Source organism: Coptis chinensis, chromosome 3 (genome assembly GCF_015680905.1).
Source record: "Coptis chinensis isolate HL-2020 chromosome 3, ASM1568090v1, whole genome shotgun sequence".
Classification (NCBI taxonomy): Eukaryota; Viridiplantae; Streptophyta; class Magnoliopsida; order Ranunculales; family Ranunculaceae; genus Coptis; species Coptis chinensis.
In genome coordinates this window covers 2,714,349-2,786,437 of record NC_141458.1, presented here as the reverse complement: position 1 = coordinate 2,786,437, position 72,089 = coordinate 2,714,349, and the positions used below count along the sequence as shown (strand labels likewise).

Sequence of the window (72,089 nt, the reverse complement as noted above, 5' to 3'; positions counted from 1 at the left end):
CCAATCTCACTATTTGTAATTGCTTTTAGCTTTCTTAATGTAACATTGTCAAATTTTTCGTCTGTGATTTTCAAGAGACCCAGTGGTGGTGGTGCAACCAAGTAAAACAACAATTGGGCAATCATCAGCACCTACTGTTGCATACTTCTCTTCTAGAGGACCAAGCTCACTTGGACCCGATATTCTCAACGTATTGTTGAACATCCAAATTTATTTAATTGAAAAAAGGAAAGACATAATGTTAGTTGTAAGTTTTATGTTACTTTTCTGGTGTAGCCAGATATAAGTGCACCTAGAATCAACATTTTAGCAGCATGGCCTCCAAAAACGCCTCCAACCTTGTTACCAATCGATCGTCGCTCTGTGAATTGGAATTTTCAGTCAGGGACATCAATGTCATGCCCCCAGGTATCTGGAGTAGTTGCTCTTCTCAAATCAGCTCACCCTGATTGGTCACCAGCTGCAATTAAATCTGCTCTAATGACTACAGGTAACAACTTTGATTGTATAGTAGCAGATTTAAAGTTTGCCTCTCACGAGCGTACACATACATGGCAGGATTAAAGGTTTACTTTTTTATACTGCAAGTGAATGCTCATGAGAGAATCTTGCCAACACTAATAAAGCCAAGGAAATTCTAATTATTAGTAAACGCTGATTTAATTTTTAAGCTGACACTAAAGACACAAGTCATGACAACATTCTTGCCGGAGGGTCAATGAAGCTGGATGACATATGCTACTCAACTTAGGTTCTCTATATTGACTCTTTCTTAAACTCTTAATGAACTAGAAATGTTAGTAATCAGAATGTTGTTTCATCGATAGAAAATCTAGTAGCATTATTGTAAATATGGCAAGTAGGCAATGCATTGCCTGCATTATTCATTTTCATAATATTTATAATATATTTTTCGTCGAACAGGTATTGGATTTCTCTAGCAAGAAGAGTTACACCACTGAAATAGATGAATTTTGTCTTGAATTCATTGACTTTATCCAACAATTTATCTGAGTAGTTAATTTAGGTAAGTGGGTGATAAAAACGTTTTTAATCACACATTTATTGGATTTTATACTTAGTTAAGTCCGAGGTCCGAAGTCCGAAGTCCGAAGTCCGAAGTCCAAAGTCCGTATTAGTCGTACGTTTTTAGTCAAGTTACCTTACTCACGTGGGTTTGGTAGGATAGGTCGAGTAAGGGATCGTCCAAACCTTAGGGCTCGGATAGGTTCACAACTGGAATTACAACTTTTGGTGAGTAGGATTTTAGGTTTTTTAGTTGGTTTAATTAAATGAACGGTAATGCAAATAATGTAAATTACTATGGTGATTTTGATGTAGATAAACAGAGATAGAGAACAGGGAGAGAGTTAATCATACTCATGAAAGAATCATTTTTCAACAGTTTATATTACCACATCACTACATCTCTAATTCGTCTCGTGTTCGGAGACGACGTCGAGTATTGATCCCTAGCGCATGCCCACATCTCTGAGCCACATCGCACTAGCATAAGGAGTTGAACTAATATTTCATCTCTGGAATATCATTTCAGCTCCTGGCATGATTCCACATCAGCTGGACGAATTGAAGAGTTGTTTGACACCATAAAGTCGCACGCGAGACATTTTGGGTCGGGCACAAGACTGTTCTAGAGCATCAGCAGTCCAACTTTATACAGTCTCAGTCATTTTGGGACCGGATGCCATATCTATGCCTAATTCCTAAGCAGTTATTCTAGAATATTAAAGAGTCAATCCGGATTCTCACACGAGCAGCATAACCCTCCCCCTGAAAGGGGGGATTAGCTCATGGTCATAGAAGGAATAATAAAACTTGCTGTATTCATTAAGTAAATAAATGCAGGACAGGAATTAAACTAGAAAAGAAATGACTGTTATTAAGGGTAAAATGACTTACAGTAATTAAGCTGCTGGAATGAAAATGACGGAATGTAAGTACTGGAATAAAACTAACTAAACTAAGCGACGCTAGAGCATGAAAATGCTGAAGCAAGAATATCAAAGGCGACCCCCTCATATATATAGGCTGATGTCTCGTGAAGGATTTAATTGGCTTTTGTTTGTTAGCTAATTGAAACGTTCAAAACTTTGAGAATCAAAGTTTTGTTTTTACCTGTTTTAAATTTTGTCTTTTACCTTATTAAGGTTTCGTCCTTTAGCCAATTTCAATTCAAACCACCTGGTTTGAATTGGTACGTGTCTTCTCTTGCGAGGTGGCACCAAATTTAAACCATCACTTGCCACCTGCCTATGCTGACTCGTCATGCCTTTTGGGCCCGCAGAGTGGGTCCACTTAATGTGTCCAAGGGCGGCATTTTTTTTGCATTTTTACTTTTCGTTTTTAGAGTTAAAATTAGCCGGTCGCTATGGCGGCTTCACTAGCCAACGCGTCGGCATCTAGATTTATCAAATTTGAGCTTCGAAGTTTGTTTTGCTTCTTTATATGTGGACCCGCTTCTGCCCCGGTTTTGTTCTTTTTGGAAACTTTGGCTCTAGTCGGGCTTTGTTGGGCTTCACGGGATTGAGTGGAAACTTCAAATATTCCAAGTATTCCCCGCACTTCAATGCATGTTTTATCATTATATTCATTTTAATTGCGGAAACCCGCAAAGTAATCTAAAAATATAATTATTACATGATTATTAAACACATAATCGACCAAAATGCTATGTCTCTCGGGGTTTAATATTACAGTTTTGGGCGCTTATCAGTGGGCTTCCATATTTTCCCTTTCTTTATGTATATTTACTTTTCCTATCAATTTTTTTTCTTACTTGTGCAATATACCCTTCTTGATTCACTTGTTTTTAATTTTATATGCTAGTCATAGTGGAATGACGACTTCATGATATGATGTAGGTGCATGGATCGATTAACAGATGAATATATAACAGCTAGGTTTTTTGGTGTTGGAAGTGCGCACAACAAGCTAAGATATTGCTAGGATAGCGTTGGCGTCATGTAGTTTTTTTTTTGTTTTTTTGCTTTAATTTATTGTGATTATTTTGGTATTGGAATGACTTATTTTGTTGGGAGTCAAACTAGATAATAGATACTAGGTTTGATCCATGAAATCAATAGAAGTTAATTGTTTTGAATGTCATTTCTTTTTTCCTAAGTGGATGTTGTTTCCATATCATAAAGCAAGTTAAAGTGATTTTGGTTGTGATGTTATGATAAATGTATGTGGATGTTGTTTCTATCACAAAGCAGGTTAATGGGATTTTGGTTATGACGTATAGGATGCAGGTTCAAAAATGAATACGATCGAATACAAAAATGAGAAAATATTTAAAAAAACAAATTATTTTCATTTGTCTCACTTTTGAAAAAAGTGACATAATATCTAATAAAAATGACACAACTGACCACTCTTATGTGTTGCTTTTGACGTACTTGTGCCATGCTCTGGTCCAAAAGTGACACAACTAGTATGCTTAATGTGTCACTTTTGACGTACTTATGTCTCGCTCTGGTCCAAAAGTGACACAACTAGTATATTTAATGTGTCACTTTTGACGTACTTATGTCTCGCTCTGGCCCAAAAGTTACACAACTAGTATACTTAATGTGTCACTTTTGACGTATTTATGTCTCGCTCTGGTCTAAAAGTGACATAACTAGTATACTTAATGTGTCACTTTTGACGTACTTATGTCTCGCTCTGGTCCAAAGTGACATAGCTAGTGTACTTAATGTGTCACTTTTGACGTAGTTATGTCTCACTCTGGTCCAAAAGTGACACAACTAGTGTACTTAATGTGTCACTTTTGACGTACTTATGTCTCACTTTAATTCAAAAGTGACACAACTAGTATACTTAATGTGTCACTTTTCACGAAATTATGTCCCACTCTGGTCCAAAAGGGATACAATTAGTGTTACTTTTGAGAAGCACTGTGACACTATTTCTTAAAAGTGACACAAGAGGCTATTCTTAAGTGTCATTTTATTAACAAAAAGTGACACATCTAGTAAGGCTTTTGTGTCACTTTTGGTAAAACTTTATGTATCGGGGGCTGTTAGGTCACTTCAGAATTAGTTTCAAAAGTGAGACAAGTAACTTCTTGTGTCACTTAAAAAGTGACACAAAAAGCCCTTCCTTTAGTAGTCATACACTTCCTAAGAGAAAAAGTTAAAGTTCTTGGAGCCCTCATTTATGTTATAGATTTATATATAGCGAGATAATAGTTGCACACTATTAATTGTTTTTTTTTTTTTTATCAATCATGTTCTACGGGCTGGCAGCAGACCCATGCCGTATAACAATATGATGGAATTAACAATGAGTAAGTAATTTTAGTCACTTCACTATATGATATAATTTAAGGACATTCCCCCATTAATTAAAGCTAATGGAGCATCTTATCTTCTTGTCTTGCAGGTGCCTATATTTTTAATGCACACATCTGTGTTTATGTCAGGACTTGCATTCTCAATTTACTTTTCTTGGAGACTTGCCTTAGTAGCCCTTCCTTTGATGATTCTACTAATCATTCCGGGACTGATCTATGGGAAGTACCTGATCTATTTATCTAAGAAATTCTACAAAGAATATAGTAAAGCAAATACCATTGTCAAACAAGCGCTAAGTTCAATCAAGACTGTCTATTCATTCACTGCAGAGAGGAGGATTGTGGAGAGGTACTCGGTGACATTGGATAGAAACGTGAAAGCCGGAATTAAAGCGGGGGGTTGCAAAAGGGCTAGCTGTTGGGAGCACTGGTCTTTCATTTGCAATATGGGCTTTTCTTGCTTGGTATGGAAGTCATTTGGTTATGTATAAAGGAGAAAGTGGGGGGAAGGATTTATGCAGCTGGGATTACCTTTGTCTTGAGCGGATTGTACATAGTTCTATTCCATCATTGAACCTTGCATTTTCATATTTGTTTCTTGGTATGTCTGCTTTAATAAAAATCTAATTATTAGTAGACAATACTGGAGAAAGTGTTATCTATATAGTCATAGTTACTGGTGATGGGTTTAGTAGTTGCATGGAAGCTTGCTCAAGAAACATGCCCACATCCCTTTCAAACTCCAGAGGCCAGCCTCGACTTCTAATTAAATCATCAAATGTTTTCACTGAACCAACATCAACGTCTAAATCAGAGAATATTGTTTCTAGGTAGTGCCAAAGGCGCGTCGAGTTCGTCAGTGCTGTACGGCACGAACAAACCCTAGGCAGCGCCGAAGGTGCGTTGGGGTCTTCAGTGCCGTTTGGCACGGGCAAACCCTAGTCCAAGACAAAGATAACCAATAAAACCAACTAAAACGTCAATAGCCCCAAATCCCCAATTCTTTGATGGCCTCTCACTTTTAGTCTACTAATTCTTAATACTGCCAAATTTGCCAATCCTTTATTTTTTCTTTTTTCTTTTTTTACCAAAGTGCCATTATGCCTTATATTTATCAAATAAATGAATTTTTTCTTTTGCCTACCCCAACATCTAAAATTGCCGATGATTTTATCTAATATCTCATTCTACCAAACTGCTCCGGTCATTTTTATCAAATTAGCTAACCCTTATATCTTTTGGCCAACCCCTTTATATTTTGATATATTCAAATTATTTCCAATACCCAATTTAAACCGATTACCATTGGTATTCTCACAAACTGAGTTTCACCAAACCTAAACAATTTCCTCAAAAATAAAAAATAAAATAAAATATCAACCCAATCTATTTGCCTGCCAGTTCAATAATATCCTACCAATAACTCTTACTTACTTTACCAATCAATTTAATAAAAAACCTACCACTTTAAAAAAAAAAAAAAAAAAAAAAAATTTTTGTTACATGGGTCTTGCCATGTAACAAAGAGAGGGCGATGTTTCGACCCTCACAAATGTGGTCCAATAAAAGTCCAATTCAATACAAACTCACACTCAGAGCCCACGCTCAGAACCACCCTACTTACTTACTTACAATAAAGTCCATGCTCAGAGCCCAAAAAGCCCACGCTCAGAGCCCATGCTCAGAGCTTATTTATAATAAAGTCCACACTCAGGGCCCATTTTCAAAGCCTATGCTCAAAGCCTACATATCTACACGTAAAATCAATATCAATTGCGCACATGTTTTGCGAGTCAAGCAACTTCCACAACTTCGTTCACATTCAAGATTCACTTCCATCAACTTCATATCGTGTGACAGTTCTCCCGTAAGTTCTCCAACTTCATCCCACGATTAGAATATTGGAAAACGAGAAAGTAACTATCACCAATCCTACCTATAAAATCCAACCTTCGTCATTCTCCAGAACTACGCCATCAAGACTTGATCCCAAGCAATACATTTGGGTACGTAGGCAACTTCACACTGAAGTCCAGTCTCATATTTCCCCAACAACCATCTCATTCACCATCTCCAAAAACATTACTTTTGACCCTCAACTGGTGTGTTTTGACCAATCTTGCTGAAACACTTCCCATACTGGAGATATCTCTAGGTATAAAAAATGAATATTTGATTCGAATGTGAAGGTGTAGATTCAAAGTGATAGAGGTTGTAAGGCTTAATGATGAAGCAATCTGGATTGTTGGTTAAATTTGTACCATTCTAAACAACTTTTGACAAGGACATGGGCTCCTACATATGTTTAACACTTTAACGAAATAAATTGTGAAGATCTATAAACAAGCACAGAAGTTATTCTTAAACAAAAATCTTGTCACTATTGACATAAATAAATTATGAAGTTAAGAATAACACCCCAAAACTTTGAGTTCTTGGTCGACAATGATTGATGTTTTCAAAAAGAGAATCCTATGATTGCTGAAATTCTGTTTTGAATTCTAATCGAAGTTTTGTTTTGAAATAGCCCTCAGTATTATTGATGCTATTATTTGTTTAATGGTTGGATAAAGAGTGATTGATATTATGGTTAATTATTTATTTTGCACAAGGACTTGATTTAATATGGTAGCCAACTAGCCATGATTCTTTGGTTGCACATGCTTGTATTGTGGACTGCTCCTCTGTGATGCATGTTATGATCAGCTCAAAGTTGAAACATATTTTCTTACGAATGCTCAAATTTTGGGAAAATGCTCAATGTATGTGTGATATTGTTTTCCGATACCTAAGGTCAAGCAGTTGATTTGTTGAATTTCAGGTTTCTTTGAGTTTTATCATGTGGTAAGATGGTTTTACTAAGGGGGTGTTTGTTTTTCCTACTTATAAGTGCCCTACTTATAAGTGCTACTTATAAGTAGGTCCTAAAACCTGTTTGTTTTTTGCTACTTATAAGTACTTATAAGTGGTAGGGGTATTTGTTTTTTCAAGCACTTATAAGTGGTGACATTACAATTTTACCCATATTTTAATAACACATGTACTTTCTTGTCGAAGTTAATGACGATCATATAAGAAATCAATTTAATAGAAGTAGAAATAAATTTATATAGACCATGTATTAAACAATTTACAATAGACATATTGTTTATCTCTATTAGTAAAATACATCATAATTAACCTGGCCTTTTAAATTAGACCAGCCTTTTTTCTACCACCTAATACCCTTGATTAGATATTAAAATAAAATATTCAATGCCTTTAAAAAGGACTATTCCGTCATTTCGACTTTTATTTCCATTTATACCCTTAAGTTATAACACACTCACAAAGGAGTTTCGTGTAAATTCAGGTTGAAAACCAAATGCACGCACTATATGACTATATGAATTGTACGCCTATATTTATTAGTCATAAATTAAGACTTAAATTACCATAAATATACTAATTCTTTCTTTTTCGCCTCCCTCTCAATCTCTACGATTCCGCCTTTTATTCTTGCAGATATGCACCATGTTAAAAAGAAACACGAGGGGCGCCAAGGATCTACTTGGTTCGTGCTATTTGTTAGCAACCATTCAAAGTTGCCAACACGGTTCTTTTCAATGGTTTGGAGATTTTTAAAATTTATTTAGGCGGTTCTTTTGAATTTTTAGTTTATTTAGTTCTAAACCTCATTTTCCTTTCCCTCCTTTTGTTCCCTCTTTTGTTGCAAAGTGGATGTACTTGATTCCTCTTGGTTTGATAGTGATGAACGGCTTCACCCAAGCTATGACCTTGCCCGAGGAACAGTCGGGCAACCGTGACTCCCAAACTCAAAGAATCCACATCACGGGTTCTCACTGTAAGAAGAAGATGAAAGGTTAGTCGCTATTTTCTTCCGACATTTAAAAATTGTAAGTTGTGGCTACGATTGGCTATCCTCTTAGTGGATCATGAAACCGGTGTCTTTGTGTGCTACATGGTTTTGTAGTCGATTAGTGAAACTTATGGTTTGAAATTTTGAATTAAGTACTCGGATCACATCCGTGGTCTTTTGTATTGTCCGATATACCACGCCTATTTCGCTTCCTAATTTTTGTCGACCGGATGTTAACATAGGTATAATACTTTCTTTCGTGGTTATCCACCGAGATTGTGAAGAAGATGCCAAAAAGGATCTCATTTGAAGAGGTGCATGTCATTCTTTTCTACCATTTACTGAATTGTTTGGGATAAATGTTGGGCTCTCATTCATATGATCCGACGATTGCTTTTTATCGTTAATCGTGTTCCATGTAACGAATGATCATCTCGATGAGATTTTTTAGAGTTTCATGGTACTATAGCCGATAATATTGTTTTAATAAGAATTTCCATCTCGGTGTGGAGGTTACAAGCGACTCTTGGTGAACAAGCGTAAATCACTAAATATAGCCGCAAAGCATATGAAAGACTTCAAACGGTTGCCCGAGGAACAAGTCAGGCAACCGGACTCCCAAACTCGGCATCCACATCACGGTTTCTCACGTAAGAAGAAGATGAAAGGTTAGTTTGCTATTTTCTTCCTCGACATTTATAAATTGTAAGTTGTGGCTACGATTGGCTATCCTCTTAGTGGATCATGAAACTGGTGCACTTAACTCGGAATGGGATGTTGAGATATACAGTATTGTCCCACTTCGAACATTTAAAGCCTCACATGTAGTATATAGTTATATACAGTATTTGTTTTTGTTTTTGTTGTTTTTTTCTTTTCAAATATTATCAAACCTAGATTGTATCACTATCGTTTTATTGTTTAGTTCTAGATTGTATCACTATCAAACAGAACAATAATTTCCATGTTTGGTTTTTCAGATCTTGACAAAGGCTCACTTTTTCTTATTCAGATTATTTTGCTTACTAGAAGGTCTGAAAGAACGTGAGCTCTGTGTTTTCTTCCATAACAATCATTTCAGCACCATGTTCAAGGTTACTTATTGCTTCTTGAGCTTTTGTTTTTGTCTTTAAACAATTATTATTGCTCTTTTGCAGCATACCGGCTATAGTTTCCATTGTTGAGTTCTTTATTCTTCTTTTTCTCTTCTTTTCTTCCTGACAGATATATGAAATAATCTATAAGGATTAACTGTATGGATTTTTTGGTCTATAGTTACATAAGTTTCAGATTTAACTGTATTTTTGTGAATATGAATCATCCATGGAGAAAACTGGATTGTTTGGTGTTTTTAATTGTGAAATGTGTCCTTGATAATGACTTGGCCTATATATATATCTATTAGAGCTGAACAATTTTTTTTTTTTTTAATCTAAGTAGGCATACTGCCTATACCGACAAAACAAGTTGGATGAAGCTCTGGAGTGTATGCAAAGTCAGGAGCAAACATCTGCTACTATGTTGTTAGAGACTCAGGTTCTATTTCGTTTAGGAAGAATGGATGCGTGTATGGATGTCTATCAAAGACTTCGAAGTTTTAAGATCGTGTCTTTAGAAGTCAACATTGTTGCATGTTTGGTATCCGCTGGAAGAGCATCTGAAGTTCAAGGAATGATGGATTCACTTAAGGTCAAAGCAGATAGAAGCTTTGAAATTTTGGGATACACATCTTGCTTGCTCTTTTGGTTCAACAGATGAAATACACGAGGCAAAAACATTGTTGCTTTACCGCTTAGGTTACCTTGAGGATCTGCCAGGTGGTGGTGTGTGTGTGTCAACCGGTGTGATGTGTGGTGGTGGTGGTGTGTGGACCGGTAGTGGATCGGTGGTGGTGTGTGTGTCAAACCGGTGGTGACTAGCGTGTGTGGTGGTGGTGTGTGTAGTGCCCGGTGGTGGTGTGTGTGGACCGGTAGTGACCGGTGGTGTGTAATGTCTGCTGTTGCTGTTGGGTGTTGTTGCTCATTCTTTGATGTTATCATTGGAGTCTTTCTTCGCTGCTCCGCTTGGGTGTTAATTTAAATGTGTACAATACAACAACAACAAAGAGCCCATGTGTGGTAGCAGCATCAACAATTCAATCTGCAGCGGCTGGTACATATTTACTTTAGAAGCTTATAATTTTAATAGTGCATGGCTATTCGATTTCCCCACGAGTATGCACCAGTCGTGAATGCTCTTCGGAAGAACCCCCATGCATGGCTTGATTTCATGATGAAGTAAGTTTTTATGATGCTAATCATGTTATCTACTTATCTATAACCACAAAGTTTATTGATTTGTTAATAAAAATCTCAGACCCCTAGGCTGGTGGTCATTAGAATATAACAAAAACATTATAAGTGCCTCAAAGGCTTGGAACCACAGCCTGAATGCTCCACTAAGGTTTGTGTTAAGTGCGCATCAAACCACAGCCTGTTGAATGTCTGGCATCTAAAGATGATCTCATCTTCATAGAACTAATCATGGCAAACTATGTGAACGTGTCAAAATTTCTAGTCAGAACTTCAAGTCATAATCAAAATCATAAAAGAGCACCTGCGCAACCACGATGAGGAGGCATTAAGAGCCATCGATCTTACGTTCAACAACACCTCTAATATCTAGTGGCTTCACTATGAGTGTTTTCTTAAGTTGAAATTATTAAATAATGCCTATCCGCACATGTGGTTTTGGCAATGGATTTTAAATGGCATCGAACAAACTTGAAACCCACAAAACAAGATCTTGTGACCTTGAATGAGAGGTCAGTAGATTTCGGTGCACCTGCTCTTTCTCTATACCTTAAAGAGAAACCAAGATATGTTTAGTTGACTTGGTATTGTACCTGTATTTTGGTGTTGTCTATTTTCTTCACCGCTCTTATTGTCACACAGCCGAGAATCCGCGAACTTGGAGGGAAGATATATGAGATGATGGGCATGGCACTTTCGGCAAGTGGGCAACCCCGCAGTTGAAGTTCGGGAACCAAGAAGTCATATTGGAGGAAGTCGAGCCGTATGCGGTTGAGGTTGCAGAAGTTGTTGAGCCCAAGAAGGCGGTGGTCGAAAATGATTTAAGAAGAATGACATTCCCTATTGACGGATATGATGTCTATCAAACAGAGAAGTGTCATTGATAGTCTACATGATTTATTGGTGATGATATGTTTAGGTTGGCTTTAGTATGATCATTGGTAGCAATGAACTGTAATAGTTTCTTTCGAATCAAACTTATGTATTGAAAAATTAAGGAGTATTTGTTAGGAGCCGTACAAAAGATATGCCATGGAGTATCGAATTCGGTCCATCTCTAATCATTGTGATTATCCTATCTAATACGTCAAGCTTTTTATCTATTTAGCTTACTCTCACGTTAGTGGTGTACTTGCGAAAGTTCGTTTCTTGCTACTTCATTGATGATTTTGTAGATAGGTAAATGGACTATATGCCCTTTCACCCATCTTCCGGACTTATCTTAGATATGGATGGGTAAGTTTGAACGCAGAAAATCAAGTTTGCTAGCATTTGTTTCCAGTCACATCGTCAATCATCCAGATTAAGGATAAATATCCGAAAAGAGCATTGCAAGATTAAGCCACTAGGTCATTTTCAAAATTTACTATTATCAATACCACAAGACCATCAAAGAACTGAAAACAAGTAGATTACCCTCTTCACCGGGCATTGACAAAACGCGTGAGTTAGTGGCTATGGTGATGATGGATACTTTTCACGAGTACCTAATGATTTCACCTTAAGAGAGCGAGATGAGTTATTTCCGAACCGGATAATGCCGGTGACTCCATGGCATTTGATTGAAGAACTTGAGCAAATATTTGGTTTGACAATTTTCGCATTATTTACAAAGAAATCTCTTCTCCCTTTAGTCGGTTAAGCTAATAGTCCCGTTTGGGTAGCTAGAGGCGGGTAGGGGCCCCCCAAGGGGAGATGTACAATGTCATCAAGTAGAAGAGAATGACTAAGCAGAACTTCGGGAAGGCAAATCGAACCGATAACATAATTTGATAGTTCAAAGATCACTTGGCATCAAGAAGGTCATATCTCCATCTTGCAAGAAAGTCGGATTGGTGTTAAGCATCTGCAGCAGGATGACAAATCCATGATAAGAATTCGTTCTCATGTCATCCAAAGTTTGCTGTAGATCATTCCGTTGGTCGGAGTTATAGGTTGTGATTCAAACAGTAAAAATAGTGCAAGGAAAATGAAGTATGAAGCGCCCATTTGGTTGCAACCAAATATTTCACAAATGTTCTGGCAGAGTTGTGCAATTTTGATACACCTGAAATAGTTATCTGCCTGAAGGAATGAAACTGTATTCATAATATGGGATATGGATATTGTTAACGTTCTTGACAGCTATGGATGCTTGGGGCAGGTTACCAGTGAGTCATTGTTTCTTATTATTTCATACTTTTGATCATACGCTCTGATTAGAATAAGTATTCTTATCTTCATCTTCTTACCTTCTCTATACCAAGGCAAACCCATGTATCCACTTCAACAGGGAGGGAAGCCTATTCACTGTTTTTTTGCAAATCACAATGCAATAAAAATATTGAATGGTTCTCAGTACATATTGACCCCATTCCTCGAAAGCATGGCCCATGAGTTGCAGATCATGGTATCCATTAGTTTTTAAAATGTTCATATGGAAGGGTAGGTTATGTATATACATTCCCATTGGAGGATGGTGTTCTGTTTGGACTCCAACAAAGCTATTTTAAGGAGATTATGTTAACCTTTTTAGTCATGGTCTATAACCCAACATTTTTATTCATTTTTGTTATTACTTCGACCTTGATCTTTAATTATGGTTTTGTTCTCTTTATATACCTCTGCTATCTTCAATGCAGTGCAAAATCTAAAAGCCGGTTTACTCTAATGACTCATTTTACGGTGTACCAATGCCTCGTGGTGTTATCCATGTTTTGTGGAGATACCTTAAGTTGGAATAAGGGGCTTTTAAGGATCCTATTTTTCTCAGATTTCTTTCATTTCGTTATTTCACACCAATAGGCACTCGCTATCTTTTTAACATGTACAGAAGATATAGTGTTAAACATTGGTGGGCTCTTTCAGAAGGTTTGAATAAAGCGTAAAACATGTTTGGACTATACAACATATCCTTCAACCCCCAACTATAGCATCTCTGTTACCACTAAAAGATCTATTTTTGGGATATGATGCTCCTCTATCCTTCTTCACATGTAGTCTAGAAATTTTGAGTGGTGCATCGTACCTTCAGTGTTCCTAATTCTTGCAAGCATGCTTGCTTAATGACCAAATGATTGTAAACTTCGAATAAAACAACAATTTTGTATATCGCCATACAAGGTTTTAGTGTTTTTTATATTTGGGATTGGTGCCATTGCTTTGGCAAGTAAAATAGTTAACATAATGGATCGTGGTGATCAAATATACAAATTTGTGCTTCTACCGTAAACGCTACTCCAAGTGCCATATTACTTGGTGGGAGCATTTGCCATCTTGAAGTGGTATGCGGTTTTTAGGCTTCTTCCCTTCTCTTCCGACCAACATATCTTTGTCATTTTTCTCTTACCATGTATATCGCTATTTTCTTTAATTTCTTTGTCATGTATTTGAGATACACAAGGAAGATTTTGTTTAAATATTCAAATTTTTGTTATCTCTACGTTATCCAAAGATGTGTCATCATGTCAACATATCGATATTAAGAAATACCGTGAGCAAACGTCTTCCTCAAAATACTCAAATAGAAACAATAACTCAAAACCACCTTACAGTTCACGCCAACGAAATGCGTCCCAAAAGGCTAGTTATGATAATCATGAAGTCTTTATTGGAAAGACATTAACTTCTTTTCATTTGCATCAACTCATTTGCTATTTGGTTAGTTATGTAATTTTATATGTATCCATGGGTAGTTATGTAATTTTATGTCTAATCCCAACTTATAAGTTGGCGTAAGTAGGATTTTATCGCTTATAACTTTTGGCCCTACTTATAAGTATTTTTGACTGTTGGTTACTTATAAGTCGGAAAAAACAAACGGGTAAAAACAAGTGGTCCACCACTTAAGGTCTAGCACTTATAAGTAGGAAAAACAAACACCCCTTAAGCTTCCTTTCTGTACCGCGAGGTCTCTTCCGCTAAACAAAAGAGAAGAACTTGAACACTTTCTTTTTTTAAGCATACCTTCTGTAATATTGGTCTCTCTGTTAATTTTTTTATCTTGTATTTCCTTTACTCTCCATTATCTTGGTTTCGCTAGGTGCCAAATTGTCAGTGTTGACAGATATTGTCCATAGCAGAACATGACAAATGTCACTTTTATGTTCATAATCATTTGGCAAGCCTTTACTGGCGGTTCTGGGAGAATCAACGGCAAGCTCGCACCTTGGGGTCCAGTTGGGTAGATCTAACTCCTTTGTCTAAATCTGTTGGGAGATTGACCAGATCTGTGTTTTGCGGGTGGATTGAACAAGGAGTAACATTCAGAAGCATCGTCGGCCAAGTTCAGGTTGTTTGACGTGGGATCAGGTTATCTGACATCGGCGTGACTTGGCAAGGAAGAGAGGCAACGGAAGGGATAATGGCTGCATAGGAGAAGGACAGAGTCTGCAGGGGAGAACTTTGTTCGGGTGGCTAATCCGAACTTCTCCCCAGGCGTACATTATTGTTGTAATTGAGGTTTTCTTGGGGTATCATTCTAACCACGGCGTACATGTAATTTTTTTTTTGTACTTGGGTGGGCTGGGATATCTGGAGAATTAGCTACTTGCTGATCATACATATGGAATCTTCTCCATGCCTCTTATCTATTTTTTTTTAAAATGTTCATAACCATTTCGCACTTTTGATTTCCTGTTTCTCAATACTAGATATTTCGATAAGATGTCATCCTCATTTACTCTGCAACAAGGGCTTCAGGTACCTCATGCAATGGGATCCATGGACCTTTTCTGGCATCAGTTGCTTGATGGTGAGATTTAAACTTGAATAGTCGTAGGTTTTCTTTGATGGGTTCCCTTTGCTGTAGATGTGAAGAAGTAGGCAAGTTTTATTAGAGGTAACATTAAGAGCATGACCCATGGGATTGTGTAAACCACTTTTAGTGTAAATTTAGGGTGGTCCACTATGGAATGGAATGGAATGGAAAGGAAATAATTTTAAATGGTATGTGTTTGGTAAACTGGGGAAAGGAAAGTAAAAACTAGGGAAAGGAATAATCATGTTTATTTCTGCAAAAAGCTATGGAAATAATAATTGTATTGTTGAGTGGAGTGTATTAGTAGTAAGTTCCTATTTATCTATTTCCTTTCCTTTCCTTTCCACAAAAATTTCGGGGTTAAATTAAAAGACACAAAAACTTTTCCATTTGTTTCCATATGGAAAGTTCCCATTTCCTTTCTATGGGTAAACAAACGCCTTAAAAACTATGGAAAAGGTGGACCACTCTTATTTTCCTTTCCTTTCCATAGTGTTTCCTTTCCTTTCCATCATAACAAACACACCCTAAACATCCAACTCAAAAATTTCTCTACCAATTGGAGGTGGGTAAAAACACTTTTCAGTTTCAAAATGTGTAAACACTTTTAAAAATGAAAATAATTTTACACATTTTTAAACTCAATTAGTTCTAACTACCCACTACTTCAAAAATGGGACTCCAAAAATTTTGCATTCTCATTATATTAAACCAATGGAAAGCCAACACTATTTATTTTTACACATTTTGCAAAAAAAATTTATTGGTTCACTAAAAAAGTAAAAAATAGGACTCCAAAAGTTTTGCATTCTCATTATATTAAACCAATGGAAAGTCAACACTATTTATTTTTACACATTTTGCAAAATGTTTTTATTAGTTTACTATTAGATGTGTTTTTTTACACATTAAATTCATTGCGTAAATCTATTTTAAAAACACATATGACTCCTATGAAGAGCCTATGTGGCCGTGTAAATTTACACGACCCATTAGTAATATAATGCTCTGACATTGCAATTCAAGTCGCTCAATTGTGAAAACCTTTAGTAGATTGGCATGACCTTGCTCACAAAAAGAATAAAAAGAAGATGATCATGCCCTTGGACCTGGTATGGAGATAGATAGAGACACAGAAAGATTAATGAGTACAAAAACGGTAGAACGATAATTGAAAATTAAGTTTTCCTCAGGATGATATCTCTTGGGAATTCATGGATATATTTTGGACGAAATTAGAACTCTTCTGGAGTCTTTTCTGCATGTAAAACAATTGTGTTAGTCCGAGGTGAATGTAGACATGTAGTAGAAGAAACATTGTGGCATGTAAAACATTGTCATATTTTTTGTCATCAGTCAGGCTCATATGTTGGCCGAGGAACCAATCATATCGTGAAATTTTCCAATCCAAAATCTGCTGTATGACAGTATGTGGTGTCTAACGATCAGGTCCGCGTGATGGTTCAGCTTACTTATGGCCAGGTCAAGTCCTAGGTGCACGAACTCTTTGCTGTTCGTTTATGAAATTATATGTTGAATATAATAAATTAAATAATCCACAAAGAACCAACCAATGGTATTTTCGTGTTTCAATCAGTATAAACGTGAAAAAAAAAACGTAAACCCAACCCACTTTTGAGTGATGACTGACGAGCAGAGACCACTTTCTTCTTAGCTCTAAAACCCTCTTAAAACCCTACCAAAACAAAACTATTGAACCATGGACTGATCGATGGTGCTCGATTAAAAGTTCAGTCAGGTTTGCCATGATGTTGTTATCCATATTATCATTTCCGTTTTTAACTGTCTACGTATATTTACTAATTACTATACTCATTATGGAGATCTCTCGAGTCTTCCTTGACAAACAAGTAGGCTATATTTTTACAACATTGTGTTCTCAAGTGGTGTAAATCTTGACATAAACTTGTGCTCCAACCCATCCAGCTCCTACTGTAACCACCAGACCAACTTTTCCGGCTTCTACTATTATTACCACCAAAAGAGAGAGAAATCTGGATGCTCCTGTATCTATCACCCACTCTGTATCCTAACATGAAGTACTAAGACATCACACACCACAATCTGACACAATTTCCACTAGATCATCATTGACTTGTGCAATAGTATTTCTGCCTGTGTTTCCGTTCCTCTGTACAATGTCTTTATGTACACAGTTATTCTTCTCATCCATCTTCAGCTAGTGTTCTGCACTCATACCTGAAGTGACCCTTGGTAGCACAATAGTAACATTGCATCTCTGCCTTAGAAATTCTAGCTTCACCCTTAGATTTGCTTCTGTCATCACCTCTAGAATGAGATGGTTTTCTACTCTTACCTCTCCTCCGCTTCTCTGTGACAAGGATCTCTGAGTGAGAGGAGTTACTTCGTGAACCCCTTCTTGTCTCCTCATTCAACAATGCCCCGGTCGCCATCTCCATAGAAATAATTTCATCCTTGGCGGCTCCGTTTAGAGAAACTGCTAACGTCTCCCAATTGTCGGGTAGAGAGGTTAATAGGAACAAAACCTCAACTTCGTCTCCTATATTAATCTTCATCAAATGCAACTGATTGATAGTATTATGTACTTCATTAAGATACTCAGACATTGAAGAACCTTTTTTGTACTTCGTGTTGGCAAACTTCTTAATGAGTAGTACTTTGTTTCCGGCAGATTTCCTCTCATAGAGGTCTTCGAGTTTCTTCCACAAGCCAAAAGCAGTAGTCTCTTGGGATACATGGTAAAAGATACTGTCGTCAATCCACTGTCTAATGTACCCTATTGTTTTTCTGTAAAGCTTGCTCCACTCAACCAAAGAAATCGCTTCCGGTTTTTTTCCTCCATTTTCAATGGATTGTGTCAAGTCCTTGCAATATAGCAAGTCTTCCATCTTAGCTTTCCAAATGGTGTAGTTTGTTCTATTCAGACTCATCATGCGAGTGTTTACGGAATGGTCAATCTCTACAAGTTATTTCAATTCAAACATTCTCTCAGGAATTTTGTCAAACACCTTCCGGGCAAGGTTTGAATAACAACCTAGATTAATCTAACCTGGCTCTGATACCACTTGTTGGGGAATAACGATATTAATCGATCCCCACTACACAGATAACTTATATTTGAACCAACAACAATCTCCAGACAAGTTATAAATATTCACTACAACCAACCTAACATGCCCAACTCTCTAAACAACTATTAACAACAGATAATAATGTAAAGAAGTAAAACGCATATCACAACACAAAGATGTATCGTGGTTCGGCCAATGGTGTCTACTTCCACAAGAGTTAATCTTTTTATAAAGTAGGAAAGAAGATTACAATAACTCCTTTCAGTCTCTCACTTTACCAGATCACTCCTCTCTCTTTACAGGCTTGTCTCTCTGTAAAGGTTATCTCTTAATCTTGATTGCTTTCAAGATTGAGTTTTTTCTTTCTTGTGTTGCCTTGGTTCGTGTTGCTTAGGTTTTCCAAAATCTTGTTTCTGTTTATATAGTAACCCGCAATCTCACGGTTACTGTAGCAAATAGAAACTACGAAAATAGACATGGGCGCGGACGCGCTTTCGGCAAGGCCAATGTCGAGTGCGCGCGCCCTCAACGTACTGTTACTTTTCCACGGCATGGGCACGGGCGTGCCTTAGGCAAGACCAATTTGAGCGTGTACGCGCTCGGACCCCTTCACGCAAACAGAGCTGATTTCTTTTTTCTTCCTCACGTGAGGGATAACTCCAGTACGTCTAATACATTGGAGGAATCGCCATTATGACAACTTCACTATGACAATTTCTTGTAGGGGTGTATTTATAATTTTATATAGCTTATGGTTCAAAGTGGTATTGAGTGTAAACCATGTTAACTTTTTAAGTGCCTGCGCATTTATATGCAACAACTAGTTCGTTTGCCAAAAGTGAAAATCTGAAATTTTACCAAAAAAAAAAAAAAATCTGAAATGATGCATGCATAACCAGCCCATTGTGACACAGGAACCCGTATGTGATAAGGTTCTCTAATGGCCGCCATTACTCGATCTCTCTCAACTTGAGGGGAGTAGGGAAACCCTCTCCCTCGGGGAAAAGCGTCCTTCCACCCTCTCCCCTCACCCAAGCTCTCATTCTCTTACCTCCGCGACTCAAATCACTCAATCATTCCCATCTTCCTTACTCTCTATAACCCCAATTTCTTTGTTTTGTCCAGAACTACAACTTCGGTGTGCTATGAAGAAGAAGAAACGAAAAAAACTCTTCTTTTTTCTCCTTACGTGATGGTAGTTAGTATTCGCCTAAGATCTATAGATCCGACGGCGGTCTAATGAGAGTCTTAGTGAAGGGTTTTGTTCACCCAACCCTTCCCATTTTGGATCTCTCATTTGGTTTCAATATTTTTCGGTTTTGGTTTTGTTTTTGCAGATCTAATATGCTTTACGCCAGATTCAAGTCGATTTCTAAGAGTTTATTGCTTCAAATTCAACATTGGAAACATGTAGTGTTAAGGTTGTGTTCATTGAGTTATCCCTTCATCATTTGTTTGTTCTCAAGTCGAATGTTTCGTTTTCTTTTCTCCGAACGCATACGTGTATTGATGCCTTGGCAAGGATTAATGTCGCCACCACCGCGTTGTAGTGCACTTGGTGGGCGTTTTCTATGGAAAGCGTCAATCGGCAATTAGGACCTTCGGTCTTGGTCTTTGAAGATGCGGTTTGAGATTTGAGCATTGAATGGATCGGAGTGGTGGTAGTAAGGTGGATCTGACTAAAACATCCCATGTTTGTTGGTGGCGGATTAGATGTGATGCGGTTAGGAGAAGTTTACATGGTTGTACAATTAATGTATTTTATGTTATTTGTTCCTTGTAACTTGTTTGGCTTGTGTGCTTGCTGTAATCGTTTTAGTTCATGAATGAAAAGTATTGGTTTATCGAAAAAAAAAAAAAAATAACCAGCCCATTGATTTCTTTGAGTGTGGTGAGCATAGAAAAAATATTTGTCCAGAGGTCCGAAATTCGATGAGAGTTTCAGTTTACGGAGAATCGACAGTGAGATGCGTGACATTCTGACGCTGTACAAGTGTACAATCAGAAAAGTTGAAACTTTGGATCTGCAAAGCTGCAAGTCCCTTGATCTTTATGCTATGTTTGATAATAGCCGTAAAAAATGCAAATTTTGTCACCATTTGCCAATGACAAATTTGTTATTTGTTATGTGACAATTGCTTATGTGACAATTGCAAATAACTTGATTTGCCACTATTTGATAATACTGTTGGTAAATATCATTTGCCCTGATTTGCAACCATTTGCTATGGTTTGATTGTCCAAATTGGCCGCGACAAATATTTCATTTTTTGTACTTTTAAAATATTTAAAATTTAAAAATTATAGCTACTCTTATTTGTAAATTTATTTTATTTATATATGGTTCTATTGAAAAACACAATGTTAATCTCTTAGCTACTACCGTCGTATGCAAGACACAAATTTACTGTGTAGATGGATTTGATAAAACGTTTAAAGTCAAAATCCCAGGTGAATCTCCTTTTGAAGCTTCCAAATCCAAAGTGATAGGTTAATGTAATGGGATAGTTTCAACACTTTAAATCAAAGGTATACACGCATACTGCATGTCTCCAACATTACAAAATTAATTGTCCCTAATTTCTAGTATTTTTCTGAACCGTAATTGAAAAATTTTCAACATTCATGTACTCAGTAGTAAAAAATCTAAAAATCGGCAAAGGTGCTCTTGAGTGTGCAGTTTGTTTAAATGAATTTGAAGATGAAACACTTAAAATCGAGGAGCAAAAGCAATTCTCCCCCCTCCCCCGGCTTGAAAACACTGTTTTAATTCATGCCCTCTAAATTTGCAGTTTTAGCTTCGTTCATTTCACACATTATGCGTTGCTGCGTGTGGTCTATAAATAGCATAACGTAACTCCGATTCTCGAAGATGAATACCTTACTTTATGCATTCAGAAGGTTGCTTCAAAATTCTGCTTCCTCGGATAACGCATATTAGAAAAGGGAAGTAGAGGTACAAACTACGAAGTACAAACTAAAAGTAATGATTTCTCAATCTTCATGGATGATGAAACGAAAAGCAAAGCATTTGCTATTTGTTTTTCATTGATCACAGTTACACTAGTTGCTTTTTCATTAATTGCATTGCTCAAATATTTACTTGCAAGGAGAGTTGGACCTTGGAAGTCACTTTTGTAATCAACAGGAACTTAAACCATCGTCTGCATCAGCAGAACAGAGAGAAAGAATTAAAGCAGCAAAAATGAGTACAAAGTAATTCCAGGCATTACTGCTCTCTATGGTTTTACTTTCATTTGTATGCGAGAAGCAACCTTACCATAAATTACTGCATGCAGAGGGAGGTGCCTCAAATCATATCACATACTTACATGGCATCGGGTTAAAATGACGCCGGAGTCCCCCCTCCATTATTTGCAAGCATGCTACCAGGGGGGCTGCACATTATCTCCAGAGCCCACTACCCGCCCTTAAGAATGGCTATGTAAACTTACGCAGCTGGCCAGCTCTAAAAGTTGAAAGAAAAAAAAATTTGTTCCTTGCTTTTCTAATAGAAATTAAACATGAAGCAATCTGTTTTTCTGGGTCAACTGACTAGATAGCCAAACCAGAGACAAACGTGTAACAGTGTAAGAGAGAGGATATTATATAGGAATGGAAACGAATAGAAAAAAGAAAATCACATAAAAGAAAACTTGAATATGAAACCAGACTAGGTAAAGACTCCAGAAAACTATTGATATTTTAATTGATGCCTATAGATGAGACAAGCAAAAAGCACAGGACCAGTTCATATTTACAACAACACAATAGACATAGGTTATAGGATCACCTCTATTTCTACTGAACAGTGCATCGAGAATCAAGCCATGAGACAATATCATCTAGGACCGTATATATCCTTTCATCAGGCTCCCCTTCAAGAATACAGTGACACCCTTCTGGATAGATTTTTAATGTCTTGTCCGTACTACAAGCCTTCTCGTAAAGGAACTTGCTCACCAAGGAATCAGTCACCTTGTCTGCAGCCCCATGGAGAACTAGCAATGGAGATGAAACCTGGAAAGCATGTATGAATTGAAGTCATAAAACGGTGGTACAAAAATAGCCACTTTTCTGATGAAATAGGAAAGCCACTTGGTGACCATTGATATAAAATCGAATGTACATATGAAAGGATCTACTGTAGCTACATTATGAACGGAGACTACCTTGTGCACCTGTGACTCAATCTCTTTAGTAGCCTTCAGAAGTTCCATTGCAGTCTTTAATCGCACTAGTTTTGAGCACGTGGGCTACGCCACGTGTCTGTGATACAATTCATTTGTTTTACTCATTTTTTCCCAAAAATTTTAAGACTTTTTTGCCCCTAAAATATACCAATTATTAGCTTGATATCTAAATATTTATGTTGTAATTTAAGATGGCAAATAGGGACATAATAGTCTAAAGGGATTATCTTGATTGAGACAACTCAATTAATACATTTGCCCACGCCAATCATCTCGTCAGTCTTCATATTTACTTTTTAGCCCTTGCAATCTATTTAATATTACAATAATATTTAACGGTCTCTATTGTAATTTTAGATGGAAACTGGGACAAAACTGTCCGAAATAATATAAATGAAATTGTCTCTTTGTGCGAACGGATTTGCCACAGCTCTCCAGCTCACTCACCTACGCCTCATTACAACGTAGAATAGTCGCATTTGATCAGAGTATGATATTACATTGTAGGCAGCCTGAGCACAATATTATTATACTATTAACAATATTAACAAAGAATCATTTCATAAGAAAACAAAACTGAAATAAGGAAAAAACGAATAAGAGAGGAATGATTTAGACTCTAGAGTGGACAGTGGTGAGTCTTATACGTGATAATTTTGAAGTGGACAACTAGTCAAATTTATATATATATATATATATATATAGGATCTGGCAGTAAAATTTGTCTTTCCACTAACATGATGTATGCCTTGTTGCTGTTACATGGATGTAAGATCATTTTCAGAAGAGTGAAAATAATTTGGAATCACAACTTTTAACATAAGAACAACCAATTATGGTTTGGTTTTATGATTTTAAAAAATCACAAAGAACAGCAATCTGATTCAGATGTCTTTAGTCAACCAAACAAGAAAGAATGCTCAGGTTTGTTGGATAGCACATGATAAAACCATACCATGAAAGACAATGACTTACAAGAAATAAGAAGTGTCACTAAGTGCAAACAAGAGTCAAAGCAGAAAAATATAGGCCTAAAGAAAACTATGAGATTTGTATACAAAATATGAAGATTTTTCAAACAAGGCAATGGGATTTTTTATTTTTCCTACTACTATCAGCAACAAAGATATACCAACCATTTTCTTTTTCCTGGTTTCGGTTTCTCTGAAAGCGAGTTCCCCTAAATCTGTATCTGGGACAAGCTTTGCTTCTGGTAGAAAACTTGACATTACTGACAAAACCAGCAAAATGGCTGGTGCAGGTTTCACGTCCTCTGAAATCTTAACCAGAACACAATGTCAGTGAAGTTCCATTAAAGGACTCAGTAATAGGATAATTAAATAAAAAAGTTGTGCATTCTGCTGCTTGAACTAGTAGGATGGAGTTACTTAGATGATATGAACCAACTTCTTAAAGGGGAGTTCAGGAAAACCAAACTGTACGAGCTGAATATATTATTTAATAGAAATTTTTTAAATGGTGGCAGGGTATTTTTAATCCAGTTTTTTTTCTTGTTTCGAGAGTATTACGTTAATGAAAATAGCCATAGAACTTGTTCTTTTGTACATTAACCATTCAAGGTAGGAACAACAAACTTGAACAACAGGGGATTTAAAAAGTCTCTCTATAGCCAATCTCAGTGGTTCCAAAGCTAAACAGCAAAATCATCTTCATCCACCTACGATACTCCATATCATAGAGAGGACCTAAACCTTATCTAATTATCTGATTACGTGACAATACTTGGGAAAAAAAAAGAGGACAAATCATTGATAATGGGGAAGTAGTTAATAAAGTTCTTTGAACGATTACTGGCCAATTCATAAAGCAGCTAATGAAGAGTATGCAGCAGTTAAAAGTTATATTATCGGGAAAAAAAAACAGTTAAAAGCTAAAGAATGAACTGAACCCAAATACTGCATGTAAACTTTTATGCTTCGTATAATGAAAATTACAAGTTTTTACTTGATTAGATTAGCAGAAAAGGAAACTAATGACACTACATTGAGGATTCCATGTTGTTCAAATTTTTACTTTTTACAAAGGTCTATACATAGTTTTGCAAGTTTCTATTTGTTATGTGAAGAGCAATCATAACAAATAAAAAGGAAGTACCACTAGACCTTAATTCAGAGTAATTTCATCTGAATGTGAGGAAGATTTCGAGAAGAGTTTATGACCGTCAAAATGCTAGTAACAGATTGGTGGGCTTGGGGCTATTAGAACTACACCATCCCATTCACTAGGGCATTTTAGATGAGCCTTTAGCGCAACAGCTCCTCCCATTGATTGTCCTAATAAAAACCGAGGTAATTTGCTTGCTTCTGATTTTCCTGCAAAAACTGACCATACAAAAATGCAAGATAAATATTGATCAACTATGACATAATCCAACACTCCCTATTAAGGCTCAACAATGATCATGACCAATGACATACCTTTTATGTTCCTATAACACTCGATTACATTATCGACTAATTCATCAAAGCTTGGTGTGTAACCATGTAACCCTACAGATAGACCAAAACCCAGATGATCAATAGCGTAAATTGAATATCCAGACACAGCAATTATCTTGGCAATCCCTGAAGCTCTAATGCCCACATATCATATATAAATTCTCCATTACAAGCTTTATCAATTAAAAGTACACTTACAGAAAAACAATAAAAATTTACACACCTTCAAAGAAAAATGTGCATGTATCACCATACCCATGGCAGAAACAAACAACACCCTTAATTCTAACACCCTTTTTAGGCAACCAGCTTTTACAGAAAATCTCCAAACCTTTCGAGTTTCTTTCATACCACTAAAAAAATCACAAAACTTACCTTCTGAGTACATTAAAGTTAAAAAGTAAAAACACCGAACTCTTTAACTTAGTTTCTTACCTCCATTGTTCTGATCCCCAAAGGAGCTAACTACAAGACAAAATTAGAATATAAGAAAGTGGGGAAAAAAAATTATGGTAGAGAATGGTAGAGAAGGAGAGGCATGAGAGAGACACAGAGAGATGAACATACCTGAGAGGAGAAGAGAAGGAGAGAGACCGTTGGAGACCGCAAGCGACTCCATTGTTGTTCTTCACAAAGGGAGTGTGTTTTTTCTTTTTTGGTTTGTGGCAAATCCACGGCAAATTTGTGTGCTAATTTGTTGGGGAAAAATTTACTCACCTCCCCCAGAGTAAAATTTGCAATCAAAATCATGGCAAATCATAACTTGTGGCAAATCCAAAAAATATTTGCCATGGTAAAAAAACACATCAAACACTGGCAAACAAATGAATAGTGTCATTTATTTGCATTTGCCATGGCAAATAGGCCTATCAAACACAGCCTTAAACTCTTTAACAATCAATTATAATAGAGTACAGTAAAATCTTGTGATTCCAACTCACCTGAATGGCTGAATGCAGCCTACTAACTAGCACATATCCAACCATTCACTTTCAGCTTTGTTTTTTTCTTAAATATATAACTGCTAATATCAACATTCATTGTATAACACTATAACTGAAGCAACTCCCTTGGGCCCTGGGGGACTTGCCCCTTAAAACCTCCCCTGACCATCCCCAAATCTCTATGGTAACTGAGATTCCACCCTAACAATATCGGTCAACCACTACACAAAGCTACTTATAGTCCTGACCGAGTCCGTTTCAGAAAGAAGTTCGTCCTTGATAAATGGAACGGTCTTCCACACTTTCAATAGCGGTGGATCGTTCTCTACACCTGTAGATAACAATTCACTGTCAATATATATGTCCTTAGGCTCTAAGATTGCAATTGAATGAAGATAAATGTCACACCTTTAATTCTTTTGTTCTCTACACAAATGGCAACATAATGAGAACTGGCCAGTTCAAGGAGAGCGAATCTCCAGTTTGTTGTGACGTTTTTGGGTTCGGCAAGAGTTTCCACGATTATTTCAGATTCCTGATATTGAAATACGTCAGGACTAAAAAGAGAATTGGACAAGAGATCCAACAAAATTGCAATATAAATAATAGAACATATGCTGCCTCCCAATCCCATAGCTATCCAACAATCTTTCATTGACATACTAATCTTCACAGAATAACTTCATCCAACACAAACATTCATAGTTATTATCTAATTGTGGCTTATATTACTCATCATGGTGAAGTGTTTATCACTATATACAATCCTGAAAACTCGATTCCCAAACATATCTTTCTCTATGCTTAGATTTATTCACGACAGTCAGCCACTACTCTTCAAGATCAGAAGTTGGCCCACATTACAAACTGCCTCCTGATGGGTGGTAAAATAAAAATCAATCATGACAAACTATTCTGGATAAATTTAGGGATATATCAAAGTGGAGTTATAAAATATAGAAGTGTGGTCATCATGTCTAGGATCCACGTCTCATTTTGGAATTGCATCTCGTGGAAGTGACATTAGCCATAAATAGTAAAGCCAACATGCTTACTTGCATTGGAGACTGGGTGCTTCAGAATATATTGCAAGAACACTTCTGAATATCCTTGGGAAACCTAAATTATTCAAGTAATACGGAAGGTTGAAAATACAGAAGACCATATACACTTTGCATGGAAGATATACAGCTGAAGAAGCCATCCCCAACTACAATAAGCTCTTGCCTTCTTAAGCAAATATGTAATTCCTTTAACTAATCCCAGCACAGACATATCAAGTAAGTCCATGACAAACTCTAATTGAAAAGCCAAAGAGTGTCAGTCTCTGCCAGACAGCATGTCTTTATTTAACAAATTTTTATATCGGGGGTGGAGACTATTGATGTACCTCGGAATTGGAATGTCCACACTTTTGCAAGCTCAATCTACTAGTGCCTCTGAATCGGATAGTGAAAGTGTTGAAAGGTGCTGCTGAAAAACCCTTCCCCAGTGCCTTCACGTATGCTTCCTGTAAACGGCATCTCTAAGTTAAGTGATGCAAATCCTATTTGATCATCCAGTATGAAAAACTGTAACTCACTACCCTTCTAGAAAGAGAAGAGTTGGAATTCTAAGAGGACATCTCCCGATGAGATTTAAGGACTGGGCCACATTGCTACATTCGTTGTGTGCGGGTGGTTTATTGGGGGCAACCCCCCCAACCCAAATTTTTAGAAAGTTTCTATTATTGTAAACTTTTATATTCATATATATATATATATATATACTGAACTGATACAAGGCCGTAACTAATAAGAACGTTTCCTCTTTTTTCTCTTTTCTGTCCAAAACTTCTCCATTAACAACAATACAATTTCACTAGAACTTGATCAAAAGAGTATACTTTGGCATATTTTTCCACATCCTGTAAGTTCTAACTTTCTTTATCTCAATTACCCAAAGTTTGAAGCATTGCATGTGTACTTATAGACAAAAAAACTATAAACTCCTCTCTATTTGAACTCAACAGCAAAACTGCTGTTTGAAGAAATCAAAAACCATTTTGTAGAATGTGGCATTCCACTATAGTACTGGTGTTGTTACCAAAATTTAATTGTAGCTTTGTAGGGGTAAACAATATATATTGACAATCACCTTACCGTCATGAAAGAGAAGTTTCAAGGAATTAATGTGGAGTTGTAGACATTATAAAATTAAAGTCCGGAGATGGACAAAGAAGAACGTTAATTCACTGATTAAGTAAGGAACATGTAAAAAAGATAAACATAAGTTCACAGAACTTATGGCTGTTATGATTACATTGGTTTTTCCCTATTATCAAGTATCAAATCAACTTTAAAATCCTTACCTTTAGTGTCCATAACTTAATAAACTCCTGTCTTTGAATCTCTGGGTTCGAAATTGTGTTCAAATAGTCAACTTCATCCAGTGTAAAAAACCGTCGCGCCAAAGATGAGAGGTTGTTCCTTGTCTTCCTCTGCTTCTCTTCCACATCAATTCCTATCTGTAATTTAAAACTTTGATAACTTTTGTTTCCAAATTGCAGTTGTTATTAACCAAATTTCAGCAGGCTAGCATATATAGCTAAAACATGCTTTGTGAATGAAAGTATTACCGGCATATCTACCGTCACTCCGCAAGCTATCAAAGATGATGTATGTGATAGGTTGAAATGCAAGGGCGGTGGTTTCCAATTTTTATCACATTGCCAATCTACCTGCACATTTCAGAGTGTGCATGTAAATGCAATAAATTTGATAAGCAACTAAGTAAAAACCAAGATAGTGTGCTGACCTCTGGCTTCCCAAAATTGTTCTTCCTGAACTTGAACAGTGATGGGCTTACTACGGAGTTTGTATCTGATCCAACGCCAAACAAGATAGGCTATCAAACTTATGCGCACCTAATATATGCAAAGGAAAAATATAATATGTACATACATCTTGCAAGAGTAGTGCGCACAAGTGTTCGCGCTAGAATGGCACTTCTTTGAAGCTTATCTCCTGGCAAACGAATAACGTTTTCTTTTTCACTAGGAGATAGCACATTTAAATATTGATCAATGAGTGATGCATCTTTCAGTTCATCAGGTGTAATATACCACATATGTGTTTCTCTGCCATAAAAAAACTATGAATAATGATAAAGTAAATATTGAAGCTGTATAAGTAAGAATAAATAATAACAAGAAACGTACCGTTTAGATGGAAGGGGTATGGTGGTCAAATAGGATGATGAACAAAACGACTTGACTGTTGTGTGCATCGAAAACCCTCTTTTGCAAAACATGTGGGCAGTGGAAGAGTTGGTAAATAAGATTGGTTTTTGGATTTTGATAGTGGAACCTGTACAGTTTAAGCGCCAATTAAACGGTGATTAATTGGCGAGATTCTTGTTTGCGACTCAAAAAGATTACTACTTACTAGCTTTGATAAATATATAGAGAAAGAAATTGGGTGAAACCAGATTGTGGAGTTTCAACTATTCAAGACCGATGGATTGTGAATTCTAAAAAATGTGTGAATGTGTTGTAATGTTGTACATAATAACTCTTTCTCTTTCTCTCATGTGTGTATGTTAATTTTCATCCTCTCGTTCTTTTATGTTAAGGTTAGGATTCAAGTATATACAATGATTTCAATTTTATTTTTTTGTTTATTTAAATTGAATACAGTGCAAGATTGTTAAGTATTTCGTTATGTTTTTATTTATTCCGAAAAAGAAATGAAAAATAGATCGTAAAATATATTGGATTAGAATTCAAAATGAAAAATATACATAATAGATCGTAAAATTCACTTACAAAGAAATGAAAAATATATTGAATTCATCTACGTGTGATCTTGCATTAGAATTAATGCAAAACACTTGACTGATTGAATGAATGCAAAACACTTGATTGAATGCATCTACGTGTAATCTTACATTAGAATGAATGCAAAACACTTGATAGAATGCATCTACGTGTGAGCTTGCATTAGAATAAATACAAAACACTTGATTGAAAGCATCTACATGTGAGCTTGCATTAAAATGAAAGTAAAACACTTGATTGAAAGCATTTGATTGGATCATTCAATCAAGTGGTAAAGTGATTAGAATGAATGCAACCCGCTTGATTGATTGAATGAAGTGTTTTGCAAAACATATCCCCAAGCTCGCTTGATTGATTGAATTAGAATGCATCTACACTTGACGCATTTAATCAAGTGTTTTGCATACATTCAATCAAGTGTTTAGAATGCAAGCTTACTTATAGATGCGTTCATTCAATCAATCAAGTGTTTTGCATTTCATTCTAATGTAAGATCAATCAATCAGTACATGCATTGGATGAATAAGTGCACATTAGAATAAATGCAAAACACGTTTTAAACACTTCTAATTCGTTTTGCATTCAATCAAGTATTTTGCATTGATTGAATGAAATCAATTAAGTGTTTTGCATTTATTCTAATGCAAACTCACACGTAGATGCATTCCATCAAGTGTCTTGCATTCATTCCAATACAAGCTCTTGTAGATACGTTCATTCAATTAATCAAGTGTTTTGCATTTCATTCTAATGCAAGCTCACACGTATATGCATTCAATCAAGTGTTTTCCATTCATTCAATCAATCAATCAATCAAGCTCACACGTATATACTTGAACCCTAACCCTAACATAAAAGAATGAGAGGATTAAAATTAACATACACACACATGAAAGAGAGAGAAAGAGTTATTATGTACAACATTACAGCACATTCACATTGTTTTTTAGAATTCACAACCCATCGGTATTGAACAATTGAAACTACACAATCTGGTTTCGCTCAATCTCCTTCTCTCTATATACTTACCAAAGCCAATAAGTAGTAATCTTTTTGAGTCGCAAAAAAAAATTTCGCCGATTAATCACCGATTAATTGGTGCTTAAACTACACCAGTGCCACTATCAAAATCCAAAAACCACTCTCATTTACCAACTCTTCCATTGCCCACATGCTTTGCAAATGAAGGTTCTCGATGCCCACAATAATCAAGTCGTTTTGTTCATCATCCTATTTGATCATCATACCCCTTCCATCTAAACGGTGTGTTTCTTGTTATTATTTATTCTTACTTATACAATTTCAATATTTACTTTATCATTATTCACAGTTTTTTTTATGGCAGGAAAACTCATTTGTGGTATATTACACCTGATGAACTGAAAGATGCATCACTCCTTGACCAATATTTAAATGTCCTATCTCCTTGTGAAAAAGAAAACGTTCTTCTTTTGTCAGGAGATAAGCTTCAAGGAGTGTCATTCTAGCACGTACACTCGTGCGCACTACTCTTGCAAGATGTATTTACATATTATATTTTCCTTTGCTTATTCTAGGGCGCATAAGTTTGATAGCTTATCTTGTTTGGCATTGGATCAGATACAAACTCCGTAGTAAGCCCATCATTATTCAAGTTCAGGAAGAACAATTTTGGAAAGCCAGAGGTCAACATACTACCTTGGTTTTACTTGGTTGCTTATCAAATTTATTGTTTTTATATGCACACTCTAAAATGTGCAGGTAGACTGGCAATGTGATACAAAATGGGAACCACTGCCATTACATTTCAACCTGTCACATACATCATCCTTGATAGCTTGCGGAGTGACAATAGATATACCGGTAATACCTTCATTCACAAAACACGTTTTAGCTATATATGTTTGCCTGCTGAAATTTGGTTGATAACAACTGCAATTTGGAAACAAAAGTTATCAAAGTTTTAAATTACATATATTAATTGATGTGGAAGAGAAGCAGAGGAAAACAAGGAACAACCTCTCATCTTTGGCGCAACGGTACTTTACACTGGATGAAGTTTACTATTTGAACACAATTTCAAACCCAGAGATTCAAAGACATGAGTTTATTAAGTTATGGACACTAAAGGTAAGGATTTTAAAGCTGATTTGATACTTGATAACAGTGAAAAACCAATGTAATCATAACAGTCATAAGTTTTGTGAGCTTATGTTTATCTTTTTTACATGTTCCTTACTTAATCAGTGAATTAACGTTCTTATTTGTCCATCTCCGGACTTTAATTTTATAATGTCCACAACTCCCCATTAATATTCCTTGAAACTTCTCTTCAATGACGGTAAAGTGGTTGTCAATATATATTGTTTACCCCTACAAAACTACAATTAAATTTTGGTCACAACACCAGACTATAGTGGAATGCCACATTCTACAAAATGGTTTTTTATTTTTTCAAACAGCAGTTCTGCTGTTGAGTTCAAATAGAGAGGAGTTTATAGTATTTTTGTTTAGAAGTACACATGCAATGCTTCAAACTTTGGGTAATTGAGATTAAGAAAGTTAGAACTTACAGGATGTGGAAAAGTATGCCCAAGTATACTCTTTTGATCAAGTTCTAGTGAAATTGTATTGTTGTTAATGGAGAGGAAGTTTTGGACTAGAAAATAGAAAAAAGAGAAAACGGTCTTATTAGTTATAAACTAATAATATAAAACTATTATAACAAAATAATAATAATAAATGACACATATATATAATAGTTTTTATAGTGGTAAAATAAATTATTCTAATTAATATTAATTTTCGGATCGGATATTATCCGATATCCAATTCGGATAAATTTTTTAACATCCATCGGATTCGAATTTGGATGTCGGTATAAATTTTCGGATTCGGATACAAACATATCTGAATCCGAACCTATCCGTTTGCACCCCTATTAGTAGGCTGCATTCAGCCATTCAGGTGAGTTGGAATCACAAGATTTTACTGTACTCTATTATAATTGATTGTTAAAGAGTTTAAGGCTGTGTTTGATAGCCCTATTTGCCATGGCAAATGCAAATAAATGACACTATTCATTTGTTTGCCAGTGTTTGATGTGGTTTTTGACCATGACAAATATTTTTTGGATTTGCCACAAGTTATGATTTGACACTAATCATTTCTCACGAACCATCCACTTTAGTCAATTATTCTTCCATGCTAGGGTTCTACTTACAGAAACACATGTATTTTGGTTCCATCCCCTACTGACTTTGAAGTCTTAGATAAACATAATCTACCATGATAGCTAGTAACACAAGTAACTATAAGAACTATTTTGTTGGTTAAGGTTTCACTCAATATCCACCAATTCAGGAGGACTCATATGCTACTACACTTCCAGGTTAGTCCGTTTGTCTGTACTGCAATACATTACAATTACTCACATAGTATTGTCCAGTATATAGTGCCAGAAATAGTAAGCCTCTTATGAATGAATGCTTGAATACATTCATTACAATATTCCATCAAATAACCCATGTCATATAATGAGATAGCTACTGCTAGTTAACTCTCCTTATTCCAATTTAACAACACAAAAACTTCTATAACAGAAAACAGTTTAAGTAGTAACTATCCAGAATTCAAAATACCAATTAACCCATAAAACTAGTCCATTTTATACAATACCCATTACAGTTAACATTAATAAATCATCAAAAGTTCACATCTTTTGCAAAAAAAAATAATAATAAAAAAATACTACATCACAATTATCAACTACAATCAGAAATGGTTTGGAACCAAAATTGGGGGAGAGAATTTACCTGAGAACCAAAATCAGAAATGTTTAAGGAGTTCTAGTGAAACGTTTAGAGAGTGAAATGTTTGGTTGAAGAAGGTGAGAAGATGAGGTTTTAAGGAAAGGGCTGTAAAATAATAGCAAACAAGCTTATTAATCGAATACCCACACCTTATCTAATCATAGTTCCGACCTAAAGATAATAAGCTTATGAGCTTTGTCTTACTTCACCGTCTAGAAAGGAAATAATACTTCCATCCGCAGTCCACTGCGCACCTACCCCAATAGAAGAAGTGTTCTAGAACGGCTTTAGTTAGGGTTGGCAACTCTATCCAGAACAATCCCTCAAACTTGGGCCGGGTGGGTTTAAATTTTCAACCAAGGCCCACGGCATCGATTTAGACCATAGTCTCGACTCTGGGTTCACCACTATCTCTCTACGGTTCACCACTATCTCTCTACGGTCTACAGTCTACACTAATCTTTACACTATTAAAATTGAACCACCTTCTTTCCCAATTATACACGAAACTTCAATTATTGTAACGCCCGTATTTGTAATCCGTATTTATTTATTTATTATTTAATTTATTTATTTAAAATCTGTTGGATTGGATTTTGGATACGTGGGCCTGATTTCTGGGCCCGAGTCTGTGTTGGGCTTAGGTTTCAAACCCAAATATATATTCATATTTTTTTCCAGAGAATAGGGTTTTTAGAAGAAAAAAAATAAAAATAAAAATGGAGACGGAGATAAAAGCTCGATTGCTAGAGAGTTGGAACACGACGATTCGGACGATAAGGATTCGCGGAGCTTTTAATACAGGTGAGTAGTTAGTCTCTTTTTTCACGGAATCCCGAGTTTTACGGGTATACAGACAAAATTTTACTGTCTAAGGTTTCGTTCATTTTTCTGTAGTTATTCTGCTATAATTTCGAGTGTAAGGTTTCGTTCATTTTTCTGTAGTTATTATGCTATAATGTCGAGTCTAAGGCTTCGTTTATTTTTCTGTAGTTATTCTGCTATAATGTCGAAGTGTTAAACAGGTTAAATGTTAGTATAGTGTTTGCTAAATTATTGAACTGTCGAAGCTTCGAGAAGCTGTCAATGGCGGCTAAATCCCCAAAGGAAAGAATCGTTCTGTACGTTCTGGACTGAACTTGCATATAGTTGTGTATATGGTTTTGAAGTTTGGTTATTGTTGTTTGGGTAGGCTGTTGAAGTTCTGTCGAAGCTTCAAGAAATCGTTAATAGTGGCCAACAGGAAATCGCCCAGTTTTATTCAAACTTTGTTGTTGGGGTTTTGGTTGTGTTTTTGAATGGATTGTTGGTGGTGGGGTTATGAGTTATGTAATTATGCAAGGTTTATGGGTGGATTAATTTTTATTACTATTGATATTAGTTGTTAATATAATATTAATTTATTTGGAGTGTTAGCTTTGGTTAGGTATATATATATTATTTTTAATAAAGTGTTAGTATAGAAAAAGGTTTTTTTTTTTTAAAGTAGAAAGAAGGGAGGGCTTATTTGCTTAAGTTGAAACAAAGGGAGGGCTTTATAATAAATATGTTATTTGTTTAAGAGTTTAGTAGATAAACATAAAACCTTTTACAGAAACAGAGTTTTTTTTTTTTTAAAAGAAATTTTCGATATTCAAAGAAAGCTTTATGTTTTCAAACAAAATTTAGAGGGGTTTTGTTTAGAAATGATTGAATTGAGTTCTCTAGGTGATTAGGGTGGTTTTGGTATTGATTTGGGTGACGAATTTACAGCTTTTAAGTGGTAAGTTTGCTGATTTTTCGTCATCTTTGCTTCTTCTTCTTTTCTTATCATCTAGAATCGTATTTTGAGTAGAATTTATGATTTAAACACTACCCTATCATTATGCTATGAGAACCATACAATATTCTTTAGTTGTTAAGTGTTTAGACATGATTTTTCATGGGTTTTTGTTAGGTATTTGAAGAAACACGAATTTGAAGCTGAGTAGTTGTAATTTTCATTGTGTTAGTTGATTATATTGAATGGAGGATATGAACAAAGAACAATAGAGTGTATTTTTAGATTATCGTCGATGAATTTTAAATCATGTAGAGTGTAGTAGTGTTTGGTATTACGGTTAGAAACTAGAGAATTCTTGTAAGTTTATAGTATGACTTAATGATTAATATTAGTTACCAATATTTATTTCAGTGATTTGGAATGGAAGAGAACTAGTGGTTGCGAGTTAACCGAGGCTTGGGTTTCGGTTGCGAGTAGAAGGTAGGTGGATATTACTTCTCTTAGTCATTTATGAAAAATATATATTGTATGATATTTTGATGTGATATGATGCGTGTGATTGTTTGGCTGTGTTATAGAATGATTGGTTATATATGGTATTGATTTTAGAGATGGAAGTTAGTTGATAGTGTAGCTTGCTATGTTTTTGAGTTATCAGTTATGATTACAGGATTGAAGAATGGTAAGTATTGATTAAGGGTGTAAGTAATTTAAAATAGCCGCGGGCTTGTCTTTTAATAGGTCGTGGGCCATTGTCATTTAAATTAGCCGCGGGCTTGTCGTTTTAATAGGTCGCGGGCCATTGTCGTTTAAATTGGTCGCGGACCATTGTAATTTAAATTGGCCGCGGGATTTGTCATTTAAATTAGCCGCGGGCTTGTCGTTTAAATAGGTCGCGGGCCATAGTTTATTATAAATACTTGTATATCGATACTCTGGGATGTTTGGAAGAGGGTTGGTTGCGATTCCTTATATATAATTCTTTGTATTCGTCCGGCAACAAAGAATTATATTGGATGGTTAAGGAATACATCTCTTAGCGGTTATGGGGTTTCTAATAGATGAAAACATTCTTAACGTAATCCGAGAAATCCCACATACTTTTCTGGGCATCCATTTATCTCTGTAGATTAATTAGAATGTGGTTTGATTTGTGGAATGTACTTTCGGGTTGTGGTAGATATTGCTATGAAGGTTAAATTGGTTATTTAAATGTTTAAGCTTATACTAGAATATTATATATATCGTGAAATGTTTTATGATGATTAATAGCAGTTGTATCTTCCCTCTTGGACTTTTGTTCACCCCCTATCTCCCTTTTCGATATAATTGTCGAAGATGTCGATCTGAGTTTAGTGGAGTATGTAGAGCAAAGACGAGGAGTAGAAGCTTTGGAGTGAAGTCATTTATAGTTAACCTTTTATTTCCCTCAGATGTATATGTTGTAGTGTAGTCAATACTTTATCTTTTGGAAGGTGTTGTGTATATGTTTTGATGGGGTTGTATATATTTAGGTTGCGTTGTATATAGATATGTTTTGGTTTTCAAACTATGTAAAGTTATATAACTTGTAAGGGTTGATATATGCATATTAGGTTATTTTGATTTTTTTTTTAGGTTACGACAGGTTTAGTTATATGATATGTTGAATATACAAAGGAAACTCTGCCGGATTTTTTGTAGAAAAAAAAATATATGATGGTTTATTTAAATTTTAATGTTGAAAGTAATCTTATTAACGCCTTGTAATCTTTATTGATTTTGGGGCGTTACAAGTTTTGATTAAGGGGATAAGGGCTGTCGAATGAGGGCTGTGGGGGAGCTTGAACAACCGGCAATGGCGGTCGAGATCTGTTGGAGAGTGATCTCGACAGTTGCCAAAACCGGGGTTGGTGTGAATTAATGATGCGGGTTTTTCTTTAGGAGACCAACCGCTTGGTTGAAAAGGGGTGGTGTGTGGAGAAGTGGTGGCTGGACTTGAGCAGCTGGTGGTAGCTGATGGAGAAGACGACATGTTGGGCTTGGGGCTTGGGCTTAGTTGGTTTTTCCTTTGGGCCAGTTCTATTTTGTTAGTGATGGGCCGATATTAATATTTTAAGTTGGGCCGGTTCTATTTTTGGTTGGGGCCTGCTCTAATTTTGTTTACATGGGTCGGTTTTCTATTATTTTTGGTGGGCTGGTTCATTATTGAGTTGGGCTAAATCTATTGTTGGGTCGGTTTCTGGTTTGGCTTTTATGTTGAATCCGGCTAACATTATTTGAATATTTGGTTGAGTCATAGGCTTCGCTAGTTGGGTCCGAACCATGACCTTAACCATGACTTTAGTCATGAGCCCATGAGCCATGCACCTTAACCTTAGCTATGAACCATGGCTATGACCCTGAACCTGTTGAACATGAAAATGACAGGTTGACTTTGGCATTGACTGTTGACCATTGACCATTTACCGTTGACTGTGGAATGTTGACTTTTTTAAGTTTTTCACATATTTAATTTTATGGACAAATATAATAATAAAAATGTTGTCGAAAATTGTATAACCTTATTTGTCATTATCTAATTAAGATTTGACGTGAGTAGTGTGTAAAGCATATAAATATTGGCACGTAATTAGAAAAGAATTCTTATAAGACTTAGATATATATGTTTTTATAAGAATTAAACTACACATGGACTCAGATTCATGGACTTTAGTTTTGTGCTTTTTGATGGTTGATCAGTTTGACCTGACTTGTGATTTGGACTTGAGTTGTTATTTCTTTTAAAGTCGTTTCATTTTGATATTTGGTTGTCCTTATCTAAGAAAGATTTGACATTGATATTGTGTATATTTTGGCACGTGAAATAATGAAAGGGGTTATGAGATATATTGAGATATTTCTAAATATTGTGGCTTAGTGCAATAAGGTATTTGACCTGCACGTGATATAATGAAATGATTATAAGATATAAATGTATGACACCTGAATAAATTACGTAACGAAAATCCTAGAACCTAGCTACCACAACTCATGTGATTTGGCCCTTGTGATGGGCGTATGTGATATGATTGGCCCTTCTGGCGTTTCAGTGAATCTGAATGGCCCTTCTGGCGTAGCCAAATAGTGGCTTGATTATTCCATTCGCAAAATTATAACGAGACGCGCGATATTTTTATGCCGAATAGTGGCAATACTCATATAATGGCTTTCATGTGAGGGTTACCTGGTATGCGATATCCCGCTTAGAGCAGCTACGCATGGAGTAGTTCATTATGTGAGGGGAGGCATGTCGATGTACATGTTCGGCGTTGGGTAGCGATTGTGGTAGCCAGGGAAACTAGGTAAGACATAGATACGACGTGATTTTAGGGACACACAAAGAAAGCCTTAAATAATATAATTATGGTAATAGGTTGGTTAATGATATATCTTTAAATATATGATTGTATATAGTTTTGCAGAAGGGTGGGTCAAACTAATTACTTGTGTAGAGACGACCCACTCTGTAATTGAGCATGAAATACGGTAAGTATAGAATATGTTTGGCTAGTTATTAGTTTAGTTATAACCTAAGGCGCCTCGGTGGAGGAACTAAATGTCTTTGTATTATTGTTGGGAAGTTAAGGCGCCTCAGTGGAGGAACTACATACCTTAAATATTGTACTTAAGGATGTTGTATTATTCGTTGGATGTTAAGGCGCCTCGGTGGAGGAACTAACTGCCTTATTTAGGGTATAAATATATGTATAAGTCTATGTTGTATTTTAGGGCTACTTACACCAAAGATTGTTTATAATCTTTGACGATTTTGCATGTTGCTTATCGGGTGTGTTAATTAAATGAACATAGTTGATAAGTCTTGACAGTTTTAGTGTTGAAGAAGGTCATTGTTCTTTGCTTGGTTTTGCATTAAATCACATTCGGATATGGTTTGTTTTCCCTTAAGGTGTAATAGATTTTAGTTTAGACAAATGTTGTTTTATATTTTCAGTTGTAATTATAACTAAAGAGGGTTGAAAGAAGATTTGTAACTTAATCAGATTTGTGAATTTTTGAAATGAAGAGGACTTTTGTTTATATTAAAATTTTATTGATTTTTAATTATCAGCATATTTAAACTGATTATGGATTTTTGGGAGTTGAGAGTGCATCACACCTCGAAAATCGAAGAGTTGGGAACAAATATTGTTTTTCCGAATTCTGTCGAAATTCAGGGTGTGACAATTATGGTACAATTTCTTCTTATGTCTTTCCATATTTAACTTCCTCAATTATTAAGAGACATTTTGGAGAACTTAAACATTTTTGGTATGTGATTTTGATGAATTTTGTTAAATATGAGGCCATGATAGGCATTGGGCCTTTTTGTTTTGTCATTTTAAATCTCTTCTCACCATAAAACAGCGAAAAAACCTCAAACAGATAACACATTTATTATTGGGTTATTTAGGTTTTGGTCCTACTTATTATGGAGTATTTAGGTTTTAGTCTTAAAATGATCGATTATTAGGTTTTAGTCCTATTTCCATCTATTGGCCGCAGTTGACTATGGTCAAACTATTTTCTAATAATATATTTTTCGATTTATTTTTCAAATAGCCAAACTACCCTTGAGCGTGCTTGGCATGTGACTTTATAATGGCCAAACACCAATTGGGAAAGTGAAGAGTTGACTTTGGGAGATGCTGATGCCTCAGCTGATGTTTCATCACCCTTGTCCGAGGGAGGTGGTATTAGTGTCAATCTTGTAGCACCTTCTACACCAGAGCAAACCGAAGGCAAAGAGTCCAATGAGATTGCCAATCAAGACGGTTTGTATACTTCTGTTTCAGTGGATATTCATGGCAGCATGACTGGCTTTGGTATTGAACAACTTACACCACAAAAAGACCACCCATTCAGAAGCCAATAACAATCTGGTATCATATGATGCTACAGATGCTGATGATGCATCTGATTCTGATAATATATGTTGATTTTGAATCATCCTTAGCTGAAGGTTCACTGTCATTTGCTAAGATAGATGTTGCTGAAGATTATCAAATCCTTGAAAGTGAGAAAGCTGGAGATCTAGGCTCTAATGTTGGTGCTACCAACAAGGTCTCCGGTGAAATTGGCTCAAGGATTGAATCCTCTGTTGAGAATCCTCCTTCAGAACAACATACAAATCTGGAATTTTATCTAGCCGGCAATATGGAACCATTGAGTTGCGAAAATGTAAAATCAGATGAGTCGGTTTTAATGTTGAATTTTCATGTAAAAGCTCCTTCATCTGTTGAATTTTCAATCGAGTTGGACGTTGAAAAGTCTGCTACTAATTTGTTGGAGAATGATTATTAATCGGATGATGATTGGGAAGTGGAAGTCAAAGTTCCAGTAGAGACCGAAAAGTTTATCCAAAATGAAGATGGTGATGCCAACAAGTCAATTGGTAGCAGAACTCCCATCTCTACTGAAGATAAAGTCACATGCCAAGCACGCTCAAGATAGTTTGGCCATTTGCAAAAAAATCGAAAAATATATTATTAGAAAATAGTTTGACCACGGTTAACTGCAATCAATAGATAGAAGTAAGACTAAAACCTAATAATCGATAATTTTAAGACTAAAGCCTAAATACCACATAATAAATATGACCAAAGTCTAAATAACCCTTTATTTTTAGGATTTCATTTAAGACGAAAACTTCTAGTGGAAACTACGGAGGGAAATGGGAATCACACAAAGATAACTAGATAATTTAATAAGCAAATGAAACCAATTGAGATACACATAAAATTCTAAGCAACACAAATTTATCAACTAGATTGATGCTAGTAGCCCATCAAGCATATCCAACTTTCGAACAAAAATATTCACTATATGACATTTCCCCAATTGTTATCTTTGTATGAAAAATGATGTTTAGAAGTGACCCGGACTACTAAAGTACACATGGAGGCTATGAGTGAAAATGAAAGCAAACTACTACCCTGACTATTAGACAATAGCCGACATTACAAGTTGCACGGGTTGATCAACATATTATGCTACTCGGTTATGTCTCCCGTCATATCGTGAAAATACCAGAATCGCTCAACGTAAAACATTGGAAAAAGACTGAGGTGTAGGTTCGCAAAATGCTCGTTTGTAAATTGGGCCTGCAAAAAGAAATACATAAGCTGCAATAAATGCATACCAAGACGACCACACAAACAGAAAATCAACACTTACTTCCCACCGGCATACTTTAATTAAGGTGGTTGTACTTGTTATGGGAAAACCGAAATAGTTCTAATGCAGTATCTCCATACCCTGCTGAACCACGCTAGGCGATTGAAGTTTTCTCAGTCATTGTGTCCCCCTCTCCAGGACAGATCGAGGTGAAAGTAACTCGTAAGGACACATTTTTTTTAATCACTCACAAGGATTGGGTAGATGAAATGTCAAGTATACTCTTGACGCAAAATTAAAAATGACTGATCAGGTAGATGAAATATCAAATATACCCCTAATGCAAAATAATAAGCAGCCTGGCCCAACCGAAACGACCCAATGTATATAGTATGAACAATATATCATTGTTCATACCTATTTAGTGTATGAACAATCATTGTTCATACCTCATCATGAGCTATGACACAATCACTGTTTATATGAACAATCATTGTTCATATCTATTTGGGGTTTGAACAATCACTGTTTGTATGAACATTAATTGTTCATACCTATTTTGAGTATAAACAATCACTGTTCACTATACCATAACAGTTTTTTTTGTGACAGGGGCTTTTTTCGATTTGTGACGCAAAATAGGCGTCAGAAAATTTGTGACGCCATTATGGCGTCACTGCGTGGGTTTTGCCGTCACAATTAATCAAATCATTCATTTTATTTCTTTAAGAAATGTTTAGAAAATATATTGAGGGCAAGGTGGCATCAAAGAATTTAATTTCAATAATATACCAACGCACCAACGCATGTATTGGGCATGTGCGACAGGACGAGGCGTCAACATGAAACTGTGTCAAAAGACTTCGATTTCTTCTCGACCTAAACTTAAGAACACCAAATGAGAAACCCTTCTTCTCCCCTTTTCTCGATCTATTCGAATTCCACCTGTTATTTAACTAGATTGAAAGATATGAACTAATTAACCATATTGAACTAATTAACCAGATTGTTTCATTCTTCTTTATTAGTTGATGCCAAGTTTTGGATTTGGGGAAAAGGCGACGGTGGCTGTCTCGGGTTCGGCCACGAAAACCCGGCTTTTCTTCCTACTTTGAACCCTAATTTAATTTATGTTAGGAGTATTGCTCTTGGTGGGCTTCACTCTATTGCGCTCACCGATGCTGGGGAAGTCTTCACTTGGTTAGTATTATTATCACAATGTACCTTATTAGTTAAATTTACATATAGTTATAACGTCAGTTGGGGCTTGTATAAATTTATAAGGGTTATGGTGGATTTGGGGCACTTGGGCATTCAGTTTATACTAGGGAGTTGTCTCCTAAAAAGGTGAAGGAAGCTTGGAAAGACAAAATTCGCCATATCGCGACTAATGGGACTCATACTGCGGCTGTCTCTGAATCTGGTTGGTTTGTTTAGCAACTTATGGATTCATTTTTTAAACAAATAACCTTATTTTGATTACATTTTTCTTGAGTATTCATTTTAATGTAGGTGATCTTTATATTGTAGGAACCGTTATTTTAGAATGAATATTTCTACAAACCGTGAACACCACGCACAGCGGAATTAATGGGTGTCCACGATTTGTGATTGGAAACATACATTTTAGAATCGGCTAAGATGTAATCTCTGAGAATCCAAGCTATGAATCCGAATCAACAATCAACCCCTTGATCTTCTGTTGTATTCCTTAAGAATAGATTGGACGTTGTGTGGGCAACGATCTACCAACCCCCTTCTTTCTCGCAAAGCTAGATCCAATTTTGGATCTATCTTTTCTTGCCTCTTTTTCTAATCCAGTGAATAGTGAATTTCAGCTAGAGAGAAGATATTTTTTTTATAGGCTACAACAGGGACCATGAGGAGAAATTAGGGTTGGGCCTCCTGACGGGCTTGGGCTTCCCTTGTTCGCCTGAACACCGCCAAGTCCGGTCCGTCAACAAATGGCTTATTCCACTAAAGGTCATTGTTGCACTATCGCCCTAATCCCAAATTATGTGTCAGCATTTATGGGCTCCATATTATATGCTCGTTGATCTCCCCGTGTTTAAGATATTGAATGCCCGTTGATTAAGTCAAGTTACTGACAACTACATTAATCAATTTATTATGTCCTTGAGTAGTACCACTCAACCTCATTGTCATGTCGGAATAAATCCACCTGCAGGGTTTACATGACAATCTTTTTGAGCTCCTCAAGGGGACATCATCAACCCGACTTCCTGCGGGCCACGGATTCCTTCTATAATCTACAGCACACCTTATATACAATGTCATTACCCAATCCATCGAGTTTGTTAATTCACAAATGAATCTCACTCATTGATGATTTAAAGCAATGTACAATGCACGTAAGTGCCTGTAAGTGCCTGTTATTATATCCGGATTAGGAGGACAAGCAACCATAATAACATAGGTGTTTGTTCTCTTATATTGTCAGTATAAGAAAAAACAACCTCACTTGGTCCTGTTCAATGCACACAAAGTGTACTAGTCTAATCCTATAGTCAAGATAGACTAATACCATATTATACTACAACCGTACCAATGGTTTGTCCAAATCCATATAGGTTGTGAACGATTACTTATACTTTATAAGGTACTGATGATATGATCTTCTATGTGTTCACACCATATCATCTATAACATAAAGTATTAGACACATGCATATAACTAATAACATATATAATATGTATAACATTTTCCCATATGATTCTCATTCAAATTATAAAGAATTAGAGTTAATACAAAAGTAATGCTTTTAGTATATAGCCCTATCATATATGTGGGGTCGAGATGAAGGAGATGGTAGATTGGGTCTTGGTCCTAATCGTCATTGGCCAACGAGGGTGGTGGATATAGTACTCCCACCAAAGTGGAAATTTTGCTGTGCGGCCCCGTGGCTGCAGGTGTCTTGTGGGGTTTTTTCAATGCATGGCTTTGACTAATGAGGGACAACTTTGGAATTGGGGAGGCAAGGATTTCCTTTTTTGTTTTACTTGCTTTCTGTTGTAGATTCATTTGGATTGTGATTCCCTGCCATTTGTATTATTCCTCATTTTAAGTAAGACGTAACTGTACATGAGCCTATACTAATATTTGAAAAACAAGTATTTTTGTTTACTTCCGTCATTAATGTTTATGTGGGAATCATGCTGATAATATCTTGTAATTCATGCAGCAAACTCCAACTATGAGCTAGGACGAGGTGATAAAGTTGGGGGTTGGAAACCGCAACCAGTTCCTACCCCTTCAAGATATTCGTATCTATCATATAGCAAGTGGTGGTTATCACTCTTTAGCATTAACGGGTAAGTAGTAATAGATAAGCTGTTGGATGCACTAGTTTTTATATTTCATCGTAACATTGATATATATTTTATGTGGATTATTCAAGCTTGGGAATTGATTATCATTTAAGTCCGAAAAGGAAACTGCTTCAACACAACGAGAGCAATGGTAAAGAACGCACTAAAAAACAGAGGAATTTGATGTTGAGGGAGATGAAACTGAACCAAATAATGGCTGCCTACGTACCCAAGATCTATTCTTTAGGGATCAAGTTTCAACGTAGTTCCTTATGAAAAATAGTTTGGTATTTATATAGGTAGAGTAGAAAATCCTTGTAGCTCAAGTAATCTTGTAGCTTGAGTAATTGTGATAGAATATAACTGTCAACTGATAATTATCTCTTTGATAAGAAACGAATTTGGACATAAATTAACGTACATTAGTGGCAAGTTATGTGGCTAAGGTTCAGCCTTAGACACATGAGTTAATGGGCATGTACATTGATCCATGGTATTGCAAATTGGGCTTTAGCCCTGTCGATTAAATGAATAAAATAGAGACCCCTACTAATGGATGTTTGTCATGTAGGTGGGGATCGAAACACCGCCCCCTCTTTGTCATGCGAACAAAGTTCACATGGCAAAGAAGAGAAGAAAAATGAGCGGAATGTATAACGAAGTGTTGTGCGAAAGGAAATGATAGGAAAATTGACTGTCAAAAAAATCGTGAATTATCGGGAACGAAAAAATGTCAAACTAACATATACGGAACGCAATGTAATTAAATAAAAGATGGCCGAAAAATGCACAGAAAAAAAAATAAAAAAATATGCACAAAAATAAAATTGCAGAAGAATTTAATGGCTGAAACTGTACCGAGCGCATTACGTAATAATACTAAAATTGATTTTGATGACGCATGCCAGCGGAATAGAGGATTAGACAGTTAAAATTAAATGTAGGAACAGTTTAGTAATAACCGGAGGAAAAGAACTTCAGAATGAATTGGCGTAAATAGTGGATTTGGATAATTCTTAATTGGACGTAAATAGTATTTCATAAAGAATAAAAGAAGCGTACCGAAATAGATGTACTTAGCTAGATAAGTGTGAAGTGATGAGTCTTCATGTCCTAGTCAAAACTACTGGTGAAACACAAATTGTGAATTTCGGTACCAAAAAAGGCAAGGAGATAAAGACAGGTAGGAGAATAAAGCATGAGTTTCGGAACCAAGGAGGCAAAGAGATAAAGACAAAGGTAGGAAGTGATAAATACATGCATGCAACAAATAAATTATTGCATGTGATGGGATCAAATACCATTGAAAAACTGGGACTCTAAATTTAAATCCGGATTGGATAAGAGATAGAGCTAGTTTGCAATATAAGTTGGACTTGAATAGTACTTGCACAAGGACGTGATTCAAGTAGGACTACTTGAAGAGAGAGAAATTGGAAGTAGATAAAAGGCACCTACAAACACGACTCTCTCCTAATATGATATACCGAAATAAACCAAATGAGTCTCCCATTTACTGTGGTTAAAACCGAAAAACACTGCTCCGAAAAAAGCTAAAACCGAAAAACAGAAGTTATACCAAAACCAAAAGCCAAACATGCGGAGGATTTGGTTTCTCATTTTGAATTTCTATAATCTCAACGTGTCTGGGCAGAATATGTATGAAGTGGGAGGAGGCACAATCCCAGAACAGACGCTTAACTATTGAGGATCTTGAGGATTCTTGGGATAACCGACGTCATCCAAGCACTCGGGGGAGTTGAGGGAATTCTCGAGCATACCTTGTTTAAAGGAACATACTTTCCAACTTGTTTGTGGATGTGAAGAAAATTTTCATTGTTTGTTTGTTCTCGAAGGAAATCTGCTTGAACAGAAACGGAAAAACCTTTCAACACGGATGAGCAAGATAATGGATATGACAACAGAGACGATGTCAGATGCCATTGATGATGTTGCGTGCGTTTATTTGGAAGAGATGAGAAAGATGGGCTGGATTCCTTCTGATAATTTATATATTACTGTAATTGGAGCTTGTCTGAAGAAAGGAAATGTGATGAGAGCAGTAAAGTTGAAAGATGAAATGGTTAAAAGTGGCATGCATATGAATGTGGTTGTTGGAACAAGACTGATGAAGGGGTATTGTGTTCAAGGAAATCTGCAGAGTACTTTGGATATCTTCTCTGAGATGACTAAGAGTGGAATTTCTCCAAATAGAGTTACATACGCTGTTCTCTGTTCTGATCGAAGGTTGCTATAGAAACAAAAATGTGGAGAAGGCTTATGAGCTTTACAACGAAATGAGAGGCAAAGGTATATTGCCCAGTGCATATATTTTTAATTCCTTGATACGTGTTTGTTTGGACGCTCCTTCCATTGAGAAGGTAGATGAGATCTTTGATGAGGCAATCAAATTGTTGGGTTTCGATCAAAATTGAATTTGAGTTGCCGAAAACAACGAAGAAGATGGATATATTGATGAAAAGTCTGCGAAAAAAGTTACGAACGAAAAAATCTCAATGCCTTGTAAAAAATAAAAATAAATAAAGAAGGAGAAAGTTTTTGCTCAGAAAGTTGACATAACGCGAATTTTCGCCTCACGGAGAAACGTCGGTAATACGAGCAAAATATATTCACAAAGAGTCGACGGAGAAAGCTTTTGCGCAGATGACAATTAATGCCGTAGAAGAATTAAAGAAGCTGACAAAAGTTTGTTGAGATTAAACGAAATAAAGAAGCGGGAGAAAAGTTTTGCTCGGAAAATTTTTGCTCAGAAAGATTGGCTCAAAGAAGCTGTCGGAATGATTCACTCAGAAAGATTGTCTCGTTGCCTTAGAAAAAATAATGAAGTTGACAGACAGTTTAACTCGAAAAGTTGCGCGCAGAAAGATCGGCTTTATGTCATAGAAAAAAAATACGAAACTGTCAAAAAAAAAAAAAAAAAACGCTCGGAAAATTTCTTGTAAAAAGATCGGCACAATGCTTTAGAAAAAATAATGAAGCTATCAAAAAATAATTCGCTCGGAAAATTTCTCGTAGAAAGATCGGCACAATGCCTTAGAAAAAATAATGAAACTGACGAAAATTTTCGCTACGAAAATGTCTCGTAGAAAAAATAATGAAGCTGACAAATATTTATCGTAGAAAGATCGACACAATGCCTGAGAAAAAATAGTGAAGCTGTCGGAAAATTTTTGCTCGGAAATTTTTTCGTAGAAAGTTCGGCACAATGCCTTAGAAAAAATAATAAAGCTGACGAAAATTTTCACTCAGAAAAGTTTTCGTAGAAAGATCGGCACAATGCCTTAGAAAAAATAATGAAGCTGACGGAAAGTTTAACTCGGAAAGTTTTTTGTTCAGACTGTTTGACTTAATGCCTTATAAAAAATAATGAAGCTGGAGAAAGTTTTCGCGAAGAAAGGTGACGTAATGCAAATTCTCGCCGCACGGAGAAACTACGGTATTACGAGCAAATTATATTCAAAAAGAGTCGACAGATAAAAGTTTAGCACAGAAAGACATCAATTAATGTCGTAGAAGAATTAAAGAAGTTGACAGAAGTTTCATTGAGAAAGAGCGGCACAATGCCTTAGAAAAAAGAATGACTGCGGAAAATAGTTCACCGAAAGCGCTAAGCGAAGCGAATGCAGATTTCGAAGAAGAAAATGAAGATTTAATCGAACAACCGTAAGACAATTGACAGAGACAATTTATTAGGTAATTGTGTGAATGTAATACCATAGAGCTAAAACTTATTTTGATGAAAAATAAAAATAAAGATGGGTTTGTTATTGAATATTGTTGCTGTGTCAGATAACATACCTGCGGAAAACTGACAATGTTGTAGATTTATGCAGTTGAAATGAAATAGAACAAGACGCCCCCACGTAGAGAAAAATGCCCCCAATGCATACTTAACTTTGCAAAATTAGGCTAAGCGAGCATAAAAGCGTTCAAACTTAAGCTGACAAAACTAAACATGGTAACCTCATTAGATTTTGTCGGAACGATAGTAACTAACTAAGCGAGTGTAAAAGCGTTCAAACTTAGACTGGCGAAGTTAAAATAGTAACTTTGTCAGATTTTGTCGTAGCGATAGTAATGACTAAGCGAGCGTAAAAAGCGTTCAAACGTAGACTGACAAAGCTAAATGTGGTAACTTCGTCAGATTTTGTCGTAATGATAGTAATGAACTAAGCGAGCGTAAAAGCATTCAAACTTAAACTGACGAAGCTAAATGTGGTAACTTCGTCAGATTTTATCGTAAGAGAATAACGAACTAAGCGAGCGTAAAAACGTTCAAACTTAGACTGATGAAAAGATGACTGCAAAAGTGATGTGTCTTGACCTTTCGCTTCTAACGGCGGCGGAGAGGTAAGCCAATGAATTGGCATGACGTAAGTCATTTCGGGGTCTTTGAGTGATAGAGATGCTATCAAATTGTCGAGCAAGACTATGCATCAAACTAAGATAAGCCTCCATACGCTCATCTCTTGTTTCAAAAGACCCACCAAACTGATTGGCAACAAGGCGAGAATCCATGTATAACTGGAACTTTTGCGCCCCCAGTGTCAAAGCTGTTCTCAAGGCACAAATGGCAGCCTCATACTCGGCTTCTTTATTTGAAGCGGCGAAGCCAAGTAGCACAGATTTTCCAATCTTTTCTCCGTCGGGTTTAACAAAAACGCATCCAATTCCAGACCCAGATTTACTATGGGAGGCATCTGAGTAAACAATCCATAGGTCAATGGGATTAGGAATTGCGTTTTCATGTTTGGTCTTCAAATTCGTCCCCATTAGTGGCGCGAATCGTCTTTCATAAATTCTTCCTAGCGCAAGAAATCGTCAATAGGAGAATTATCAATCGGAAAATCAACTATCAAAGAAGCCAGAGCATGTCCTTTTTCAATAGTACGACATCATCAATGAAAAGAACAGCACTAACAGCTTGAGATGTAGCTGCCAGGTATATGCCACTAGGTTGACCCGTTGAAGGACTTGTCAATATAGGAGGACTGACCAAGTATTTCTTCAGTTGTTGCAATGCCATCTCACAATCAATGTTTCAAGTTGTCGCCCTCTTTAAAGTCTGGAAGAAGGGATGACAACGATCAGAATATTTAGAAATAAATCTATGAAGAACGGCAAGCCGACCAGTAAGTCGTTGAATTTTCTTCTTATTTTTTGGTGATGGCATATCAATAACAACGCGTATCTGATAAGGATTAGCCTCAATACCTCTACGAGTCATGAGGTATCCCAGAAATTTTCGAGAAGAGAGGCCAAAAGAACATTTGGCGGGATTGAGTCTCATGTTATATTTGTTAAGCCTATCGAAAACAAGTTGAAGATCGGAAAGATGATCACCAGTATGCTTCGATTTAACGACTATATCATCGATATAAGCCTCCATTATTTTTCCCAAACAGATTGGAAAAATTGTATTGACAAGCTTTTGGTAGGTTGCACCGCATTTTTCAAACCAAAAGGCATAACGATTAGTAGCGAAAAATGCCTTTGGTCGGTGATGAAAGCGCAGTGAACTCTTTGTCATCCACATTCAAAGATATCCGTAGTACCTCAAGAAACATCCATGAAAGATAGGCGTTGGAAGCCCGAAGTGGCGTTCACCAGTTCGGAAATTTGTGGCAACGGATACGGATGAATCGGACAAGCTTCGTTAAGGTTCGTTAAGGTTCAGATGAACTTTATGATGAGTGGGAAGTTACATCAAGGGGACTTCGTGTTAAGTGGGGTGAAATCCATTTTATCCAGAAGATTTAAACATACAGACGCCCCCGATCGAGCCTATGTGGAAGATGACACCTGCCATTACCTCTTACAAGAGTTAGAGATTTTAGGCGGTACACATGTTCAGGTCCAACTGGAGATTGTCTTTTTCTTTGCGTGTAACCAGCCTATCTAGGTTGGTAGTTTGTCTGGGATTGTGGTCTTCCCTCTAGTCAGTTTATTCGCGGACACCTTCTTTTCCCTCACCGGCCTGACACATGCGGGATGGCGCTTTTTCTCAAATCTGTGAGGTCGGCCTTCCCTGTCAGGTCGGTCTAGTCTAGGATGAAGGTTTCCCTTATACTTTCTTCCGTGACACCTTCTTTCCCTGTCTGGTCGGACCTGTCTAGGATGGCGATTTTCCTCAAATCTGCGAGGTTGGCCTTCCCTGTCAGGTCGGTCCAGTCTAGGATGAAGGTTTTCCTTATACTTTCTTCCATGACACCTTCTTTCCCTATCTGGTTGGACCTGCCTAGGATGGCGATTTTCCTCAAATCTGCGGGTTGGCCTTCCATGTCGTCGGTCCGATCCCAGGATGAAGGTTTTCCTTATACTTTTCTTCCGTGGACCTTCTTTCGAGGGCGTTTGTACCGCCGTTCGCGGTGTAGCGGCGGCGGCGCGTGTTTGTTGCCTTCGAAACCTAACCTAACAAAAGTATGTAACTTGTCGTCACATTGTTGCTTGATGTTCAAAAGTGAGTCGACATCCTTTGGCGTCTTGCAATTATGGCAGAAACGATTAACAAACTGATTTTCTAGTTTATTGTATTGGTGAATTGATCTTGAAGGCAACTCACTAAACCAGCGTAATGCTTCTCCCTTTAGAGTTGATGGAAAGAGCTTACACATGAGCGGATCATCTCCACCCCATAACACCAACTTATTTTTGAACGATAGAACATGCAAACCAGGATCTCCTTCCGACTCTCTATCGTTAAGTTCTTTTGTAATCAACTCTTTCAACTGTTGTTCTGTTAGAGTTAAAGTATTGGCTCGAACAACCGGGGGCCCCGGCCGTGCCCCATGTGGAGAAGGATACCTTCCATTATCTCTTATTGGAGTTAGAGATCTTTGGTGGTACGCGATCATCCGACCGGTGATTGTCTTTGTCTATCCCCTCAGAACTCACCTGTCTAGGCGGTAGTCACCCTTGGCCGGGTGGTCGGTATAATTATACCACGTCTCCCTGTTTTGTTGCTCTTGTCTGGGATGCCCGCCTTTCCAGTCATGTCGGACATATCTCGGATGTCGGTCTTCCCTAAAATTGCTTCTCAGAGGTAAATCTTCCATTTGAGATTGGACATGTCTAGGGTAGTAGTTATCCCTGCCAATCTGATTCTCCCCATAAGTACTGGTAATAGGGTCATTACTCTTAGAGCATGCACTGGTTGATTGTGTTTGAGAAATAACACGCTGCTGAGGACGATGAAGTGGATCTTCAAGACGGTCCTATACACTGGAATGGCCTGCGTCCCTGCGTGGTCGCCTTGATGTTATTGAATTTGCAGCATCGTCCACCGGCCTTTGCCTCTTTGCCAGCTTCCTTCTCAAGTTCCTATTAAAATTTTTGACTCGTCGTAACTCACGCCAACCGTGATAGGGTGAATTGGTCGCTACTATCACCTTTTCCGTTAGTTGGTGTGAGAGTAATGTCCACGCCCATATCCATGTCAACCGGAAGGATCGACATGGAAAGACGGCGGACCGCATGGAGGATTACCGACTTGTCGGTTTTCTTGTTGCAAAGATCGTTAGGGTTGGTGCCGTGCGTCGTATTGCCTTTTCGCGGTTATGGCGGTGGCGATTCAAGTACCGCTGATTGGATGTTGAGAATTGATCCTACCACTAGGAGCAACTTGATTGTTCAACGGTTCTTGCATTGGCGATTTGAATTTCGGAGGGTTCGCGAGTCCCATTAGCGGAGGAATATGTCGACAATTTGGTCTGCTTCTGTGCTTACCGTCTAGATTGTTTCACGTGATAATGAATTCTAAATTCCCCACAGACGGCGCCAATTATGTTTCGGCAGTAAACTACTTCAACACAACGAGAGCAATGGTAAAGAACACACTAAGAAACAGAGGAATTTGATGTTGAGGGAGATGAAACTGAACCAAATAATGGCTGCCTACGTACCCAAGATCTATTCTCTAGGGATCAAGTTTCAACGTAGTTCCTTATGAAAAATAGTTTGGTATTTATATAGGTAGAGTAGATAATCCTTGTAGCTCAAGTAATCTTGTAGCTTGAGTAATTGTGATAGAATATAACTGTCAACTGATAATTATCTCTTTGATAAGAAACGAATCTGGACATAAATTAATATACATTAGTGGCAAGTTATGTGGCTAAGGTTCAGCCTTAGACACATGAGTTAATGGGCATGTACATTGATCCATGGTATTGCAAATTGGGCTTTAGCCCTATTGATTAAATGAATAAAATAGAGACCCCTACTAATGGACGTTTGCCACGTAGGTGGGGGTCGAAATAGTCAGTATAAGAAAAAACAACCTCACTTGGTCCTGTTCAATGCACACAAAATGTACTAGTGTAATCCTATAGTCAAGGTAGACTAATACCAGATTATACTACAACCGTACCAATGGTTTGTCCAAATCCATATAGGTTGTGAACGATTACTTATACTTTATAAGGTACTGATGATATGATCTTCTGTGTGTTCACACCATATCATCTACAACATAAAGTATTAGACATGCATATAACTAATAACATATATAATATGCATAACATTTTCCCATATGATTCTCATTCAAATTATAAAGAATTAGAGTTAATACAAAAGTAATGCTTTTAGTATATAGCCCTATCATATATGTGGGGTCGAGATGAAGGAGATGGTAGATTGGGTCTTGGTCCTAATCGTGGCCCCAACGAGGGTGGTGGATATAGTACTCCCACCAAAGTGGAAATTTTGCCTGTGCCTGTGGCTGCAGTGTCTTGTGGGGGTTTTTTCACGATGGCTTTGACTAATGAGGGACAACTTTGGAATTGGGGAGGCAAGGATTTCCTTTTTTGTTTTACTTGCTTTCTGTTGTAGATTCATTTGGATTGTGATTCCCTGCCATTTGTATTATTCCTCATTTTAAGTAAGACGAAATGCATACATGAGCCTATACTAATATTTGAAAAACAAGGATTTTTGTTTACTTCCGTCATTAATGTTTATGTGGGAATCATGCTGATAATATCTTGTAATTCATGCAGCAAACTCCAACTATGAGCTAGGACGAGGTGATAAAGTTGGGGGTTGGAAACCGCAACCAGTTCCTACCCCTTCAAGATATTCGTATCTCTCAGATAGTAAGTGGTGGTTATCACTCTTTAGCATTAACGGGTAAGTAGTAATAGATAAGCTGTTGGATGCACTAGTTTTTATATTTCATCGTAACATTGATAGATATTTTATGTGGATTATTCAAGCTTGGGAATTGATTATTATTTAAGTCCGAAAAGGATAGTTTAGTGTCTGTTTTTGAATATAGAGCTGGTATTTTTGTTTTTAAGTTAGGCCAGTTCACTTTTGGAGATTAGTACCTAATAATTCATGCTAAAATTTCAGATGAAGGGAAAGTACTTTCATGGGGACATGGTGGACATGGTCAGTTGGGTCATTCTCCCTTAAGATTGTGAAGGTTCCTACAATGGTTGAAGCATTAGCTGAGGAACATGTTGTTTATGTCGCATGTGAAGGTTCCTCTTCAGCTGCTATCACTAGTAAGAACTGCATAAATAGATTCTCATACATAACTTAAGTAGTTCATATCTTTCGAATTCTCGATCTATTTTTTGATGAATCCCATATACTAATTTTATTTTTTGCTACCCATGTTTTTGTGGTCTATGAATATTCTCTGCAGCTAAAGCAAGTACAATTGGATGTTGACATGCTTGATAATCGAAAGTGTGCACTGGAGGTGAGCAGTGTGTGTGTGTTTAAATGTATTAGGCATGGAAGAAATTTAATTCTCTCCATTACTTACACTCACAGTGTATTACTATATTAGGTGCTGATGCTTACAAACCCCCTTGTGCCCACTTATGCGAAAAAGCTTGATATTTTGATGCAGTCTCACTCTTCAACAGTAAAGGAGAGAAGCTTCGATCTATAAAGCTTCTTCTGCAATTCAAGTTTGTTACAAGGCAGTATGTATAGAGTTAATTCTTCAATGTTAGATTCTGCAGTGAGCCTGCATTAAGCTTGGCTGAGAGAAGTTCAAAAGAAGGCTATGAAGACAAACTATGGTGGGCTGGTTGTATAGGACGTACACATGACCTAGGAGGTTAGTGGTGACAAAGGGACCGGATGCGGTATAGCGTGGGAAGACAGGTTGCACAGGATCAGATCCGCGGTATCCCAACCGCTCTGAAACTGCTGCGAAACGTGGAGAGTGGGAGAGCGGCACCAAGAACCGCTGCGGTACGTGGAAGGAGAAGAGATATAAGAAAGGGAGTGAGAACGCCAGAAGAAAAAAAAGAAAAGAAAAGAAGGAGAGAGGAGTAAGATTAGAGGTTGTAATCACAGTCTATACATTTTGGCGCCGTCTGTGGGGAATAGCGAGATAAAATGGCCACCATAATAAAAAAAAGGGGTAGGAAGACCTAGAAAAGAAGTTGTTCGAGAGGTAGTAGAGGAAGAAGTGAGTGAAGAAAGAGAGGCGAGTAGAGAGGAAGACATATCTGATGTGGCGGCAGACGCCACCAGACTTATGCAAGAAGAAATAGTCAGATTAAGAAACGAGAACGATGAGTTGAGAAAGGAAAGAGACACCACACAAGAAGACATGGAACATGGGGATCGCCGGGGCAGTGAGATGGAAGGGGAGAATGAGGTATACCAGTCTAGGGGAGTAGATACGGTAGAGGGCATCACTTATTTGGAAGTGGTACGCAGCCATGATCGAGAAAGATAGAGAAGCTAACCGTGCGGTAGAAAAAATGAACCAAAGTGCCGCTCAAAAGGAGGTTGCTAACCTCAACAAGAATCCACTGGCGGATTCGATCTGGAATTCAGAGGTACCTAAGAGATTCAGTCAACCAAGATTCGAAAGGTATGATGGGAAAGGCAACCCAACTGATCATTTGCATCATTTTAGACAACAGATGCCATTGTGGCAGGAAAATAAGTATGACGGACTGCGCTGCATGAAGTGGCTGGTGGAAAGAATGATTGAGAAGGGGATGCTTAGAGAGTACGTCGCGGAGGTTCATCATGCGGAGAGAGGACAGACTCCCGCTAGGATCTTGGGAACAATAAATGTCATTTACAGTGGAGAGACACTCGGGAGGAATGCCCACCGTGACAAGATGAGAAGGACAGCGAGCTTACAACAGGTTAATGAGGTGACAAGCATGACGCGGTTAGTTTTAGGAACCGCGATTGCCGAAGGAAACATAACTTTCACTCCGAAAGACTTGGAATCAGTGATTTCGCCGCATGAAGATGCGTTGGTGATTACCATAGCAATGGGTAATTATCTAGTGAAGCGAGTGTTGATAGACTGTGGAAGTTCAGTAGACATGTTGTTCATAGGGGCCATGGAAGAGATGAATATAGATAGGGATCACCGAGGGTTTCTCGGACTAATTTATGCGGCTTCAATGGAAGCATGACAAAGCCTATGGGGAAATAACGTTGCCCGAAGAATGTCGAGGTCCGGCGGCGGTATTCACCGGTTTATGGTGGTAGATCACGGGGTCCCAAAGATAATGTCATTCTAGGGAGAAGATGGATTCATGAAATGAAGGCTATTCCGTCGACCTATTATCGTGATCCGCTTCCCGCCGGGGGGTAAATGAAATAAAGAGGGGATCAGTCGCTCGCTCGAATATACACCAAGTGACGGTAAAAGTATGGTCCGTGGAATAGGGGTGAAAAGCCGACGAATGACAAGGGAGAAGCGTAGCAATTACAGAAGCGAGACTCAATTTGAAGGATGCGAAGTCTCATCGAGGCCAAAACCCCGGATGAAATTGAGATCGTGAACACAAAGGTGGGAGAGGAAGAAAAATTTACCGGTTAGGTCGGACTTGCCAAAAGAGTGGAAATTCAAACCGACACAATTATTAGCGAGAGAATGTTGACATATTTGCTTGGCGATTGAAGATATCACAGAATAGATCCGAGTTAAGCTTGCCATCACTTACACACATGAAGGAGGGTGCGAAACCTATAAGACGAAGATGATGAAGCGTAAGACCCAATACTGGCGGAAGGGATTCGCTGAAAAAAGTTATACACGGCTTAGGGATGCGGGTATAATCGGGGGCGTAGGATGTACGGAGTGGTCATCCAACGTGGTCGCGGTTCCAAAAAACGACAAAGGTTCGAATGTGTGTGGACTTCTGAGGCGTAAATAAAGAGTGTCCTAAAAAGATCAAGTATCCTATGCCGCGGGTGGATGAGTTAGTAGATAGAACAAATTTGGTTTCAAGGTATTCTCTTTCATGGATGCTTCCATGGGATATAACCAGTCGCGATGTTTGGCCCGATCAAGAAAAGACTACATTAGGTGGTGGAAGGAGGTACGTATTGTTATACAAGAATGCCTTTTGGTTTGAAGAATCGCGGGGGCTACATTTCATTGGGTTGGGGAAAAATGTTCGAGGACAAGATTAGAAAGGGTATGGAAATATATATTGATGATATGGTGGAGAAAAGCATGTCGGAAGAGGAACATTTGAAGGGTCTCCAGAAACCTTTCACATATCTTGGAAGCATAGTCTGAAGTCGAACCCGGAGAAATGCACATTAAGGGTATCTTCGGGAAGTTCTTGGGTTATATAGTCACGTATTGTGGAATAGAGGCCAATCCCGCGGTCGATCCCTAGTGGAGATGCCGTCCCCTCGAGAATGTAAAAAGAAGTGCAACGGTTGGCGGGGAAGAGAGTCGCGGCATTGAACATTTATATCTAAATCCTCGGACAAATCACGACCGTTGTATCGCGCTTCTTTGAGAAAAATGCCGATTTTCGATGGACCACTGAGTGTGAGGAAGCCTTCCAGGAGTTGAAGATTTATTTAGGGAAAGCCCCTTTGCTATCACGGCCAGAGGAAGGAGAGATATTGTATCTCTATTTGGGGGTTTCAGAGTACGCGATAAGTTCAGTTCTTGTGCGTATTGTAGAGAAGATAGAGAAACCGGTTTATTTTCAGAGTAAAACCATGCTAGCCGCTGAGACGCGATACAGTAGAATTGAGAAGTATGCTTTAGCGTTGATGTTCTCTGCATTAAAGTTGAAACCCTATTTCGATGCACACTCGATTGGTAGTGATAACAAATTTGCCTCTCAAAGCGTTGAAGCGTTGAAGTCGTGGAGAATCTTTGAAATGGGCGGTGATGCTTTAGTTGTTCTGAAATCAAATATCGTTAGAACAAATGAAAAAGCGCAAGCCATGGCGGAGTTCCTAGTAGAATTTCCAGTAGGATCCCACTTGGGGAGAGGAAATGGTTATGGATCGGAGGAAGAATCTGTCGCGATCCTTGGACCACTGGGATACGCCAAGAATGGTTGGAGAGTATTCGACGGATCGCCTACTGACACCGAAATGGGATTGGCGTGGTTTTAGTGACTCGACAACACAAGGCTGGAGTTATCAATGAAACTAGGATTTCGCGGCTTCTAATAATGAGTCGAATATGAAGCGATGATAGCGAGGTTTGAATATGGCACGGATCCGGAGTAAAAGCGAAGTTATCGGTGTTCTCGGACTCTAACTTGGTTATTTGTCGATGAATGGGGGTTTGTGGCGCGTTGTCCAAGGATGGCACGATATTTAGAGGTTCTACGACAAAAAGCGGTAAGTTCAAAAAAGGATTCAATTTGCTCATTTGGGCCGCGGCGAAATCGGACATATCTTGACGCGTTAGCATTTGTTGCCGCGGTGCTTCCGAAAACGGAGGTCGCTTCTATTGAAGTAAGAGTTTTGAAACGTGCCTAGTACATCGAAACGAGTGTGTGTCTCACCATTGAAAAGGAGATAGGATGGATGGCGCCCATTAAAACTTTTCTTATGGGGCGAGATAGAAAAATGCCAAAGAGAGACGCCCGGATGGAGCAGGTTAGCCAAAGATATGTTTTGTTAGATGGGGATTTGTACAAAAAGAGTTTCAAACCACCACCACCGAGATGCATAGGGCCACGGCAAGTGCAAGAAGTGTTGGTCGAAGTACATGAAGGTGATTGTGGAAGTCACTCGGGTCCGAACCACGACCCATAGATTGATATCGCAGGGGGATATTTTTGGCCTCATATGAAGAAGGATGCAACAGAGAGTATGCAACAACTTGTGAGAAATGCCAAAGGTTTGCACAACTAATCCATTCCCCGCGAGCCACTTCATAATGTGTTTAGTCCGTGGCCGTTAAGCCATGTGGGCACTTTCGATATAGTGGGGCCTTTGCCCACGGCCCGCCGGCAAGAGAAGATTTATGTTGGCCGCCAATCGATTATTTCACCAAGTGGGTAGAGGGTGGCACTTCTGACAAGTCAAAGAAGAAAATGTGAAGAAGTTCCTCCGGGAGAACATAATATGCAGATTCGGTTTACCCCATACAATCATTCACTACTACGAGAATGACACTTATACCAATTGTTTTTAAGTGTGGTATAAATATATTTACCAATCGTTATACAACCGCGACAATAGGTGGTGTGGTATATAATAATAGCAAAACTGTGGTATATATGTTTAACGGATACCACGGTTTTTCAAAGAACCGTGGTTTGTATGCCCATTATATACCACGGTTTGTCAACGAACCGCATATATAAACTATTGAAACCGTGGTTTATATTAGTGTATGTGTTATAATACCGTGGTATATAGTTATACTAAACACTACTTGTTTTATGCCAAACTGTGGTATATATATATATATATATATATATATATATATTAATAATAATGCTAGTAACGATCTTCCACTTAAAACCGTACTGCATAACAAAATTTACACAAACTGCCTACATACAACATTTCCATCTTCCCAACAAATTCCAAAATGTATAATAAACTATCAAACATTGCAAAAAGATAATAATAATAATAAAAAAAAACTTCCATTAATTTTTTGAGTGCACTAAGAAAAACAAACATCAAATTCTTTTTCATAAATTAAAAAGGTAAGACTCATAAATTAAACCGAGGGGGTCCGAACATAGTTAAAACTCATCCTCATTAAACCCCGACCAAACACCCCATTTTCCCCGATGAACTGAATAATATCGAAGTCGAACACCATCAAGTTCATCTTGCGTGTATGTCTCCTTCAGTTTCTAGTTAAGTTACATGGTCGACATATCCCTTTATCTTGAATCACCCGCAAGAGAGAAACCGATAAGAACTTCCACATTCTTGACTGATGAATATCAACTATCAACCTTAATAGAACATAAAATAAAGAACATGTACTTGCACAACATAGACCAAAAAGCTAGTTTAGGAATATAAGTGATTGAATGCCGCCTTTTTTTAAAATCTTCAGCAGATTACCAACAACATTTAAGATTATTGGCTTGAGACCTAATGTGATGTATACATGTTTAAAGATAGCACATGTCAAATGGTAGTGTAAAGTGCTACAAGCTTACAATGAGGTAGAGCAATCGAACTTGAGTAATTCTCAATGAATGACAGCAAAACTTAACTACAACTACACCACCTATTGGAAAAAATTAAAAAAAAAAATAATAAAAAAAAAAATAACTACACCAACCATGAGTCAATACTTGACGAAGTGAAAGAAAAAAAATATGAAAACACTTACTTTGGCCATGACTTAATGCCGAAATTCAGCAAACCTACAATACTATTGGCCGGTTTCATTCAGATAGATCCCTTACCACCACAAAGATATTAGGAGCATGCATGCATGCACCGTTTAGGTAGGAGGAAAACTCCTATATCTAATGAGTCCAATTAGTGGATCACTTTTATGGTAATCTTAAAGGCTATGTAACCATCCCATCAAATAATAATTTCTATATTTCTGATTTTCTGTGATCATCGTAATTTTAATCAAACTTATTTTAGCTTTGACCAAATATACCAAGGTGGGAACGGTTGAATTCTATGACCTTATTCCCTTCCAATTTCTAACATGTGCAAACCGGCTACTAAAAGTGGAATATATGTTCAAAAGTATAACCGGGCCTTCTTTGTTTTAATCAAATGACTAGAAACAATGTTTTCGGATATATAGATTACAACATTTAAGTGTCGAGGTGACCAACATAAACCCTACAAGGTAAGTACCAACTCTACCCACTTCGCAGCCATTGAAAGCATTGAATTCACCGCGGGTAAAAATGAATATACCTTGATCGCATGCGTTCGAAAGCAAAGATTTTTTCGAAGCCGGTCTCAACGTTATGAAACCTCACATCCCTTATGTCCTCGATCGAGAGATCTTACCTTTAAGAAAAATCGAACATTAAAGAGAAAATCGGAAAAATCCAAATGCATAAAGAAAACGGACATAAAACAAATATGTGACTCACCATATATATATACATCCGGGATGGCATCAAAAGCATAATCAGTTGTTGTCCAAAAAAAAGGATAAATGCATCGAGAAGCAATATCGCAAACATATGAGGTTCAAATTTGAACTACATCTTCGATCAAATAGAAGCTTTCATATTTGAATGTAATAAAACGGTAGTGGCTGAAATTCTCTAGGGGAGTCACGCTCAACTTCCAAGACTCGTGTCAACTTTTCTTAATATAGAAATGGAAGTGTATATTCAATTTGAGATATACTATATATACATATGGTCAAGATATTTATCCGGTATAGAACTCTTATGCATTATCTAGAACCATCCAAACTTTGTAAGTGATAGGAGTGGAGCTTGTTTATACTATATACCGACATCAACAAGAATGATGTGTAAACACGCATGTGTTACTTTCTATGAAAACTACACTATTTTTAATCAACAAATCATGATCATCGCATGCATCAACAAATCCCTAGCGATTGGATGAACACAATCAAATCACATATTTTTGGCACTTAAAAAAAAACCCCACGAACTCCAATGCAACCATATGTTAATCAGACCAAAGATCTGATTTTTGGCACATTTGGGAATGGTCGAGTCTTAAAAATGCATACCTATTTAAATAGTAACCACTAAGAAAACCACAGTTGCTTTTAAAACCCAATAAAACTTGTTTCTTATAAGTAAAACAACTTATTTTAAGCAATCAAAATTGAGGTTGGAGTTAAACCATACCCATCCAGATACAAGTGCCAGAATACAAACACAGAAATATTTACAGAGAGCATTCGCTAATCACAAATACTTCTACTAAAAACATATCAGAGACCTACATTTCAACAGGAAAAAAATCATTAAGGAGAATAAACAATAAAGATAACAACATAATTGCCAAATTCCACCGTTTTCATACCTTTTTTCGTCCAACCATGAGATCGAAACAAGATCTGCGACGAGTGAAAAATAGAAGAGAACAAAGTTCAAACTTTCATCAAACAATTTAAAATTTTAGCGAACATTAAGAGCGAATCAACAAACAACGAACCTATGTTCATAAATCTTTTACCAAAATTACTTTTCCAAATCAGAAAGGTAGAGCGTCACATTGAGAAACCTACACTACTGCAAAAAAGTGCATAGATAGCATAGGAAAAACGCTATGAATTTTATTTCGTAGCATTTACAAAACGCTATCTATGGCCATGCTATACTTTTTAAGATAGCGTTTGTGTCCAAAACACTATCAAATTAATAGCATTTTGTCTAAAAACGCTATCAAAATAATAACATTTTTTATAGCATTTGTTAAAAATGCAATATATTCCATAGCGCTTCTACCTCAAAACGATAGCATTTCTTTCATTTTATTAAATTTCTATAGCGTTAGGAAAATGCTATTGTTTTTGTTAATATAAAATTATAAAATTCATATGCATATTTAAATTATTAAATTAATGACTAAAAAAGAAATTGGATCCAAATGGATTCGAACCATCAACCTCTCAATTATTTGAGCACTCTTCATTTCGAGCTTATGGATCCGTTGTACTTCAACCCCCTAATTTACCATTTTACATAGTTCACCTATAATGATAGGAAAGTACTTAATTACTATATCTCCACACTATACTACACATAATATATAGATAGAAGCACGATTAATCCATAAAAACTACTTATACATCATGCAAGATCTATACTATTCAAAGATTTCATGCTTATTCTAATTCAATGGAATGTTATAATTTTAAAAAACATAATAGAGACCTCAATAGGGATTTAAAATAATAGAAGAGATCATATATATAGGGACACCAAACGCGGAAAACGTACCATACTACCAGCTCATCCCACTACTACACAAAAGGCTAGCGCCAATGCATTTCTATAAGACATTGGGAAGCAAATAATTCTTTTCATGAAGTTAGAAAATCAATTAATGTTAACAAGACTAAAAACTCGAGTTAAGTTATAAACGAACTATCGTCCAGGTAAGTTCATTTTCATTGTCCAAGGTACAAGTAGAGTTCAATCCGACAAATTAACAAGAGTACAAAAATATTTAAGCAAACCAATAAAAAAAAAGTTTGTTCATATGCATAAATTGCAATAGATTCAAAATATCTAACACATGGTAATGGCATATTGAAATATTTGTATGGTCTAACATGATACACAACACAAAACTCCTTACTCATATTGGTACAAGGTCTGCCACTTGAAATAGACCCCCCTTCCAAACCTCACAAACAGCAAAAACACCTGAAATAGAACCCCCCCGCATGCTCGCGCACACAAGCACCTGAAACAGACTCACCATCTAACTCACAGTTATGGACTTATGGTGTAGTGACATTAACAAATAACTAGAGGAAACACAAGCTAAACAACACAACAAGCACGAGCATCATATACATAGACTAAAGTAGATATGGTCACAAAACAGGCCTAACATATAGAAAAAAGAATCTATGAATACAAAAACAGACCTAGCAAGCTAGCAATTCCCATTTTAGTTAAATAACAACCAAGGAATATAATTGTTGAGTTCATTTTAAAAAAAAGGAAGTTACCTAGCTAATGTCAGCCCATGATACCTTGTAAAGAATATGCAAACACATACTGGGCCAATTGAACTAAACTTCCAAGTGATGAATCCTGACATGAACAAGGAGAGAAAAGGAGAAATTGACAATAAGTTTATGAAATTTGGTAACAATCCATTCCAAATCCTGCAAGTGTAAGAAAGGGGGAGTGTGGTACCTGTCAAATTCCACAAGTATAAAAAGAATGTCCAATGCAAACCTTTAAGAACCAAATAATCCACAAAAGCAACCGAAATAATGTGGGTGAGACAATATACATATAGATGAAATAGACAGTCCTCCCATGTCCAAACCAATAAGGCGCTGAGCGAAAAAGTAGGGACTAAAGCAATTAAAACGACAAATTAATGATCACCATCACTAGAGTGACAAGACATTACGACAAACTGAAATACCTTGTGAAGCAACATTAACAAGCAGCAACACATTTCACCCATAACAGCTAAGGTACACATCATTTAAACAAAGGATATGGGAAATATCATAACTTTCTTGAGTAGATTTCCTCTTCTTGACGCGACGGCTTGAGTAGATTTCCATAACTTTATTTGAAACACACCCGACGCGACGACTTGGGTCAGATCTTGGGTACCGTTTGTGTATCCTCTTCTTGACCCAATTGCCCGACCCGTTTAGAGATCTTGGAAACTCATCCTTGGTTATGGAGCTGGCGTTTTTTTAAACAGACCCCAGATTGTGACTGATAAAAAAACAGAGGCCTGGGTTTGAACCCACGACTTGTGTATGATGGGTGGCTACCGAGTCCCGAAATAAAATAACAACTTGATTAAACAATGACCCCATATAGGTGCGTGCTAATGGGCCATTAGGAGTTTGGGACGTAAGTTTTGAATTGCAGTGCAACTTCAGCCGTTCAAAGTTAAAATGAAGCAAAATCCTTAGCGCTAAACTATAAACCTTCGCATCCCAAGCCCACACCAATCTTTAGTTATCAACTATTTAAAATTCTTTGTTTTGCTATTAGAACCAAGAGAGAAGTACAATGTGTTTGCAGTTGCACTCAAGTATGCCACACAAAACATTTATAAGAATTACATCATATTATGGTTATACTTGAATCTGTGTTGGACATTTGAGAAAAAATACCTTGAAGGGGGAAGTACTTGGGACACTGAATATGATGTTTCACGCTCAGTTGCAAGACGTTGAGCCTTCTGAAACTCTTTTAAAGCTGCCTGGAAATCTTTTGCAAGCTTAGCATCGTCAATCTTTTTGCTTGCCTGCAATTAGATAGGGAAAAAAAAATCAGAACTAAGAACCACTCAGTTACGAAGAAAGCAAACTTTTGAAAACCATGGAAACCTAATCGATAGTTAACATCAAAAGAATCAATCACGTCAGAGGTAATTGATCTGTACTTACACTAACTTTGGTATATTGATCTATTTCACTAGCTTGTTTAAGTTTGGTTGTAGTATCTTTCACCAACCGTCCAATATGTAACCTTGTCTTCTGTCTGCATTATTAACTGCAATAAGAAAACAACACAAATTATTCAAAGTACTTTAGGAAAGAAATAAAATTTCGTTCAGGCAACGCCATTGCTTAGCCATTTCTTAGCTTGCAAAACTAGGTCAGGGACTTTAAAGCCGGGGTGCTGGAACCAGCCCATGGTCCGGAGGCTAGGTACCCAAGTCTGGTCAAATCAGCAATCCCCTATCTAGAGAGTCCCAAGAAACTCAAATGTCAGATGCATGTCAATCTCACGAGTGTTGGTGTACTCCAAACCAGCTGAGCTGCGCCTTGGGTACACAAGGCGCTCTACTAAGGCATGTTCTAATATATACTGAAAATGAAATATAAAATGAAATAAATAATTAATTGTATTTAGAAGGAAAAGTACTCACAGTTTCATTTCTTTTGGGGAACATGGTGAGCACTGTGAATTTTGGTCCATCAAGGGTAATGAATCATCTGCCTTAGATCCAATTAGGTCCATACCAAAGTATAATTTCTACATTACTTGGTTGCTCTTCATGCCCTGCATATTCCATATAAAAATCATTTGCTCTCTTAATCTTAACTGGTATATTATGAATATCCGGTATAGCCAATTTTTCCTCAGGTTCCATGATCTTGTGCTTTGTTGGTGAGCCTACGGTAGAGACATTTATGTCTTCAGGAGTCTCCATCTCTCTTCAGGAGTAATGCTTGAACAGAGATGATTTGGAATTACAGAGAAGAAATGATGGCTGCAATAAGAAAACAACACCAACATACCAATTGATGCAAAAAAATTCACGAAAATTTTGAAACGTAAAACTTGGAAAGAAATAAAAATGATGATGAAGACTCACAACTTGTCGCGAAGCTCGGGGATGTCTTTAGGAGTACCAAGAGTATTAACGAGGCGTTGGAAAGTGGAAACAAGTATATTCACTTGTCTTGTAGTAGCAAACTCGATTCGGTGGTGTTCCAACTTCAAATCCCATGAACAATCGGAGTTCCTTTCTGATTTTGTTTCTAGGGATTTCTATTTCTTTTTTCACCAAGTTAATGGTTATATATATCCTCTGCTGAATATGTCACGTGCGTGTGTGAAGTTTAAGTGCCAGGTTTACCCACGTGTTAAGTTGAGATAGCGTTTAGAAGAATTTTGGGACACCAAACGTGGAAAACGTACCAGGTTAGGATAGCGCTGGGTTTACTAAGTGGAATGCCTATTTTTAGTATAGCGTTTTTTTATATATGCCTATTTTTGTAGTAGTGCTAACTCGTTCTCAAACCGAAATCTGAAATCCAATTAAAGAAGATAATTGAAGAGGAAGGCACGAAAATAAAAACCTTAATTTTCCAAACCCTAAAAAGAGAAGAAGAAGAAGGAAAGTAAGAACTAACAAAATAAGAAAGAAAAAAACTTACCTTCGTTTTAGATGAAGAAGTACTGGTTTGAGCCAACCACTTCCCTCCTTTGAAAGTGAGAGAGAGGAGTGCGGGATTGGTTTTATACTGTTTCTTATTTTTCAGTTTTTTTTCTTTTTTATTTTATTTCTGACGGCATCCATGTGTTAGTCAACCGTGACAAATTAATTTCGATAATTATCTAAAATTTAAGTAACATATAAAGTACATGCTAACGCTTTATAAACGTTAATAATTGTGTCACAGTTAAAAAAACATTACAAGTGAAAAATGAGAGCGTTACAAAATTACCCTTTTGGTGTAGTGGGGAATCCAATTTGAATGAGTTTCGTACTGTGTATTTTTTTTTCACGTATTTGACTATTTGGCATAAAGTCATAAACCACGGTAGAAAGTGGAAAATTTATATACCACTGTTTATGTTTAAGGTAGTGGGGATGTGAAGTACTCTCATGCTGAAAAAAAAACTAACCATGGAATATGGCCCAACTTATCCCACGGTTTTCATGTAACTGTGGCATATACTAGTAAACCAATGACCAAAGAAATTTCCGCCGTGGTATATAAGTATTTCCCACGGTTTTTGGAAGAACCGTGGTATAAACGTTCTTATTGACCGTGGTATATGTGTCATTCTGTAGTAGTGATTGCAGATAATGGAACACAATTTACTGGGGGAAAGGTACGTCAATTTCTTCAAGCCTACAAAGTGAAACAGAAGTTCTCGACGCCATATAATCCGGAGGGGAATGGCCAAGCCGAGGCATCAAACAAAATCATCATGGACAATTTAAAGAGAAAATTGGAAGACCGAAAAGGAGCGTGGGCTGATGAATTGAATCATGTTTTATGGGCTTATCGTACTACACCGCGGACTTCGACGAATGAATCACCATTCGCAATGGCATATGGAGTAGAGGCTGTCATACCGGTGGAAATGATAGAGAAAACGACAAGAACCAGGGCCGTGGAAAGGGGTCTTAATGAAAATATATTAGCCATTGAGTTGGATATAATGGAGGAAAAAAGAGATACGGCTCGCATACGACTGGAGGAGTATCATAGAAGGTTACAGCGACAGTATGATAAACGAGTAAAGCCGCGAGGATTCATGGTTGGGGACTTGGTGCTGCGAAGGGTTACTCCAGCCACTAAAAAGGGGAATGACGGCAAACTGGGACCCAACTGGGAAGGACCGTATGTCGTGACAGCAAAGGGAAATTCGGGTACTTACAAAATAGAGACCCCGGGAGGGGTAACTGTGGAGAAACAATGGAATATAAGAATGCTGAAAAAATTCCATGAGAGGAGCAGTGTGTAGCTAGCTTTCAATGAAACAAGCATCTTTTGTGTAATATATATATGTTATGTGCGGAATTCTAAGTTAATGAAACAAAGATTGCATTCCTGGCTCAATAGCATGCATAGAAATTAATCAGATACAGCATAAGGGATGAGCCCTTCGCGGACAACATGTCCGAATCAAACTAGGCGCAAAATGAGCTGCCCCTATCAGGCTTCACAGCCGTTCAAAGACAATGGGGGCGAGCCCTCCGCGGACTATACGTCCCGAATCCAATCAGGCAAAATGAGCCGCCTTTATCGAGCTTCACTGGCCGTTCAAAGACAATGGGGGCGAGCCTTCGGGTATGCGTCCGAATCAAAATAGGGGCAAAATGAGTCACCCCTCGGGCTTCATAGCCATTCAAAGACAGCCGGGGGGCGAGGCCCTTCAGCGGACTACACGTCGAATCCAACCCCGGGGCAAAATGAGCTGCCTATAAAGGCTTCACCGGCCGTTGGAAGAGAGCGGGGGGCGAGCCTTTCGCGGATTTGTAAGTCCGAATCAAACCGGGGCAACCCCGACTAGTTTCCACAATTTGTCCAAAGCGAAGCGCTGGGGACGAGCCCTTCGCGGACTGTAAGTCCGAATCAAACTGGGGGCAACCCGGAATAGCTTCACAGCTATACAAAGCGAGCGCGGGGGGAAAGATCCCTTCGCGGACTCTTTGTCTGAATCGAACTAGGGGCAACCCTAACTTGTGTAAAAACTATACAAATAGTAAAGGCAGGAGGAAGAGAGCCCTTCACCAACAGTGCGCCCAAATAACAAGGGACAATCATAGCTAATGTCCAGCTAACGGAGTTTGGAGATGCAAATGAAAAGGGATTAAGTCAAAGTAACATATTGATCAATGGCTCCATGCATAACGAAGTTAAAATACGTTGTAATCGAAACACAACGAATAGTGAATTACATTGCAAAAGGAGCACAAAAGTACTAGCTACAAAAGCCATTGTTTCACAAACACAAAGATAATTGTTTAACTGTTACAAAACCAAGGCCATCTGCAAAGAAAGTAAGCCGACATGTGTTACTACTGAGGCCCAGTAGTCGGTTCTTCAGGAGAAGTATTTTCATCTTCACTGACTGGGATGCTGGCATCTTCATTCGCCAGACTTGGAGAAGGGACCGCTACTGGATGGGAGTCGACACCAGTGGTCGGCGTCTCAACGGCTTCGAGGCGCGACATTTGGTTCTACAAGGGACGATGTCCCTACAACAAGAGGAGGCGGTGGAAGCGGTCGGTACGGCGCTTAAAAAAACGATCAAGTTGTTGTTGCGATTAGCGTCGCGATCTTTTTCAGTAGCAAGCGCCCGAAATCGATCCGCGACTCTTGGACGACCTTATCCACAAGCAGCAGAGTGGCAAGCCTCTCCGCCTCTCGAGGCTGTCCATTTTGAATTGACACCCGCACGTAATCGCGGTTATGCGTCCGCCTACACCGGAGCTCCTTATGAAGCTTGATCGCCTTGATCCGGTTCGCGTCCCCTCCTTCCGGCTTGGCGTGCCCTTGCTTTCCAGCCCGCCGTATAGTGTATCTCCCGCCGCCCGCGTCAAGTTCTCCACGGTCTTTGGTCGGGCACGCAGCACATAGCCGATGTCTAGACTTCACCGCGAGAGACATATACGGGTATAAGAGTAGCACAAAGAATGGAGAGATACCATAGACAATTGGTAAACCACTACCCACTAGCCCCAGACATACCTTTTCCCATCCAGTGTAAATGGAGGCCCTGTGGGAAGCAACGGTACCAGCATCTCCATAAGCTTGATCCCGCGGCAGGTGAGAGCTGAAAAATAAAGAGGCGGCAACGGCTGGGTTTTCCAAAGCCGAGTCTCGTGTAGTCACATCGCGGTCCCTAGCCTTGAACTTGGGATGCCACACCTCGACAGGCCCAGAGGTTAAAGGACCAGCCGAAGAAGAATCCTGTCTAGGGCGGCGTGAAGATATCACAGACCGCGGTGGTTCATTGCAGCCAGTAGTTGGGGAAGGAACAGCGGCAGAAGTTTTAGCCCTTTTGGTGGGAGGGCTCTTATTTGACACGTCAACAGGAGCATCCCCATCAGAGTCGCTGTCCCAAAGCTTGTATTTGTTCACATCCATGGCGGTGGCAGAAGGGGGAGCGGTATTAGCAGCAAAATCGTCCTCCCACTCAGCCACACGAGAGTAGGAAGGGGGAAGGGTTTCCGCGGTAGTAGTCTTGTTTTTAGTAGCCGCGGCACGTTGAGCAACAGCTCGTGAATGGGAGATTTTTTTGGTATAGTTGAAAGACTTGTAAGACGAACGTTTTCTTTTTTGAGGTGGGGATGGTTTGGGCTTTCTTTCTTTGGGGGCGGGCGATAGAGGGGCCTTGGTATTTGCCAATGTTTTTAGAAGGGTCAAAAATAACAGAGGAGTGGCTTTTTCCGGATCAATGCCAAGGACTTCACACTGTGAACTCCCGAGTTCGCGGAGGGATTGGAAAATTTCTGAGTAAACACCGTTGTATATTTGGGATCGCGAATCTGGTCTCCAACCTACATCACCAAGAACAAAGACAAATTAGTGACAGGTGAGAGATAAATACCGCGACTCCTAACGGCTTACTTACCACTTGTTAGGAAATGGAGATGCCTCAGAGAAACTTCCGGAGGGAGGTCCGCGGATAAAAAATTACCGGACACATACAACGGGTACTGATGCCACACCTTGTCAGAAGTGGTAATGTGAAGAAGGAAAGACTTCTTTTGAGGACGAGTGCAAAAGGATTGATATCCCACACCCCCCAGTTTAGTGCTTTTCTTTATATAGAAGTGGGCAAGGATATCACGGAGTTGTATTTTGGGGGAGTGAGTCTCATTGTAGTGGTTGGCGGCATACATAACACGCCAGAAGTTACCTATGCCCTGACACGGAGGAATGTTGAAATGGTTACAGACCTCGACGTCAAGGAGAGTCAAAGGGAAACGTAAGCCGGCTGCTATCTGTCCTACAGTAGCTACTAGATAACCAGGGCGCGGTGATACTAAGTGAGGAAAGTGGGTGACGCCAGACACATGTTCGAGAATAATGTCACCAGGAATGCCATAAAAAAGGGCCTTAACGGCATCTAGATTGGGTCTCGCGGTAATAGGGCGGCCGTGATGGCAGAGAAGGTGTCCTACCCGGGTAGATGGAACAGCGGGTGGGATCGGTAGAGTTTGAAGTCGGGGATTCAGATCTGTCCGCGGATTGATGACTAGATCTAGGGGTAGAGGATCCAGATTTACCTGATGTGGTGGCGGAGGATTGGGTGGAGGAGATGACCTCACATTCCGATGAAGGCATAATGGAAACAAAGGTAAGGAGGGAAATTCAGAAAAAAGATAGATCGCTAATCTAGGAAAAGAAGATAATGAGGAAGCAACCCCCACAATAAACAATGAATGCACAAATAACGAGAGGAAAGGAAAGGAAAACAGTTAAGACAAACCTGTAGCAAGAGGGCCAAAGCAATGGAGGGCGTAACCAAAACGTGCCGGAGGTTGCGCGAAGAAAGTGACGACAGGAAAAGGGGAAGAGGTTGAAGAAGGTGAAGTTGAAAAGAAAAATGGTGAGGGTTTACTGTTTTGAGGGTTTTGAGGGTTGTGAGAGAGGAGAGAGATTTAAGCTGGATTTGAGGGGGCAGGGACAAAAGGGTAACTGACCGACAGAGAACCAAAGGAATAGGGACGCGTGTCATCTCGATTTTCGAAGATAATGACATCTGGTAGCGTCGCCCGTATTTCCCGTATTTCCGTGGCAAGATAGAGGAAGCACGTGGAACACGTGCTGGGAGAAAGAGATAAAGGGACAGAGTGGGAGGGTCAGACAAGAAGTATTCAACGAGGGTGTACGGAAAGAGAAAGAGTAGTTCGGCACCATTGCGATCATGCGGACCAACAATAGGGCCGAGAGGGCATCTCAGATAGGGCGTACACATGACCTAGGAGGTTAGTGGTGACAAAGGGACCGGATCGCGGTATAGCGTGGGAAGACAAAGTTGCCGCAGATCAGATCCGCGGTATCCCAACCGCTCTGAAACTGCTGCGAAACGTGGAGAGTGGGAGAGCGGGACCAAGAACCGCAAGATAACCGCTGCGGTACGTGGAAGGAGAAGAGATATAAGAAAGGGAGTGAGAACGCCAGAAGAAAAAAAAGAAAAGAAAATAAGGAGAGAGGAGTAAGATTAGAGGTTGTAATTACAGTCTATACACTGGTCTTTCT

General features: G+C 37.8%; 3 protein-coding genes and 2 long non-coding RNA genes across 31 annotated transcripts; 2 read left to right on the top strand and 3 right to left on the bottom strand.

The window, feature by feature from the left end:
- Positions 1–21,182: 21,182 nt before the first annotated feature.
- On the bottom strand, positions 21,183–33,792 carry LOC147507246 (uncharacterized). 23 transcript variants are annotated; one of them, XM_086599948.1, is made up of 19 exons: positions 33,488–33,776; positions 29,076–29,223; positions 28,819–28,994; positions 28,673–28,737; positions 28,494–28,595; positions 28,227–28,382; positions 27,267–27,386; positions 26,285–26,411; positions 25,500–26,207; positions 25,368–25,397; positions 25,156–25,285; positions 24,912–25,066; positions 24,597–24,815; positions 23,610–23,753; positions 22,951–22,985; positions 22,453–22,517; positions 22,074–22,300; positions 21,613–21,749; positions 21,183–21,444 (listed from the first exon to the last, which is right to left on the bottom strand). In XM_086599948.1, exons 2-9 carry the CDS (start codon positions 29,165–29,167, stop codon positions 26,098–26,100), a joined length of 948 nt encoding a protein of 315 aa, XP_086456074.1. In that variant the 5' UTR covers positions 29,168–29,223; positions 33,488–33,776; the 3' UTR covers positions 21,183–21,444; positions 21,613–21,749; positions 22,074–22,300; positions 22,453–22,517; positions 22,951–22,985; positions 23,610–23,753; positions 24,597–24,815; positions 24,912–25,066; positions 25,156–25,285; positions 25,368–25,397; positions 25,500–26,097. The 23 variants fall into 23 exon arrangements, with proteins under 23 accessions (XP_086456074.1, XP_086456081.1, XP_086456086.1 ...); XM_086599955.1 differs by having other exon boundaries at positions 23,610–23,746; XM_086599962.1 differs by lacking the exons at positions 21,183–21,444; positions 21,613–21,749 and adding an exon at positions 32,246–32,331 and having other exon boundaries at positions 21,963–22,300; positions 33,488–33,589; positions 33,689–33,792.
- On the bottom strand, positions 22,082–25,373 carry LOC147507247 (caffeoylshikimate esterase-like). Its single transcript, XM_086600788.1, has 6 exons — positions 25,368–25,373; positions 25,156–25,285; positions 24,912–24,983; positions 24,703–24,806; positions 23,610–23,753; positions 22,082–22,300 (listed from the first exon to the last, which is right to left on the bottom strand). The coding sequence occupies exons 1-6, from the start codon at positions 25,371–25,373 to the stop codon at positions 22,082–22,084; spliced, it is 675 nt and encodes a 224-aa protein (XP_086456914.1).
- Positions 33,793–53,345: 19,553 nt separating the features above from the next.
- LOC147507245 (uncharacterized) lies at positions 53,346–55,318 on the top strand. Of its 3 annotated transcripts, none has more exons than XR_015216173.1 (4): positions 53,346–53,519; positions 53,728–53,857; positions 54,083–54,237; positions 54,381–55,312. It is a non-coding gene; the product is annotated as an uncharacterized LOC147507245 (long non-coding RNA). The 3 variants fall into 3 exon arrangements; XR_015216174.1 differs by lacking the exon at positions 53,346–53,519 and having other exon boundaries at positions 53,631–53,857; positions 54,381–54,437; positions 54,528–55,318; XR_015216172.1 differs by lacking the exon at positions 53,346–53,519 and having other exon boundaries at positions 53,631–53,857; positions 54,381–55,316.
- A 6,208-nt stretch (positions 55,319–61,526) lies between these two features.
- LOC147507244 (uncharacterized) lies at positions 61,527–65,124 on the bottom strand. 3 transcript variants are annotated; one of them, XR_015216170.1, is made up of 4 exons: positions 65,019–65,124; positions 63,793–64,876; positions 63,603–63,687; positions 61,527–63,349 (listed from the first exon to the last, which is right to left on the bottom strand). It is a non-coding gene; the product is annotated as an uncharacterized LOC147507244 (long non-coding RNA). The 3 variants fall into 3 exon arrangements; XR_015216171.1 differs by having other exon boundaries at positions 63,603–63,834; positions 64,743–64,876; XR_015216169.1 differs by having other exon boundaries at positions 63,603–64,876.
- A 2,295-nt stretch (positions 65,125–67,419) lies between these two features.
- On the top strand, positions 67,420–67,839 carry LOC147507243 (uncharacterized). The gene has a single exon (XM_086600685.1). It carries the CDS (start codon positions 67,420–67,422, stop codon positions 67,837–67,839), a length of 420 nt encoding a protein of 139 aa, XP_086456811.1.
- The last annotated feature ends 4,250 nt before the right edge of the window (positions 67,840–72,089 follow it).

What these genes read in the sequence shown, in the direction of transcription:
- LOC147507247 (XM_086600788.1), bottom strand. An exon ending in ATGCACATTTTTCTTTGAAG is followed by an intron (nt 24,984 to 25,155) that starts GTGTGTAAATTT and finishes GTCTATCTGTAG; the next exon opens with GGTTACATGGTTACACACCA. An exon ending in AAACCAGGAAAAAGAAAATG is followed by an intron (nt 22,301 to 23,609) that starts GTTGGTATATCT and finishes CATGCTTTCCAG; the next exon opens with GTTTCATCTCCATTGCTAGT.
- LOC147507246 (XM_086599962.1), bottom strand. Translation starts at nt 29,167, where the DNA reads ATGTTTTGCAAAAGAGGGTTTTCGATGCACACAACAGTCAAGTCGTTT. An exon ending in GCGCACTACTCTTGCAAGAT is followed by an intron (nt 28,738 to 28,818) that starts GTATGTACATAT and finishes GCGTTGGATCAG; the next exon opens with ATACAAACTCCGTAGTAAGC. An exon ending in GTGGACATTCCAATTCCGAG is followed by an intron (nt 26,412 to 27,266) that starts GTACATCAATAG and finishes TTTCAATATCAG; the next exon opens with GAATCTGAAATAATCGTGGA.
- LOC147507243 (XM_086600685.1), top strand. Translation starts at nt 67,420, where the DNA reads ATGGCATATGGAGTAGAGGCTGTCATACCGGTGGAAATGATAGAGAAA.